Raw genomic sequence first — 71,221 nt, 5'->3', positions numbered from 1 at the left:
AGGAATGGTATATAAAGGTTCCCCCCTTATCACAACCACATGACCTGGAGGTCTGAGCTCTCTGCAGATCTACAACAATACTGACAGTGTACTCAAGACTCACCATTTAATCAGTTCAGAAGTGTAATCAGGTGCTTTAAATCAGCCAGATAATTGAGGCATTTAAGCAGGGCCAGTCTGTGTACAGGATGTGCAGCATCTGATATGTAACTACGTGTCACGATGAGCTTCATTTATCAAATGCAAATGGTGGAAGGGAATTTTTTTTTTTTTTTTTTTTTTTTTTTTTTTTTTAATAATTTCACTGCTGTCATCATCCTGAGTAAATTTTGCAAACAGGACCTATATCAAAGAAACTGCTGTGGTGCCTGCCTCCATCATGGCACCAAATAGTGGTGAATACAAAATTTTATATGAAAAAATGACAAGAAGCTTTCACTAGATGAATATAAAATGTATTGGTGTGAATATGCAGGAAATACTTGAATATGTAACTTGCATGACTTCCAGCAGCTAGTTAGTTCTCGTAGTCAATGCTGACACCTAGTGGTCAAACTTTAGTTTTAACCACAAACATTATATGTTAAAAACCAAGATTTATATAAATTACAATAAACCATTTTTAATATTCAACACATATACTTATCAATTGAAATTAAGGAATTGGGTTACACAAATTAAATCAAATTTAAAAGTGGATGTCTTTTGAGAGATTTCAGTGTTTTGTGCCAAACACTGTATCCAGACGAGACTGTCGCCCTATAAATAAAAATCAACCTCAAAAGTCAAACAGGCAGCTTATCTTCAGCCATTAGTTAAGTTTTATTTTAACAGTGCCCTCTAGCGGCCTCTGTCATTATGACATTGAAAAAGTGAGGTCAAGTAGTTGTAGCTACAAATACCTTTTCAGGGCAGACATTTTGACTCGCCACAGTCGGTAATGCACCGATATATTAACGATCATTCCGAGTCCCAGTAAGCCATAACAATGAACCATCCTGCACTTAAGCAGGACTTCCCCTAAGTGGAATGCAGCCATCATCACCACACCTAGGATGACAAGTCAAAATGTCTGCTGTGAAAAAGGTCTGCTGTACACATAGGGAGGATGTCAGGGTGGATGAGTGGGTTAATGAATCACTGTTTTTTTAACATTGTTTTAAACTGACAGCCATAATTTCTATTAACAATGATGATTCCATAACCTTAACTGCATTTTATTGTTGCAATTAAAAAGCAATGAACTTCCTCTGTTTCCACCTAATTCCAGAACTTTCACCAAACCTAGCCATGTTGTTTTTGTGTCTAAATTTAACCAAACAGCGGTGAAGTTATTTGTGCTATATATCCTGTAGGCTGCTAATTCGAAGTACGTGCCTCTGAATGATATGTGAGTGACAGAAGGGAGGGGTAATGACTTATATGGCTCTTCTTGTTGATCTACAATGATGTTTAGGCTGGATACACCCCGCTGCTTATCTTTTATGCACTTCACACACAACAGTGAGACAGATGCTATACTCTTACCGACATTAGTACAACTTCATTTAAACTGACATTATAGGCAACACTTTTCTGTAGCTGACATTATTATTAGATTAGTGGACAACAAAATGAAAGTCATCCACCTAAAACATTTAATTTAAACATCCTGGCAGGAACCAAAACTCGATTAACAATATTTATAACTGCCCTCAATATTCTTTACTTTTTAATCTAAGGCATACGTGAGAAAATACATTTAATCTAAAATAGAGAACTTGATTTTCAGTTGCAAACCTTCTGTATTTGTTTGGGATTAGCTGATATCCAAACAATCAGTGGTTTCTAATTTATGGCTGCAGTAAGAACAGCTTTTCTATCCAGCTAGCTAGCTCCTCTGACATTTCTGTTTTTCTGAAATGATGAGTCCTAAGAATGTAACTAAACACTTTTATCACGCATACTCTCAACAAAGGCCAGTGTTCTTGTTGGAGGTTCGACTTCAGCTCATGAGATATCCACAGCGGGGTTATCGTTGCACTGAGTTACGCAATTTAGGGGCTTCGTCACATCCGTAGTTACTGTGACTATTGTGATTCTTGTGATTACTAAGAACTCCTTCTGTGTCACATAACATTTATCTGTTCATTGGCTCCTTGTCTGACCGAGTGTCAGAGGGTTAGCGGGTAGTTCAGTCCTGTCTCTTTGTATCCATCTCTTTGCATCTCCAGGTGGGAAAAAGCCACCCCACCAGCCGGTGTCTATAAAGATACGATGGTGAGTGGAGTGTTTCCAAACTGACCATGAAGCAAAATAATAAATAAACATCAGGTAGCACTAGTTTTGTTTGACAGGGTGGCTGAGTGCAGGTTGATGGATGCTATGTAAAAATCGCAGTTGCCCTTGAATTAATAAGGTTTTTGGTTACTGCTGTTTCTCTATTTTGTGAATATGTGGCTCCGTGGGCGAGAACAGATTGTACATAATCTGTAAGAAAAGCAGCTCTTTGCAGACTTTGGTAATCCCCACACTCTTTGGCTTGAGGGAATCCCATTGACCCCTCTCTAAACCCTAATGCCATCTTTATCTGCAGGAACGACACAGTCTTATCTGACATGAGCTAAGCCCTTATAGGGAAGTTTTCTATTTTCAAGCACGATTATTTTATTACGCTGGACTGCAAAAGTTTCCTCTGACCAATGCATGCACAGTCCAGATCATAGGTTTGTAGACAATCACACATTTTCTGTTCTTGAGGTTTAGTTCATTTAATTGGACCTTTAACTTCAATAGGTTTACATCAGTAAGAGCTATGTGGGAAGTATAGCTCATTTAACAAATAGTGCCAAAGTTGTGCTACACACGAAGTTGAATATTTTGTTGACAATCCTTTGCCGTGAATAACCGCCTCAAGTCTTTGACCCGTAGATATCAACAAATGCCCTGTTGATGCTCTCCCAGGCCTTCACTGCAGCCTCCTTTAGCTCACCTTGTTGCCGGGTCTCATGTCATTGACTTGGACACTCAAGGATATTCCAACTCTTCACTCTCTGGTTGCTTTGGCCATATGCGCTTGGGATGGTCGTTCCGCTGAAAGCTTAAATGTCTTCCAATGAGGTTTTATGCTCTTGCCCATATCTGAGCCCACACAAGCCTCCTGTGCACCTTTACACTCATCCTGTTGCCCCTGTCAGCAGTGAAATCATCAATAAAAAGCAAGTGTGCCAGTTTCATTGGCAGGCGTACATTCCCAAGCCATAACAGAACCACCACCATGTTTGATAGATGAGACCTATATACTTTGGGTCATGAGCCATTCCCCTTTCTCCCCCTTTCTCATTCCATCATTTTGATAGAGGAGATTGTTAAATCTGGGTGTGTTGCACACTCACATGGCCTGTCAGGTCAGATCCTGATTTGTGATACAAATTTATGTTATTTTGACCAACACCATTCTTAACGCCATCTGAGTACAGGCTACTGCTCCACTATTGTTAAGATCACATCATTATGAACCCAGGCTTTCTTTTTTACATAACGTCTATGTTGTTTTTGATAGATCAAAGTAAGTTTCTTTAAAAGTGTAACACACAGCAGAACTACTGTGTGCACTAACAGAAGACTGATTCCCTCCTTACACACTTTGTATTAAACGATGTGTCCTCCCTTCACTTGGTCCATCTGGATTTGTGTTCATCTGAGTAACAGTTTTGTGAATTCATTCATCCAAAGCAAGATATGCCAGGAGAAGCCGAATTACCTGGCAACTCTGTATGTATGTGCCTGTCCAATGCCAGAAGATTTCTCCCTAGCCAACCATGACAGTGTGTCTCAAAAACAGATGATTTCCATGAGGCTTGCTTTAGAAATGCCAGAGATCTGTTTGGCTCTCTGGTGCCACTGTCAGACCAACATTTCCACTTAAACACAAGAAATCTAATGGGCAGATTACCATGACATTTACTGACCAAACCCACAATTCCTAGAAGATCCACTGGATCTATTTTGGACGTGTGTCCTTTAAAGGTCCCATATTTTATATTTTTCTGGTGTTTTATTTGCAGTCTTGATCTCTGTAAGAATATATTTCTATGGTTATAAGAACCAAAAAAAAAATCGCATTGTGGTTTTACATCTCTTCTCTTGAAGGTTCTCACTGGAGCTCTACCAAGAACAAGTGGTTTTCTGTCTGACTCTTTAAGGCACATTGAAATCAATGACCCTCTCTTCTGATTGGTTTACACTTCCCTTAGTGATGCCACCAGGCCAGCCACAGCTTTTCTTCAGTCGTGTAGCTACACAGAAAATTTCTGGAGTGAAATATCCTGGAGTTAAACAAAGAATTTGATTTTGAGAGTTTATTTTCTAAGTTAGACTACAGCTTGTGTTCAGGGATGCTCTTTGGTCGGGTAATATTTTGGTGTTCACTCGCTGAGTGTTGAGGAGCATGATTCAACACTACTCCAGATGTTTACTGCACAGCTTTGTTGTCGTACTAGCATTTCCCAGGATGCCTTAGTTATTTCTTCGTAACTTTTGAGACTAAAGCAACCAAATTAAATGTAAGTGATGGGCAGAAACTACATTTAGTTTTGTTAAAACATGCTGTTTATTAATATTTCAATGAAGCCATAATGGTAAATAAAATGGGGCTATCATTCAAAACCATAAGTGTACAAACGTAACATATATACCAATCACAGAGGCACTAATACATTTGTTAATTTGGAACTTGTTACACAAAGTTTTCATGCAGCATTGATTGTTGCACACTACATATAATCACACTTCATATAATTGTTATATACAAATTTGTGACAAATGTGTTGTTGTCTTGTAGTCAGTCTTACCTAAAACCTTTATAGTGTGATGAAATTTTAACTCCATGAATGTCAAACAATACACACTTTAAGTGTTGACTGTTAACACTGTGAAAGAGTTCACATTCAAACAACTCAAGGTTGAAGTAAAATGTACTCGTCATGGGAGTCGAGTTTTAACTCCCAAAGAGTTCAAGGTTCAACTCCTGAAAAGTGTTCAAAATCAACTCCAAGAAAAGAGTTACTTTCACTCTGCTTGAGAGTGAATTCGATGGTCTCACATGTACAAGCAAAAAGAGTTGATTTGAACTCGGAGAGTTTATTCCGAAGATGTGAATTTGCTGTGTAGCTAGGAACTTCTCTGTGTTTTCTTTGAATAGACTGCAAGTGGATGTTGCTCTTTAGTGATTTAGTGAGGCTAAATGCAAGAAGTGCATTACCACCAAAGGCCGCTAGGGGGTGACTTACTTTGAGAAAATAGCATCGGAAAATAGTTCCATAATTATTTCGATATTAGGCCTCAAAGAGATGTATGTTTGATGGGGTGTTGACAGGCTTCCACAATAGGTAGACAGGCGTAGCGTCCTCGGGTTCCAAGTCAGATCGAGTCAGAACCACCACTTGCTACTCCCCAGCTCGTCCTTCTGGCTCCAAAAAAAAACAAGATGGTGACAACTGAAACGCTGAACTTGAGGCTTCAAAACGGCAGTTCACAAACCAGTGGGTGATGTCACGTTTGCTTGGTGCTTGTTTCTTCTACTTTAAAGGTTGGACAATATGCCTCACTGAGGGTGGGCATTTTACATCAACCTGAGTGTGTGACATCACAAATTTACAGCAGTGTGTGCATTTCTTCATGGACATAGCTTGTAACACGTTCACAGTATTTATAGAGCTCCTAGATCTGATTTATAATCAAAAAAGAAATGTAAATCTGAATATACACGATGCAGGACCTTTAACTCTCCCTCTGGTCAAATTGCAAATATGCTGTGGGCTTTCATGCCCCCCTCTGAAGGATGAGTACTTAATATTTTTAGTGACCTCTTGACCTTTCTTCTCTTAACACCATCTAGCCAAAATTTCCATTTGAGAACAGTAACGTCTAATGGGCAGATTGCCAATGAATTCACTCAGCTCATTTCTGCTACCCAGAGGATAAAAGGTTCTATCAGCATTCTTTGTATGCACCTTTGGTCAAAATGGCAACTTAAATTGATGACCATATCATCCGTTATGAACTGCTATACAGCTTCCGTGTTTTCCCCAAAGCAAACAAACCTTGAATTGTATGATGTCATGGTCTTTCAGTTATGCTTCATACTGATAAGCTCCTTTCAAAGAACAAGACAGAGTCTACAGCTGCACGAATGGCTCTGTCAGACTGTAATACTTGTTGACAAAAAAAAAAATCATTGCAAATATGTAAAAAAAAAAAATCAGCAGCGGGGTACCAAAGTCGTTATGTTCAACCTCTGAAGACCATGAATGTCTGTAACTAATTTCATTGCAAGATACAATTATTTTTGAGTCTGGAATCAACTGACTGATCCTGCCATCCTCAGAGCCGAGCCTGTCCACACCCTGAAAACGACAAGATACATTTTTGGAAGGCGTTACAATTATGTTTATTACCCTGTTATTATTATGTTTATTGCGACCTCTTGTGGGAGTAGTAATTATGACAGAAGCAGTGGAGAAAGTCAGGTTATAAGAATATAAAGAGTAACAAGGACCACGTAGGGAGGCAGTTTGGGGTTGGTTGGACAATCAAACACAGGACTATGACCCAGGAGACCACCTTTTGTGTCCTGTGTAAAACTAAAAGTCAACTTTGACTTAATTCAACTTACTTGATGTATGTAACGTACATAACGTAACTTATGCAACAAACATAATTATTTTAACACAAACCATGATCTTCTCCCAAACCTAAGTGGTTATGGTGCCTAAACTGAACCAAACTTTGATCATTTAGCAATGTTAACCAAGTGTGAATCGCTGTTACCATGAAAACGAAGGTCTAATATGTAATGCTACTCTCCAATAGTCAAATGACCTTTTCTGTTGTGTAGCTATGAGGACTGGTCAGTCCTATACAGGGCACTTAAATGCTTATAAATGTCATTTTAGGAGTTCATGGAAATCAGCCTATTTTGTTTACTTATTTGTGTACATAAAATCTCAGGCAGAGAATATCAAATTTCCCTGAAGGGGAACAATGATCTATTTTAAACGTGTACATTATGTAGCAGTAAGGCTCTGTCCTTTGGCTTACATTTTTTTTTAATATAAACCGAGGAAATAATATTTAAGCCATGTACAGTGTGAGGGATGGCTACTAGAGCTCAACTACCCCGTGGGAGCTCTGCAAGTAAGGGGAACTGGAAAAAAACAGGATGTCTAGGAATTCTGCAAGTTGTCTGTTTTAAATAGAAATATGTGCCAGTCATCATTCTCACAATTTATGCCATCATGCAGATTGCAATAACTACAGCTCAACTTTGTTTTGACTTGTTGACCTTTCTGTTATCTGCAACACCCCAAGCCCCAGCAGTGGACACTTTATTATTCTGGTAATTACACCGATCAGCCTAAGGGGGCGCTACGACATACGTGCACATCAATTTAACCATTTAAAAAAAAGAGGAAAGCCTTATAAATTTCAGATATTTTAACTGGCTGGTTTATTGCAACAGACAGCAATGTTTTCTCTTTACTTTACTGTGTTGGTCTAACTGTGTTGTACACTGGATTGTAGCCTATTTTATCTGTGTTTTGACCAGAGGCATTCAGACCTGCAGAGCATGGACGGATTAAAAAGGGACCTGATACAGATTTTAATTGACAAATTGTTCAGATAACTCTGTGAACCTTTTTCTGTAATAGGTCTCTGGGTGTATTCATTACTGATCTTCCTTTGAAAAATAATATATAGAGAAAAAAAAAAGCCAACAATAGGAGTTCTTTGTCTAAACAATGTACGTTTAAGTTAATTTGCTCACAAAATATTATTTTTGTACCCCATTTTTTTAATCTTAACAGCGATGTAAATGACTTTAATTATGCTGTCTTTTTTTTTAATTATTCTAGTCTGTACTTAAAATAACGTATCGTGACCGTATCAGATGATTCGGCAAAAATAATTAAATTACAGCCACGCGTTATGATTACATTTTTATTTATTTTTTTTACAATCGATGCGATGCTCGCAGGCTTTAGTCGGGTGTATAAAACGATAAGCTGCGATCGCTGCCGGCTGAAGGGAAGAAACCATTGCGAGCGGTTTCAGTGCGTGAAAGCGCTTCAGTGCACGTCCTACTTGTAAACCTCTACAGCAGGGCGATTTTTTTTTTTTTTTTTTTTTTTTTTTTTTTTTTTTGCGCGTTCCCGCGGACTCCTCGCCATAGAAAACACAAAAGCTTGAACGTCTTCCATAACAAGCTCTCGGGGTGCAGACTTGAGGAATATCCGAATTTATTGTCGGACACGGCGGGAGGGTTTGGAAAGATGGATCTACAGCGGGTGTAAAGCATCGTCGGGAGACCGAGCCTTTCTCGGCCGGAGGTTGACGGGCTTCAAGGAGGACATTAAGAGAAACCGACGAGGAAAAAAAAAATAAATAACATCTGTGGGTTTTTTTTTTTTTTTTGTGTTGTTGTTGTTGGGGGTTTTTTTGTTTTTTTTTTCCCCTCGGGGTGCTTTGTCTTGTCCACCTAAAAAAAAAACTAAAAAAAAAAATAAAAAAAAAACCATCATCCTCATTTCAAATTTGCGAGACATCCAGCTTTAGTGATCACTAGCTGCCCGCCGGGATGGAGCATCATGTTGTCACCTAGAAAGTAAAACTACCGGGGACGTCGGATCGGGAAGGAAGAAAACAACAAAAAAGCAGGAAAACCCTCTCGCGGGGTCCCAACGGGTTGTCACCGGGACCTGAATCTGTTCGCCGCCGCCTCGGAGCCCGCTGTTTTCGGCGACATGGCGGAGCAAGGCTACTCCTCCTGGTGAGTTGCGCACAGCGGGCGTCGCGCTACCGACCCCCGGCTCACGGCTCCGTCCGCCAGCGGGGCGTTTAACCGGTGAATTTACACGTCTTGTCAGTTCACGTAAACGCCCGGGCGAAGTTTCTACACGCCTTTATCTCCGGTCCGTAGAGCCAAACATCTTTAATATATATATATTTTTTATTTTTGTGTGTGTGACTGCAGCTCGTTTAGTGCTAGCTGCTAACTTTAGCGGGTTGGTTAGCATCACCAGCTGATGCTAACGCTACCTAGCTTCAAATCCAACGGCGCTATTGTGAGCGGATGCTAAAGGGAGCTAGCTGCCTTTGCCAGCTGGTGGATTTTAAAGTCTTTCGCTCGCGGGTTGCTTTCTGTAAAACACAACAAAAATAATAGTAATAATAATAACGCACGATTAAACGCGAAGCGCGGCCGCGGGCTTGTGTTTCGGCGGTTTCGTCGGCGTTAGCTGGTGCCGACGAAATTAGCCGATTAGCTGGGTTAGCATTCGTCGTCGACCCGCTGCACACAATAACAAAAGGTTGAGCTATAAAAACTAGCATCGCGGTGATGGCACCGAAAAAAAAACAACAAACAACAAAAAAAAAAAGAAAAGACAGTTTTCTGTCTTGTGACACTCGACAGGTTTTCACAAAATGGTCTAAATCAGACGTGTGAGGTGTTCAAATCTTTTGGATGAACGTTGTGGTTGAAGTATTAGATCACGATGTGATCGAGTGAAATGTTCCCCGTCAATGAAACGACCACCTTTGTTGGGGCCCCGGATCATTAATGTGCTCTTGACTTTGTGCTCGTCTGATCTCCAGTGTTTGTAATCATTTGTGCAGCGGCGTCATTTATTTGTTTGGGTTTTTTTTTTTTGTATATGAATAGTCGAAAGCGGTGAATCTCCCAAGAGCTGATCAGATCCATCGATTTGGCAGGTGGTCCACGGATCTGTTGTGTTTTCATATTAGAGATTGTTTCACTCTTTAGTTTAACTAAATATATTTTAAACCCCCTTCTTCCTCCTCCTCCACGCAGTAAATCCCTGCCATCATATTCTTTTCCCATCATTTGAGTGACTTTTATCATTATGAGATCGATCGATCGAAACCTTTCCTGTTATTGTGATATCTGTAAAGTAACTTTTTTTTGCCCCAAGAGCAGCTTTTGAGTTTTTATACACATTCTGTCACAAAGCTGTGTGGTTAGAGAAGTTATGTCTACAATGATGTAGGATCAGGCCAAGGATTTCTTACCAACATAGACAATTCATTTTTTTTTAACTTCTTTTTGGTCATCTTTTTTTCTATCTGGCTCGTTTTATAACAGGAGTTTAGTTGTTTGTTTTTTTTGTTTACTTTGAATTTGCCCTGTACTTGTTGAAATTGGTAGAACGTCCATTTAACTATGAATATCCAGCATGCAGAAAACAACAGTAAGACATTCAGACTGACAGGCATAAATGGAAAAAAATCCATCTTCAAGGTTTAGCAGTTTCTCCCGAGAGGTCTCCACAACATTTATTTATTAATGTTTGAATAATGTTGACTGTCGGGCTTGTATTCATGAGTGGCTTACTTTATGTCCTGAGATGTTTACTAGAAAGCAGTTCCTCATCGACACAGACATCATGTACATGTAATGTGAGGATAAAAACTTAGAATTGGTCGTTTGCAAATATGATGCTGAAAATGTTGTTTGTATAGAAATATTGAATCAAGTTCAAAGGTAATTGGCTCTGTCTGAAAGTTGATTTAGTTTAAATTCAAAGTTTGTATTCCTCTTTACATTATTTTTGATCGTGACATCCATTACAGGCCTTTAGATTCAACCTCGATATTAATGAGCATTGTTTTCATCTTTGTTACTGGATCTCAATATTAACATTAGCTGCCATAAAGCTCAAGAACAAGAGCAATTAGTTTTGTTGACTTGTCAACAATGAGGTCAAGATAAGCATTGCCATCGATGGGCATCTTCTTTTTCTTTTGCATAACATTAGTATTTATGACGTACGACTTAGACGTTTCAGCTATTATTTGTAGGGTTTGCTGCACTCGATAAGTTTTGCAGGAGAAGGGTTAGGTCGGCCTTTTAAGTTGTCGGGTCATCTCACTGTACATATGGCATTTACATCTGGCTGAGATCCCATCACGGCGCACACCAGCCCACCTCCAGATGTGGTCAAATCAATCCGATTGGTTCCCATCACAGAGCATTTCTGTACCTTTTACTCCTGCTTACGTGTGCTTTTCCAGATCTGAGATCCAGAATTCTGATTTTATGTTAATGCCACAGATTTTATGTTAATGCAACATATTTTATGTTAATGCCATGTGAAGATATGACTTGTTAAATGTCGCTTCAGCGCAAAGGACAACACGAGGCAAAACAATAGCCTGTCATAAAAAGGTAATGAAAAGAGAAATGCCCTTTCCAACAGCTTTAATACTGTCTCATACATGTTGTAACTTCCAGTCTTCGTGTGAAGCAGGGCTAATCTGGTCTTGAACCTTTTTATTTAATAATACCTGTTCGTACAACAAACAAGTGGATCCCTTCAAATGTTAGTGTTTTCAGCCAACCTCCCCTCAAGAGATCTAAATGGGGCTTGAATGAGTAGGTGCTTGTGTTAATTTGCAAGCTAAGCAGAAAAACATTAAGGACAGTGACCGTCTATTGTGCCAGAAATAGCATAAATGTCACTGAGGAGCGTTGGAGATGAATAATGGTCTGAAGCTAAATCAAAGCCGGGATGTTCACACTGGCAAAATCTTTTTGCTTTGCAGCCAAACTGATAAGTCAAATTTGCTTTTATCACTGCAATGTGCACAACAAATCAGGACAGAATATCACCGGCTTTTACAGTGTTTCATAAAATACAGTTGTCTGCAATGTTGTTGTATGCTGGAGGAAAGATTAGAAACACTGCATTTGATGTTGTTTTGTAACCGTTTGAGAGATGCTGATGAGGTCACACCTTTTGTGGAAACGGTGCCAGTGCCGTTACCTGGTCAGTAGGTGGTGTTTTCATACCAATCAGAAAATTAATACTATTTCACGACATGACCTGCTTTGTTTTCAGTACTTTTAACTTACAGATTTCAGTTTTATATCAAGTTTATCCAGTCACACTAGCCATGTTAACTTCGCAAATGTAAGTCATTTGAAATATTTTTTTTAAGGGCAGTTTTTGGCACCGTTTAGCAGAAGAGGAGCAGCAAGGTAGATCACGTCACATTTTCAGCTGTTGAATGCACCCACAGCTGTGACATACCTCTCACATGCTGGGGCTGGTATCAGTTCTGCTTTATGAACATTTAAATAAAAAAAACCACCAATTATGTGTCTTGATGCTAAAACTTAAATTAAACAACCATGGGAATGAATAAAACACTTGTTTTTATTAGTGGTATTTAACTAAGCAGGCATTCGAAGGCAGACCTTCAATGACAGTGTGTGTACATGCATTTGGTTAGGGTGCTTTTGCAAGTTCTGTTGTGCCCAATTAGTTTTATAGCGACTATATTGCTGCCTGGATAAATTGCTAACGAGTAAACCACAGCATCCCCATTTTAGCCTTGTGGTAACCAGCTGGCTAATGTGCTCTTGTGAAAATGTCTGATTTGAAAGCTGGCAAATTGCCTTCAGCAGCCTTCACAGTAGCAGGTATCTTTACAGTTTGCTCGATTGCTTACTACCGGTTGTTACTTTCTTCTAGTTTCTCTTCCTCACGTTCAGATTTGCAGCTGTCAGTCTGAACTTTTAAACCACCACATTTGAGGTAACATTGTGAAAGTGGCGCTTCCTAAAGCGAAACCTCTGACTCACCTGCAAATGTTAAGTAAGAGCCGATCTACACATTTGCCATTCGCTATTTCATTTTGCTTTCATCCAGGTGAGTGTTAAATTTTCACTGTGCGTATCTGGGTCTTGCAGACATTGATCAGTTGCTGCATTTATTGGTGCCATTTTGTGAGACCTTTTAATTTGTTAATCAATAGTCAAACGTGTCTTTTATCAACACCATTTAAATTCTGCCATGAGTCAACACAAGGAGACCCAGTGTACGTGGATGTTATAAAATATTGACCTTCAGTCTTTATTTACAGTTTTGCTGCTGCCATTGTGAATATCACTCTGTGCTTTCTGTACAGTTTCGCATCTCAGATGAATGCATTGTTGGATGGATAAAGGATCTAAGCTGTATTGTATAAGTGTGATTTTTGTGGCAGGCATCCCTGACATTCGTCTCAGTGTTGAGATGTCACAGGAACCCATACTTAAGTCCCAAGTTGATGCCAAAATTCAGAAAACATGACGTGTACTTATTTTTGTGTGGTAGTGTAGGCCCCATAGTTGCTCTAAGTACCATGTGTGTTTGTGTGTGTGGTACTTGGTGAATTATCATAAACAACCGAATGCTAGTATGTAAACAGTGTCATGGAGCATTTCAAATAAAATGTAACTTCTCCAAAGCATCTCTAAAACGGACAACCAAATCTGTACACAGAATTCACATTGCGCGAGTTTCGATTAACTTCATTAAAATGTTAATGTTTGTGAACTGCAAACACAATATTAACAATGGCTAACATTAGCATGAGGCTAATGTAGTAATAAATGGTAACGTTTGAAGGCTACCGTCATTACAGTTCAGTCTTCCAGAAATACATTTTGTGTGTGCAGCAGTTTTAGCATGAGAGTTTGTGTGGAAATAGTTTCATTTCATCTTTCTTCTTTTTGTGGTGGCAGATTCAGTCTCGAGAATCGTCAAAATTCAATTATAGTGGTACTAACTACAAAATATCTGGTTTTAAGACATTTCACGTCAGAGAGACGGGACCTCTCTAAAGTGAATGTCGAGGGAGATGGTAAACATGATGATCGTGTGAATACTCAAATGTGATGAATATAATGCCATTTAATTCGGTATAACTTCGGTATAAATAACTAAAGCGAGATCTTTCCATCAAACTACACCGAACTTTACAAAAATATAATCATGAAAACTCTTTATTGTTGACTTTAAAAGAACTAGACACATTTTTTTCTGAGTATATTATTGTTACCAAGCAGAATAATGTATGAACTGCATATAATGGTAACAGGCGAGGGGATTGAAGTCTCTCTATCCCGTCATCTGTCAAAGGAGCCTGCGGTTGTAGCCATTTTGGAGTTGTGGTATTTATGCATACCGCCGGCTGAATTGCCAAAAGGGTTCTATCCTCTTGTTTACCACTTTTGAGATGTGGCATTCATATTGAATCTGAGGCTGTGGTACTCTTACAGTAAGTGACAATATTGATTAGCATTGTTCTTCAAGCATTGCCTTTCTCTAACTATTATTATGTTGGGTAAGCAAACTTGTCTGTTTACTGGCGGCGACAGACTGAAATACTGTCGGGGAAAATGCTGTACTGACTCGGGTGAGCTCTTTTGCCTCTGGTCTCGCTGGGTGATAAATAAAGACTGTTCATTGCATTGAGTTATAATACCAGGGAAATTATAATGTAACTAGTCCTACTAGATCAACAACATTCAAGTTGATACACGTGTGGTTCTGCTCAACTACAGTGGGTGCTTTAATGTAGGACATGTTGGTTGGTTTTTACTGTGTCACAGACATGAATGCATTGATGCAGTTAGTATAACCTGGCTTTTCTAAGATGTGTTAAGTAGCAATAAGCACATATTTGTAACACATGGGTAAATAAAGGCATCACCCGGGTTCATGAACAAGCCTTTCTCTTCCACAAAAAGGAAAAAAAGCTACCCATAGTGAAACCATTATGCTTTCTAGTTGACTTTCCAGTATGAGCAGCGCAGCTATCACATTTATGTGAAAATGCTGCCCACTAGGGCTCGGCTGATTATCGGTGCAGATTTTTTTTTAGCATTTTTAAGGTTATCAGTATCGGCATTTCTTTTATTCAATCGCTGATAAAAATGTATTTATTTAAAGATGCGCTGCCTGACGCAGGTGAATGTTACTCCAGTTTGTAACAACTACATTTGTTACGTGACTGTAAAAAAAAAAAAAAGCTTAATAAAAGCCCAAAATTAAGCTATAAATGAACAAACCCCAAACACATTTTGCTCATGCTTCAATAAAGGATTTCTTTGTTTTCACAATAAATACCCCAAGTTGCAATATACCTTCATAATAAGATTAAATAGTGGCGGCATTCATTTATTTACAGTCATTTGAATTAATTTTTGTGTCAGAATTTTGTTATTCCAAATTTTGACAGATTAAAATTTTTACTGCAAATGAATATCGGTTTATCGGTCTCCTTGATTACCCATAATCACTACCAGCCCTGAAAAAGCCATATCGATCGACCCCTACTGCTCAGCAATGTGCTGCTGGTTCTTACTGTAAGTTATACTTTTGTAGAAATAATTATAAAGATCAATTTTATTCTCCAATTTTATATCCAGTAAACTGTCACAAATCATGACAAATACCATCAAGAAGGTGTAACCAACAACGTTGTTATGTTTTTAACTTGATAAATGACTCACCAGAGATTCATTTTCAGTAATTTTACAAATCAGTAGAGGTGTAACTGTTTGTGTATTCGTCGCGAGGGATTTGGTGCATGGCGTTCGGTTATACATAAAATTTCCTCAGTTTAGAGATTGTTAGCTAACGTCATTATATTTTCCATTTATTTCCTTTTCTCCAATCCCATAACAAGTTAATATACAGTCATAGTTTTGTTGTTGTTGTTGTTGTTGTTTTACTGTGCAATTTATTGTTTCTAAGTGCTGTAAGCATTTAGCCACGCTCTCTCTGTAGTGTATAACCAACTACTTCTGCGATTAGCATTACATATTGTCAAGAAGCAAATTTTCAGCCTCACAAGTTTATTTTTTGTAACGTACAATAATGTACTAATATCACATATTTGTAATATAATTATCAAATTATATAAATACATATAGTATGCCATCAATCAGAAATTTTGAATGCATTAATGGTTGTACACCTGTACACAAAGTCTGACCACAAAGTCCAGAAATATCTTTGTATTAATGAATGTAAGAAGTAAAGTATTCCATCTCAGCAAAGATGGTCATTAAGATCTAATCCCAAAATCCTATTATTAAGACTCCCCACAGTACAGTCCAGTTTAGTCTCAGCTTTTGTTGACACTGACTAATCAACTTGTCATTCACAAAACCTATTAAGTAGGTGATGATGAAACGGTTGACATCTGTGCATTTAAGTACAAAATAAATGTTTACCAAATGAACATTTAGATCCAGTGTTGTGGAGCCATTGTAGGTTTTTCTGCAATAGATGTTACAACTAGACACAACTAAGGCTGACGAATTGTCTACGTTACAGCTCACATTGACTGGTTTGAATCTGGCGGATTACTAAAGCACCTGTTGCCTGTAGCGTGAACAAAAGCACCACTAAGATTATTCTTCAGAACTCAAAAGCCCAATTAGTTTTGATTCAGAGAGCTAGCAGTCTAACCCAGATACAATTTTGACATTGAGGTTTTCACTCATGATGTTCATGCGCTCTGAAAAATTCCCAAAATGGTTAGATCTTGATCTTCAGTCGTGATAGGCGTGACCAGCAGCTTCCATAGACCTCTCTTTCCCCATCATAAATGTCTTAAAACATTATGCTGGAGGTCATTCTTGTCACTTTGAGTTGAGGCCATGTAATTGTAACATCACAGACAAACCCGGCCCGGGATCTCCCATGCTCTCCATGTCAAGCTTTTTTTTGTCCTGTTTTAGGATGAACCCTTTTCAACTCTCTTTCAAACAAAGAAAAAAAAAAAAAATGACGCACAAGGGTGTGAACGCACACCACAGCAGCAACGCCGGGGAGGTGTGCCTATTCTTATGGGAGCAAAGGGGTTTGATCATTGACGAGAAACTACATTCTTGTTCTCGAAGCTCTTACATCCGTAATTGGATCAGAAAGTGGAGGCAGAGAAAGATAAAGTCCCAATTGGATTTCCTGCACCCCGTAAGCTGGTATAAAACCTGTAAAGTAAAATTAACATTTAGGCTAGGGGCTCGCAATTTTCCTGTGTCTCTCTTTGTGTATGAGACAAAGCTGAGAAGACGTGATTTTTTTGTTTTTTTGGACACTCGTAAATATCTGCGCCTCAGTTGCAGCATTTGCAAAAGTCTGCATAGCGGCCTGTTGACCTGGCCCTCAGTGGTCAAGTCATGCATTCAACTGGTCTGATGGAGGACGGTATTGGAATTGTGTTATTGAAAACCTAGTCTGTCGGCGAACAAGGACGTCTTATGGCACTTTGGGCTGCCATCCAGCGCTCAACAGTCCGGGATTGTATTTTGTTTTTAAATGTTCCATTCATCTATCGCACCCATGTTCTACAGGCTTCTGTGCACAGAATTCAGACGAACCAGTTCGATACCAGAATATGAATTAGGCCTGTGGTGGATTAAACTAGCTGTCTAGCTGCTTGCTGTGTTGACAGTGAGGCAGTGACATCATTAGTGTCAGTGTGTGGAAGAACAAGGTCAGTTTCTTAATCACTTTATTAATGCTGGAAGCCAAACTGCTGCTGGAGACATGTAACCCATTCAGTCTAGAACCTACAAAGAAGAAACAATTAAATGAATATGGTGTCATTAAGGACCAGCCATATTGTGAGATGTTTATTATGACCTACATTTTGGGTCACGTACACCAGTCCCCATTGTGATTTAAGTTATCTGTAAAGGTTATGCGTGCAGACTGTGTTTCTCAGTCATTAAGTAGAGGCCTGTGTTGGACAAACAAGACCAGGCAAGAGCTACATGATGCAGTATTGTCTCAGTGTTCTGTTTCCACAGTGAACTATATGTTACCTCTCCCCGCCTAGACACCCTGTTGCCGTTCCTGTACGACTGAATGAATGAAAGAGAAAGAGATATAAGATTCTTGATGGGTTTTTTTTTTTTCCTTCTCTGAGCATCGGAATGAAATCTGTGAATTCCTGTCAGAGGCGCACCAGAATGAAAAATGGTTTGAAAAGCGCGTCGCCTTTTTAAGCTGGGCTTTTTTTTTTATCAGTACTTGGAAGAAAAATAGTTATGCACTGCAGAGCTAGTCGAAAAGTATTCACTGCATGCCAGCAGAAAAGGACAGGTTTTATTTAGTTGCAGCAGCTGATATTTCTACCCATGACAAATACTGTAGGAGTCAGGAAACAAAATTATACAGCATTGTATCAAGATGTTTTTGCATGGCAATATTGTATTATTACAGAGAAGCCATAGATATATTTGATCAAATATATAAGTTTATTTATATATGTGGCAGGTTTTTATGACATTGTTGGTCAGTCTGCCTGCTAGAAAGTCCCATTTTGCTGCAGTAAAAATAAATTAGTTGAACAGACTGAAAACTTTGTCGGCATCAGACTTATCGACTAGAACAAGTATTCTTTTGGGAACCTGATTTGTAGTTTAAAAAAGTTAATACATCACATTGTATGGTCATATTTGTTATGGCAAAACTCAGCATATTGCAAAAAAAAGTCTGAAATTGCAATTATTCTGTATCGTGATAATATTGTATCGAGGTGATTCCCACCTGGTGGGCTTAGATGGTGTGGTTACAGTGTGAGTCGATGGGCAGTGGTTTTGTAATTTTGGACCATTATCATTACAGTACGTATTTAAAAAAAAAAAAATGAAGTATCCGCCATAAAAATAATAATCACCAGACACTGTTAAAACAAAGCCTATAGGTGCTGTGAAAAAAACACAACACAAACATGCAACATGCATGATGCAGGAAATCCATTTATAGAAACTGTCTACTCTTTACAATAACCAGTGAGGATGTGATCGCTGCCTGCAGTTGGAGTGGAGCGGAAGAGATTTGCTTTTGAAAAGATGATCCGGAGGTCGCAATATCAAACATCGGTAAATAAAGAACTACCAGTCAAGTAGTCGAAAAAAAAATACCTGAAACCTTTTTCATGTTAATTCAACTAAGTGGTTATTTTTCAGAGATCTTTGGCCTGCTGTCTTTAAAGTCACTCAGTCAGTGTTGGCAGCGGTCAGCTTGTGACTATTTCTCTTTTGTAGTTTGGAATTTTTGAGGCCGTTTAAAATGTCTTGTTTTGCACAAACATGTAACATGAAAAAAATATTTATTATATATTTCTTGCGTCACTGTCTAGTGTTGTGCCACAAGAGTGTAATTTCGCATCTATTAAGCATTGTTAGCAAATACACATGCCTTATTGGACGCTGTTTTTTAATTGAAATTTAGATTGAAATTTACCGAGAACAGCTTTGATGCTTCTGCACAGATGGAACAATGAGGTTGTTTTTTGTTTTTTTTAATTCCAGTCTGCATTCCTCGTTGTAACCAGAGTGTTTGACAGGCAACAGATAGGTCAAGATTTAGGGTCAAATCTGAACCTCTCAACTGGAGGCCGGCACGTCACAATGCCAGCCTTGTCTGCCCTGGAGAAAGACCTGCATTATAAGGTTGCATGTCAAGTCTGGGCGATGTCAAGGCCCCAGATCATTGATATGGGAACAGTTTGCTTTGGCAAACGGCGGTACAATTGTCTGAACTTTAGGATTGATAATCCTCAAATATCTGATTATCAAATCAATATAAATTAGAGATCAATGATAGAGCTTTTAAAACCATCCTTTATCAGGGCAGCGCAGTGCATATTTCCTTGTGTGGATACTCTTTTTTTAAAGTATCCCTGAGCAGAGGTTTTGCATTATGTTATCATTAATCAGCTCCTCTTTATTTATTCTAGTTTGTCTCACAGAACTCGACAAAGGTGTAAACGTAGCACAGAGAGGATGTACGTCAAAGGGGCACATGTTACTCCAGAGGCTTCATTTCAGTGAGGTCTGCAGATTACTTGCAACAATCCCAGATTGGTATGCTGTATTTTGTTATGTGAAGATGTTCTAGGCAAGACAAAAAAAAAAATCTTGCAGGAATTCCTGCGCACGAGTGCAATGATCGTTTTTTGGGTTGTTTTTTTTTGCATCGGCAATGTTGGCCGATCCATTTCAGCCTGCGCAGCCATTAAGATGCTCATCAGCTGTCTTCATTTTGGTGTAAATCTTTGTGTTCAGAGGGGGATCTTGACAGTTTTATCACAAATATGTTGCCTTGAATTTGCTGCAGTACACGGCTAAGTTGTCTACACTGTTTAAAAAAAGATTAAAATGCATATCTACCGCTCATTGTAAGTGGTAAGTAATTGATGTTATTTGATGCTTATTTTATAGCTCTGACATTACACCAATAGACCTAATCAAAATGTAAGCCTGAACTAAAACATCAGAACCTCACCGCTGTTGTGAGCCGAGACCGCCTTCCGTTTTAGACACTTTCCAGTAATGCATAGACTGTGTGTCCAATTGGCCTTATGGATTTTCATAATCGATAATTTCTACTTCTCCCAGTTCTTTTTTCAAACGCGGCAAAATTTGCAATTCAGATTTTAATATCGAATTGTTTCGCCGCGTGTGTGTTATGAGGCTCTGTGATCTCGGGGGAACCGAATGTGTTTGGCTCTCAGCAGCACGGCAGCATTTTTTTTTTAAATTTTTTCAAGTATTGTGCTGTATCAGAGGGTGGCGTGGTGATATATCATGTTTTCGTATTCTATTACATGTTCTCTTAAATCGTCACCATGTAGGTTTTTTTTTTGTTTGTTTCTTGATCGGCCACTGTAATAATAGTTCAATAGTAACGCTGAACTCTGCTGACCCAGTTCTCCTTATATACACAATGCACAGGCCTTTGTATGGATGAACTGCTCGGTTAGTTTACACTTGGCTGCTATATACGGACTGTTCTTCATAAATCTTAATTGCTAGCATGAATTTTGCTCCACCCAACATGTCACTTTTGGTGGTAAAAGAATTGTTGCTCGGCCACTTTAAAGAAGGAAATACATAAATCAAATCCCCGCAACTAACGTAAGATTGAGAAAGTACAGAATCTGAAATAACTGACTGAAGTTGCAGTTTTATACTTTTCTCTTTTTTTGTTAATTTTCTCAGCATGGTGGTATTAAAAAAAAAAATAAAAAAAAGATGTAAAGAGCTGTGCAGCAGCGATCTACTCTGTCTTCACACTGATGATTTTCAGTAAGGGTGTGTGCTCTTCAGCTGAATTGATTATAGAGAAGAACCCAGCAGTAAAACCACCTTTATTCACAGAGAAAAGGATGTATACGCAATTCACCACAGTTCAACAGTTCCGAGGGTTGTATTTTCTGCACCTCTAATTTAGCCTGTCTGAACCTCATATTTCCTCTTTTTATAATTTAACTTGAAGTAAATGTGAGGACAATCAGGTCCATCCTGACTCACTGTCTCCGAAGCCTCGGTCAATAACTCGACATGTTTTGCTCAGGGCTCTATTTTCATTGTTCTGTCAGCTGTTGTGTTTCTGTGGACGTTTAGATGTGTCGTTGGAAATCATTTTAGTTCGATATCCCAGAATATTTTCTTGCTCTTTGTCTAAAAAAAAAAAAAAAAAACACCAACACGCTTCGGAAGCATCACAAAGGGTAAAATTTCTGCAGGACGGATTTAATTTTTTTTTTCTTTCAAATTCTGTCATCAAATCAATGGCATACTTCAAAAGAAAAAAAATGATCACATTGGATGGGGGTTGAAATCAAACAAAAAATATATATTTTTATTCACTTCTGCTTGTAATGAGTCAGCAGTGCGGTCAAAAAAACAAAATATTGTCACGTGATGACTCACCAAAATCTCCATGTAACTTCTGAAGTGTAAAAGGTCGCCGTTTGAACCAAATAAAAAGGAGAAAAGCAGCAGATTAATGTGCTTTTTTGTGTGTGCATATAATATGGATAGTTTACTCTTCCTTCTGTTCTATTTATATTTAGTATACCGTCTTATTTAGCAGAAATGTAAATAATACAAGTTGTGACAGTTATATGTTGTTGTTGTTGTTTTTTTTAATCCCGTTTATATGTCTCTCTCTTTCTCCTCTCCAGGGCGTACTCCCTAGTTGACTCCAGCCAGGTGTCCACCTTCCTCATCTCCATTCTTCTCATCGTTTACGGCAGCTTCAGGTGAGTGTCAGTAAATGAGTTATTATTTTAGCTGTCAAGAACAAAGTGGACAAAGACTTACAGGGCGCTCTTCTTTTTTTTTTCCTCACAAAACCTATAGCCTAAATATAATTTCATAAATTATAGTATACAGTAGTTTTACTCCCACACATAACAAAAACACGTGTTTGTCCTGCTCTGGAGGCAATTTTTCTCCTTTTGTGAGCATCTCGGTTCCGGGTTTCAAGAAATTTAAGTACGGAAAGATACGATTTTTGATTGGTGAATCATGGTAAATTATACGGCTGGGCATCTTAAATACTTTTATAGCATCAGTCAAAGTGCTTTCAAATATCTAGTATTGGGAAAAATGCCTGCGGTGCCGTACCAAATTTTGATACCTAGGTTTTGTTTAAACGCATACCTTTTCCTCCCTTGTAAATCTCATCAACGTCAGTGAGCTAATACACCGTTATCCAAACATCGCTAGCATCTACTGATAGTCGGCGTGAGGCGTATGGGGGACATCTGTAAATTGTAGCTATAGAAAATAACCGTTAAACTGCTTGAAAACTAAATATTTCTACCGTTACGTGCATGCAATGTTAGGTTTTTTTTCTCCATTTATTTATTAATTTTTATTTTATTTTTTTTCAAAATTGGTATCATAAAATGTATCGTTTAGGAACCAGTGTTAAAGTCAAGGCATCGGCACTGGAATCAAAACCTTTTGAATGTTACCAAGCCAGAGTAAATATGTAGTGGATATATGGACTCGTTTTTCAAGGTGCAGTCTGGTAGAAATGTGCATCTGCTTAAAGTGAGTGAAAATCACTTGTTGTATCACGGTTTTGGTGCATTATGTGCACTGAAAAAAACTCTACAGTCCTGCACCTAATGGTGTTTTGATTGATTTAGTTGTATTACAGTATCACCAAAACACATTTTGTTTGAGAGGAGCCTTATTAGCGGGTAAATGGCTTCACTGACTTTGATTCTCAGACTGAGCTGATAGGCCGGTTATATTTTGCTCCTGTTATTATATGAAATTGCAGAATCAATCAGGCAACCGTCACTCTGACACGCATGACTACGTGGGCTATTGATGCATACTGTTTCATCTACCATCCAAATATGAAGAGATAAAAAAAAACAATGCTGATGTCTACAGGCTGGACAAAAATTGGCTGGGGGACATTATAGTCATCAGTGGATGATAGTTGTTGTTTGGAAGTCACAGCTTATCAGATCAAGTTGCACTGAGGTCATTCTGGCCTGAGCATGTTGTTGTCAGGAGACAAAATCACTTGGAGACCCTTTTTAGTTTGTGCATACAAAACAACAGAAAATATTGTAAAGTTTGTACCCTTTGCATGGATTCTTGGAGTTTTATGGAACACGGTGAAACAGACGTAGTGAATAAATCATGACCCGACCGTCACTGAAGCTTCCGCTGAAGAGAGGAAAAATAGCGACAGCAGAAATTTGTTGTGTGTTTATACCTACATTTTTAACTGTATTTATTTTTAAGCAAATACCATTTTTACGACAAATGTGTGATAGTGATCAGGATTGTGAAAGTGAAACACAAATTTTGTACTAGTGAGACATTTCTTCAGGTTTCAGTATTGAGCCTCAGTTTTCAGTTCTCAGACCACCTTCTCTTTCTGTAAAGTTTAGTCATTCATCGATTACCCGTTTCTTGGTTATTTCATATCTGAATTTCACGTTGCTGCAAACTCATTTAACTACATTAGCCATGTTTATAATGAGCCAATATTCCAATTAAATGCAATTTAATAGTTCAAATAGAATACAAATAATCCATACAAACGCAGATATTTAATCAGAATATACAGGCCCAAATCCAATTGAATCAATTGGTTGCTTTTGACACTTCCTGGCGGTATTAGTAGTGTTTCTCCCTCAAAAAATGGCGACCTCCAAACTGAACTGAACCACAGATTTGTTTGTTTTTGATACAAACGCTTTAAATACAGAATGTTTGAAGCCTTGCATGCGTTGTTAGCAAAAATTTTACTTGATTAAGAACAACACAGTAATAACTGAACAGACGACAGATATCAGTCTTTTTTTTTTTGTCTTGGCCACTTTCTTCCACAAAGCCCCGCCCTACTCAGGCTCTGATTGGCTTGTACTCATTATCTTCGTCGTTAGGTTGGCGAGAAGGTTATTGTAAGAATATCAGGACCAGAGGCGGACGAGGGGTGGGTCTTTGCTTATTGCAGGGGTAAAAGTAATAAGACAATAAAATGCCCCGATTCATCACTTTTGCGCATGTCACACAGCTGTTCAGATTACGTTCATCGTAGATCGCATACCGTGTCAACAGTTCACCCAAAACCTTCAGTCAGAAAAAACAAAGTGAAGATGGGATTGCAGCTAAAGAAGTCATCTTAAAAGAAAGGGAGAGATTTAAGATAAAATAGTCATCTTCTTATGACAGAAATATGTACGTGCTTAAGAGCTATCACTTCAAATTCACTGTATAATTCGGCTGTGTTTTTTGTTTTTTTGTAGTCTTCTACACAGATCGTACCAGTGCACATGCTTGTGAGGACCTGATTAGTGATGCGTAAATCACACAATCTCCCCTCTTTCTTTCCCTTCCTCCTGCAGGTCATTAAACATGGATTGTGAGAACCAGGAGAAGGATAAAGATGGAAACCCTACAGCGGCATCTTTCAATAACAGCAACACAAACAACAGTAAGTGTTGTAAATATGTTGAAGCCTGAAATATATGCGTTTTCTTGGATTTACGAGTAATTACCAATGATTGATTAGCGTCTCTGCTTCTGCCCCTGTTCTTGAAGTCATGTCATTTTTATATTCATTTGTGTGCTCGTTTTGTGTGTTTTGAAGCCTCCTGATATTTATGCTTGAATTGTTTTTCAGGCATTCAGACTATAGACTCCACACAGGCCCTGTTTCTGCCCATAGGAGCCTCTGTGTCTCTGCTAGTCATGTTCTTCTTCTTTGACTCGGTACAGGTGGTCTTCACCATCTGCACTGCAGGTAACTGCCGCTCCCGAGCGCAACACAAAACCTCTACCGCTGTAGAATCACTACAAAGCTCTCGCATTTCTGTTCAGTAGTTACACAGGGGAAGACCACTTTACTGCGGTGATTATTGAAACTGAAGACCATTAGCTGCCCCATTTAACTGACAGAAAGGACTGGAACAAGCAATCTAGGTGTATTAGGGTTTGTGTCTCACTGCGGCGCTTTGTTTTTCTCCCCAGTTCTTGCGACAATTGCATTTGCATTCCTCTTGTTGCCAATGTGCCAGTATCTGACCAGACCCTGCTCCCCAACGAACAAGTAAGGAAATCATGTGGATTCTTTGTGTCTATAAATGTTGCTCAAACTGCTCCATGCCGTTTCGGCGTGCCTTTGTGTATTCACAAAGGATCGTCCTCTCGGTTGTGGAGCAATAGCCCAGTCTCAGTAAAACGCTCTATATTATAGTGTAAGAATATGAAACTGAAACGAGGAGCGAGGCCTAATACAACTGGCAGTAAGTGGGACATTTATTTTGTTGCTTGGGTGAACTAACCCTTTAACATTTCTCTTATACCCTATAAAAACAAACGTTCAACATAGCCTCTAGGTTCAGGGATGTGGAAGAATCCACTGTTCCAGCAGCAATATTGAAGTACAAGAAATGACCAACAACAGAACCCACCTACTCAATAACCAACAAGAATACCAGCTCTCTACTTAGAGGCTCAGGCCCTCTTATCAAGTTTCACTAAACCTTTGACTGCTTTAGAGAGCCAATGATAACCTCATACCACAAATCCTTCTCTGCTCGGTGTATCTAGACCAGTGGTGGGGCGAGTTTCTCTTTGATAATGGCCATCAGTGTAGAGGTTTTGAGATCCGACAAGAGACGAGTTGTCAGCAAAAAGCAGGCAGGTGGTTTATATTAGACGGACACACAAGTACTGGTAGCGAGAGAGAGAGAGAGAGAGAGAGCGAAGACAACCCCTCACATGGTGGAGTACCGTCATGATATAATTAGAGCCTACACTCTTTTTTTTTGTTTTTTGTTTTGCTACGATTACACCGTACAAATGTGATCACAGATCGTTCCCTTTATATTCCAGCTGGGAACCGAACGCGTGAAAAATTGTTGGCGGTAGTCTTTGAGCTCAGAGAAGAGATTCTGATGTTTTAGGAGGAGTGCATGTATGAAGTCGCAAGCAAGTTAAGTGATGAATACGTTTTGATGAAACTTGTCTTGGCGCAGCGATTATATTTGGAAAGCTTTTTTTTTTTTTTTCTCTATTATTGAAAAAGGTATTGATGGAGCAGTCTAGTTAACGAATATCACAAAAAGAGGTTCGTTGAAGTGAAAGTTGCTTTTTGCACATTGGCACAACATAAATTACTGAGAATAAAGGAATGTTTATGATCTGACATTATTTGAATAAATGTCAAACTGCCCATTTCATGACCATTTTGTTGGCGCGAGCGGGGTATTACATTTTTTTTATTTATTTATTTTTTTTAAAAAGGGAATGACAGAAAAAGTTTAAGAACCACTGATCTAGATGCGCTGCCATGTACATATTCTGTACGGGCTATATTTACCCATTAATAAGTTTCGGGCTAAAAAAAAAAAAAATCGCCAAAATGTTTGTGCAGTAACACGGAGTGCCTTAATGCACGGTTAAAAACGTCAAATAAATACAGGATGTGCTGATTTAAAAAAAATAATGTTTTGCCGTCAATGTCAATCCATTTTGCCAGATAATACAGCCGCACAGTGATCATCTCAAGGTCATTCAACTTATTAAAAGCAATCCAATGCATATGCTTGACAGCTGAATAGTTCGGTAGTGCATTAAGCAGTCCCTCCAGATAATCACGACCTCGCAGTCGCAATATCCAACGCAAACACCGCAATATTTGCGAGAATACTTGCCATTTTATTTAAATTCCCGCGGTTTTGGGGCAAAGAATTTCGTCAACAGAAGCTGCGATGAAAGTATTACGACATATAGTAAGTCTTTTCAAAACAAAACTCGTTTTATTAACACAAATTACTCCTCATTTACAATCAGGACGGTTCTCCTGCTTTTATCTCCTCAAACAAAACAAGCTCAAACAAAACAAACAAGTGGAAAAACCGGAAGTGGCGGGGTTGGCGGAAAATGTGGCCTTCACAATAAAATCTTCGAATGAAATGCTTATTGTCAATGGAAGTAATTACATAATACTGTATGCTACAGAAGATGTATACACACTTTGAGGTTGTAAGAGACTGCACTTTTTATTTGTGTGCATACCGTAGTGTTGAATTAACATGAATTAAACAGCATCTAACGCTCTTATTTTGACAACTGATGTAGTCTTTGTATTCTATGTCACAGACTGTCTGTTCTGTAAAGCTGCCTCACTTTTAGGCTTTTAGGAGTTTTGTTTTGTAACTTTTAGCCCAATGGTTCTCTAAGTTCAATAAATAAATTAAAAAAACACATTAGAACTGAAATATTTCTGTGATGTGCAGCATGATTATTATCACAGGAAGTGATTACTTTATCAGGTGCTGCTTAAAAGAAAATCACATTTTTCTTTCTCGACTTGCAATTTTTTTCTAATTCCGGCAATTTTATGCAAAAAAAACTCACTTAAGGCGCTGCGAATTACATCGCATTTTTTGAGAAAATCGGTCGCAACAATCACAAAAAAACTCTTTTTTTTTTTCAATATTTCAAAGTTAACAAACAAAAATAGTATATTTCAATCACAAGTCCCCTTTTCGTATCTCTGTTTTTCATTTGGTCATCAGTTGTTTTGTTTTTTTGTCAATTTCTCCCCTTTCTTTTACCGCAGCAGTTCTGTTGTTTTGAGGAGTTGGTGTCTCCTTTAATAAGAATCACAATTACACTTTATCACAGCTATCAAGAGCAGACTCACCGTATTTCACCCGACTGTTTATTTCTTTTGATGCCGTGTCAAATTAGTTGTATTGAACGCAGATGTGCTGGTACCGTATCGCAAAATGCTCACACTGCAAGACATTACAGGCTTGCTTGCTTTTTATTTTGGACTTGATAATAATGATCAAACAAATAATGTCACACTGCACACATTTTAGTTGCCACAAGCAGGAGTACGCTTCTGTATCCTGCCACCAACTGGGATCTGTATTTATGATTCTTGAACGGAAGTTGACTCGAAACAAAGGATCAGACCTAAAAATAGCTCCGTATAGCCAATACGGATGAGTTTAAAAAAAAAAAATGACTTGATCGGCCCTGATCCCATTCTTTGAGATGGGCTCGGGACAACTCTAAAAATACAAGTCTGACAAAAGACCCTTTTTGATAGGGTTACAAACCTAATGGAATAAAAAAGACTGACTTATCTTTTATTACGGGCATACACACTTGTCAAACCGCCGCTGATGCTCATCACGAGTCAATCCAAATTCTATTCTATGAAACCCAATTGTTTGACTTACTTCATCATAAACCTGTTCACGAGTGATTGAATCAGATCTATTTACTAATATTACGCATCGAGGGAAACGTGTGTCCTTCATAATAAAAGCACAGCGGCAGAAGTTCTGTTGAATTCAAAATATAGGTGTGACTTCTTTTTTGTCTCTTTCCCACGCACACCTTCGCGACGCACTTGGCGACCCATTTTCGTGTCGTAGTACATCAGCTGAGCGGCACCGATTGACCTAACGATTTTCCCCTAAACGACATGTGAATGAATGTTTTCTTTTCAATTTTTCTTTTTTTTTTTTTTTTTATGAATTACAATCGGGACAAATGTTTTATCATGTTTACAGGCTCTCATTCCCTCCACTCCTTCACCCAAACATCAGTACTCTCTCACCTGTAGTTGTTCTTTTTACATGGCTGAGTATGCCCTGACTGAAACGGAACGTTTGCGTGAACCGTATTTTCTCATAAACAGTTCTGTGTGATTTTAATGCATCTCTTCTACTTTTTTTTTTTTTTTTTCTCCTCGAATTGCAGGATTTCGTTCGGTTGCTGTGGGCGCTTCACTCTGGCTGAGCTCCTCTCCTTCTCCCTCTCTGTTATGTTGGTGCTCATCTGGGTGCTGACTGGACACTGGCTTCTCATGGACGGTGCGTCGCTCTTGCCATGTTTTCAGTGTTGTCTGCAGAAAGCTTTCCTCTCGCCAGAATTAGGCGCATATCGCCCAACTTGTTTCAGGGCTCGTAGAGGACGGTCTTGCACGAGAACTCGTTTCTCTGAACTGCAGTGCCAGTGCGTGAACCGCATTCATGACATCGTACATTAGGCGTTACGCAGCAGTGAACGGCGATGTGCTGTAATGAAATATCGGCACAGGATGGTCTCTTGATATTCAAAGTAGCCAATTGTCAGAAGTGAAATTGAAATATGTGAGGAGAGGTTGTGTCAGAATGGCTGTAATGCGAGCAGGAAAAAATAGATGAAACCATCCTAATCTTTAATAAAGGCAATTTTCAATAACTTCCTTCTGGGAAGGAAGGAACTCTGCATGACTCGTACGGCGTGAAGAGTTTTGTAACATTATTTCCTGGCTCTTCCAGCGGTGCGCTGCATTCTGACACGGCAAGTTATGCACGCAGTTATGTTTCGTCAACTGCTCCAGAAAACATAAGCACTTAGGTCCGAGAATCAATTTTGAAATAACAACTGATTTTGAATTGGAAAAACGATCCAGAGAATCTGAATGACGTCATGAAATAATTCACGTTTCTTTAAATAACTTGCTGAAATCGGTTCCCATGTTGCCGTTTCACCTCATTTCTGCTCAGATGGGGAATTGTACTTTTAACTGGTGTGCGTTTTCCTTCCCTGCAGCTTTAGCCATGGGCTTGTGTGTCGCCATGATAGCCTTCGTGCGGCTCCCCAGTCTGAAGGTGTCTTGCCTGCTGCTGTCAGGACTGCTCATTTATGATGTGTTCTGGGTAAGAAATGCTCCCCCACCCCCCACCCCCCACCCCCCCAAACTTCAGCTGCATCACAGCTGACACACATAAAAAAAAACCATTTTTAAAGTCTTTATTAATAGATTACATTTAATAATAAAGATTTGGTTTCAGAAAACCCTTTTTGTTTTGAACACTCCTGAGCAGGTACCTGCTACTGCTGAGGAAATAACCCTTTTTACATTTCCCATTTAACAGCAGCCAGTTTAAAAGAAACTGAGTAGTTAGCATTGACATCAGTAATGCCACCACAGATGAGCATATAAACGGAAACTACCAGCAAAAACTCAACCCCTTAACACAAAATGCAGCATTAGCAAGTCACATCCCAAAAAGGGCAGCAGCTGTCTCTTTGAGCCAAAACTAGGATGAAGATCACCGTTTCATTTGAGAAACTAAAAGCATTTAAGTCCGGTGATCATTTTCTGGCACCGGTTGATCAGTTCATTTGAAGCGGTCGCTAGTTTGGATCATCCTTCGCACCGAGCACACGAAAACAATAAACAGCTGAAGTTTCACCAAAGTAAAGGAGAGTCAGTAACTCATTAATGATTGTTTTGATTAAAGCCAAAGTGATATATTGGTTGGCCAGTTTATTGGCTGATATCGGCCAATCACAGATATAGTGAAATGTTGGTGTATATGTTGTCCGATTATATATATATATATATATATATATATAGCTCCCTTTTTACAGAAAATGCCAAATATAATTAATAAATTGTTCCATATGCATTTTTTTTTTACATTTGCAATTGTAGTTATTCATAATTATAACGATCCCAGTGACGTTTTCTGTTTTAAGAACATAATACGTTTTATATTTTAGAGTTCATGACAGTTGGTCACACAAAATCACTTTGGACTCCACCGAAGTGAGGTGAGCGTTTGTGTTCACGCCTGCGCTCTCTCCTCCCTCCCTCCAGGTGTTTTTCTCAGCCTACATCTTCAACAGTAATGTGATGGTTAAAGTCGCCACCCAACCTGCTGAAAATCCCATAGACGTTCTGTCCAGGAAGCTCCACCTGGGTCCGGGGATGGGCCGTGACGTACCCCGCCTCTCCTTACCCGGCAAACTGGTGTTTCCCAGGTGATTTTTTTTTTTTTCCCCCCTCCGCTCCGTCACCTTTACCCATCCATCTCTGGGTTTCTGACATAGTTGTTTGCCAAATGCTATTGGCCCTCGAAAAGGCACCGCTCCATCCCGTGTTTAAGGCCTCTCAGCGGATGAACCCGACAGACGTTTGCGACTTTTCGTTCAGCGCCGCCAGCAGGTCAAACTTTCCACTTGACCAACACTTTCTTTATCTGAGGAACCCTCGATAAGTAACTGCTGTCCTTTTGAGTTTAAACGTAGTTCGGTAAATGTTACACGCTAGACATCAACAACCTCCGGCTGCCAATAGAGTTGAAACTGTACATGGATTAATCAACAGAGATCAATTACTTACTTTTTGGCAACAACAAAAAAATGCTAGAAATATCCTTGTCCCAGCATCTCAGTGTGCATTTGTGGGTTATTTGTCTATTTTTTTTATATCTATTTATATTATATATTTTAGGGTTTCATGCTGCCAGACAAAGCAAGATATTTGAAGATGTCATTTTGTGCATTCGGAAGCCGTGAAGGTTGTTTTTTTTTTCCCCCAGAGTCTTTTGACCAAATGATTACTTGAGAAAAATATTTTTGTACTTGTAAATTTCTATTAAAAGTAAGAATGTCAGTGGCGGTGCAGCTGTGCCGGAAGCTAACGTTGAAATACCCGTTACTGAAGCCGACGCTCTGCAGCTATATTTACCGCACGAGCAGGGTTTCCCTGCACTCTGCGGGTTTTACCGTTTCATCTCCGTTTCGCTTTTGTCTCGTCTTTTATTGTCTTTTAAGTTTCTTTCGTCTTGCTCCGCGAAGCACTTTGGGATTGCGCTGTCGCGCGGAAGGCGCGGTATAAATACATCCGAGTCGAGTCGACTCGTTTCGGAGTGAAAAATCCCAGATGTTCTGAAATGCTCTGACGTGCGTCGTAACCACTGTGCAGCTGCAGCCGCCCTCTGACGTTTTGTCTCTTCTCGCGCCTCAAACCTGGTTTCCGCCCCCCCCTTTTCTTTTTTTTTTGCGTCTGTGCAGTTCCACAGGAAGTCACTTCTCCATGCTGGGAATAGGAGACATCGTGATGCCGGGGCTGCTGTTGTGCTTCGTCCTGCGCTATGATAACTACAAGAAGCAAGCGAGCGGGGAAGTCCCGGGGCCCGGTAACGTGTCCGGACGCATGCAGCGCGTCTCCTATTTCCACTGCACTCTCATCGGATACTTTGTGGGTAAGCGATCGATCGATGGATGAACGGATGGATGCGAAAGGTCGAGGTTTCGTCGGTTTCATTGTTTCGGTGGTGGATGTTTTCAAAGATGTCAACTTGACGTTCCCGTTTCGTCGGACGAGTGTTTTGAACCAGCCGGTGCGTTTCTTCCAGGCCTGCTGACTGCCACGGTGGCCTCCAGGATCCATCGTGCTGCTCAGCCCGCTCTGCTCTACCTGGTGCCCTTCACCCTGCTGCCTCTGCTCACTATGGCCTACCTGAAGGTACACCGACGGCCCGAGACCCGACTCTTTTATTTGCAGGAGATCAAAGTACAGCTCGGACGGTTTCGCTACATTCAGCAGAAAACTGAGCTCTTGTAAATGCAAAAAGGACAACTTAACAGTTGTTGTTTTTTTGACTACAGAAAGAGGAAGTTTGGTTTTGTGTACGACGGCACCGCTGATCTGAAATTTCGCAATTAACTCGGTTTCTATGCTTTGCAAAAATAGATGTACATTTGAATTGATTCCCTGAGCTCCACACCTTCATGATCAAACAACTGGGTTTTTTAGTTGTTGTTTTTTTTTTTTTTTTTTTAGATGAATTTGTGTTATTGTATCTTCTGATACAACATATTGTCAGAAGTTCTAATACTTTACTCATAAGTATTAGAACTTCTGACTAAAGTATCTGCTGAAAGAGAACAGTGTCCCGATTCGGAAGTATAATTTCACCAGGTCATCCACGCGAGGTATTTATTATGAAAAATGGCGCTCAAAAGTTCAACTTTAATCTTGAAATGTTGACTTAATTCTCAACATTTAGAGTTCCTTCTCGAAATGGTGTTTTAACTTTATTCTCAACATGTAACTTTATGTTGTATTCTCGACATTTCAACTTTATCTCGACATGTCAACTTCATTCCTGACCTGTTGCATGTTTCCTCAGCAAAAATGTGGCTCAACCTAAAAAAAATGTAAATAATGTATAATCATTTGAAATCTTGAATTACCTAACATTGACTAATAAATGATCCGATTAATGACTACGCGCGCAATTTTAGATGGCTAAAGTCGAATGAAAGACGGCGCGCGTCTTTTCCTAGATGACCCGGTCGGGGACTATGTTTCCAGAAACATTTGACTCAAGATCCAATTCAACACTTTTGCATCTAAAACCGGTGTTTGTGGCCCGCAGGGGGATTTGCGGCGCATGTGGTCCGAGCCTTTCCACACCAAGGCCAGCAGCTCTCGCTTCCTGGAGGTATGATGCACCCGGGGATCAACGACCAGCGCGGGATGACTGCGGATCTTTTCCCTTAAATAGAGGGAAGGAGAGAGGGCGCACTCACAGTGAGGCCATGTCGTCATCACTTGTTCATGCTTTTCCACCAATCTTCTGTGAAAACCTTCAGAAGGGACACCAGTGTGTGGATCACGACGCCCCAAACACGACTCATCTTTGGTCCCGACATCCTCCCCATTTCATCTCCGCTTCCTCTTTGCTGTTTATTTCCTCTTCATTATGGCACATCCTGCCTGTGCTGTTTCTGTTCTCCTTCCTCCTCCTCCTCCTCATCCCCCCCCCCCCCCTCCTCTCTTTTTTTTTTTTTTTCCTTTTCCCGCCACTTCTCTAGTTGGTCTCATTTGCCACTCGCCTCACACATGGCCCGTCCCATTTGTCAGGCCTCTTCTCTCTCTCTCTGCGTTTCCCTTCTCTTTCTGCGTCTTTTATTTTTCCTCTGCATCTCTTGTTTCTCTCCGACTCGGATGAACTCGAGGGCCGGCCCCCCCTCCCCCTTTTTGTGGACTTACGGTTGTGAGACATGGCTGGGGTTTATATATATTTTTTTAGCATTGTCGTGGTCATTATTATTATTATTATTATTATTATTATTATTATTATTATTATTATTATTATTACTATTCTGCAACGATTCAAACAAATGGAGAAGAGGTGGAGTGTTGCGGCGGCACGGGACAGTGCCCAGGAGCAGCGACACAGTAAAGGAGAAGAGTCTTCCCCCTCACCCCTCCCCTCCCCCTCCCCCTCCCGTCTTTCATCTTCGCTTTCTTCATCTGTCCCGTCATCCCTCCACGATGGCTTCTCCCGAGCGCTCCTGTCTCTGACACTCCCTTGCGAGCCCCACCCTCCTCCTCCTCCTCCTCCTCCTCCTCCTCTGTTCATCTGCTGTCCGTCATCCCCCACCCTCACAGATAACTATGTATTTTATTTAGAAAAAGTTTTATTCTTGGCATATACAGAAATGATGCATTATAAATTGTTAAGCTGCCCCCAGCGTCGGAGGGGCCGCTTCTATTTGTATATATGTGTACACATGTATTTGCGGTATCTTGAGTTTTGTATTTGTGTTGGGGAGCATGTCGAATAGGGCGGGAAACTGACACCAGCCAAACGGCCGGATTTTGGTGAATTGTGGCTGCCGGTTATGTCGAGCTGACTGGTGAGCAGCGTCCTTCATTCGGAGGCTGTTTTCTGAAGCGTGTCGGCTCGCGAGATTAAAACATAACTGATGGAATTTTTTTTTAATTTTTTTTTTGAAAAAAAAAACAAAAAAACATCTGCATTGGTTGCTGGTCAATGAAAAAGTTAGTTTCCTGCTCTAGCGTGTGCGTGTGCGTGCGTGTGTGTGTGTGTGTGTGTGCGTGCGTGCGTGCGTGCGCATGTGAGCGAGTGAGCCCGTGAGCGAAAGGCTGTTTTACCTGGTTTTATTTTGAAATCATGAAACTGTTTAAAAACGGTTACAATAGTCAGGTTTGCATTGAGCTGGGCGTGTCGCATCGAAGACACATGACAGGTCAAATGGAAACGGTTTGTGTTTAACTTGTACAAATTACCAGAAAACTCAACAGGGGTCAGTTTTAATTTTTATCGGTCTCTCTGCAGACGGGTGGAAATGTAAACAGTGTTTTTTTTTTTTTTTTTTTTTTTTTTTTTTCTCCTTCTTTCAAATAAATGAATGTTGAATTAATTTTAAGGTTTGCTATGTTACTTTTATCATGAAACCACATCGTACATCATGCTGGGTTTTGTACTGAAATTCTCTTGTGCGCGTCCTAAATTTTGACACCTATTTATGGCACACGGAAACCCCAAAAGTGACTTATTTTAGCTTTTACCAGTCTGTAAGTGTCCGAGCATGATGACATCAGATGAGTTTTTGTTTTTTTTGACTAAAGACAAGTCGACGGAAGCGAACGACACGTCTCATCTGAACTTTGTAAATGTCAGTGTTTCACCTCAGTCGATGAAGACCTGACTATTGTGAAAGATGAGGGTCGGTGGGGCGTGAAGACACAACTTGTGGTTAGATTGATGTGTAGCTACAGAGAAAGGCTCTTTTTTTGGGGGGGGGAAGGGGGGGGAATGTGCGTGTCTGTACCTAAACAAATGACATCACAAAATCTGTTTGGACCTGCAGAGGGGAGTTATGAATCGGTCATAACTCTGAAATCACAAATGGAAATTAGGACTGAAACCTAACCCACAGGATTATTTTTTTTTTTTTTTTTTACTGTCACCGTTTGGTACCTGGCAGTCATTTATTTGTGTCTTTCCACTGTTTTGTGGTGCTTGTCGGTTAATATCTAATGTATACTGGAAAACGTGCGAGTGAGCGCACGGCAGGAATTTTGAGACGAAAGGACGACGCGGTTTGCTGTTTTTCTTTCTGTTTTTTTACTTTTTTATGCTATCTGGCCGTGCATGTTAAGTGTACAGTGTATCATTTCTCAGACTGCATTAACAGGGCTACTGCAGTTTTGAGCTCTGCTGGCCAAACGCGGAGGCATTGGACCTATGAGCTCGGCGTCAGCGGGCAGGACAAAGGCTGCCGGTCAGAAAGACTGCGACTGCTCAGCTCTGACTGAATCACAAAGGCTGAAAATTCAGACCTGGACGCCGTCAAGGTTTGGGACGTCCGAGGTGCCACTCAGTGCAGTCGTCTAAACTCTTGACGTCACGGAACTACAAACCCCCTTTCACCTCTTCATGGACATGTCAGGAAAATATATAGATTTATATACATATATACTGTGTGTGTGTATATATATATATATATATATATATATATATATATATACCGTATGTGTGTATATATACATATATAAATAACTGATGACGATCATGGTGATAACAAAAAAAAGTTTCTTTTTTTATAGAACATTTTGTTTTTAGCCCCTCGTTTCTTTAGTGCTTTAGTTTTTTTTTTTTTTTTTTTTTTCATTTTTCGGTCCACCTCTTCTCCCCTCCAGCAGAGGACTCCTACTCTACTGGTGCATTGATATTACGGCTGAATGGATTCTGTATAGAAAAATGGTGAATAAAATAAATTAAGAACTGTGTAGTGAAACATGAATCCTGAAGCGCTTGATCTAAAAACACTTTGTCTCCTTTTAACCCCCTCCTCCTCCTCATTCAGGATTCTGCTGTAAATAAACATGACTCTTAACTGTAACTGCGGTCTATATCTGTTTCTTTGGCTCGCCTGTTTATTGACGTCATGAGGTTCCTTCATCATATGTCATGTGGCATCGTGTTTTTCTTGTTCACAAGAGAACATTTTAGAGGTGCTGCTGGATCGGTATTTGCAGCAGCATCATTAAAGCCAGAACTTGCAGAACTTTTAAACAAACTTTTTTTTTCACTTCGTCATTATGGGGTATTGTGTGTAGAATTTGGAGGGAAAAAAATATGAATTTAAGCCATTTGGGAATAAGGCTGTAACATAAAATGTGGAAAAAGTGAAGCGCTGTGAATACTTTTTGGATGCACTGTAGATATATATATACATGATCACAGTGGGGGCAAATGTGATTTCGACCCTTGTCATTAAACATTTCAAAACACTTTGTCTCCTTTTAACCCCACCTAGATATGTATGTATATATATATATATATATTTCTTACTATGGTATGTTATCCAAAATATCATAAAAATGTCATACTTTAGCATTTGGTCCAAAATTGCATAAATATGTCATACTAAAGCATGTCGTCCAAAATAAAAAGTCAGATTTTTTGTCAAAAATGCCGTAAAAATGTCATACTTTAGTATGTCGTTCAAAATATTATAAAAAATATCATACTTTGGCATGTTCAAAACTAAATTAAAATGTGAGGGTATAGCGTGTCATCCAAAATCTTGTTTTTATTATTTCATAATTATTTCATTATTGCATGTCGTTCAAAATGAAATTAAAAAAAATAGCAGAGATGCAATCCGGAGACCCCCAAACCTGACTTTCTCCTCCCCCCCGGCTGCACCTGTCCTTGAAGGTCACAAACAGGACAAAGGTGACAAAGGACAGTCCTGGCGGAGGCCAACACCCACCGGAAACGAGTCTGATTTATTGCAGAGAATACGAACACAGCTCCTACTGCGGTTGTACAGAGACAACGGGTCCGGCACCCCGTACTCCCGCAGCACCCCCCACAAAAAAGAAACCCGGGGGACCCGGTCGAAAGCCTTCTCCAAGTCCACAAAACACATGTAGACTGGATGGCCAAACTCCCAGGACCCCTCCAGCAGTAAAGAGCTGGTCCACTGTTCCCCAACTGGGACAGAATCCGCACTGCTCCTCTTGAAGCTGAGGTTCGACAAACGGTCGGAGCCTCCTTTCCAGCATAGCATGCTGTAGTATGTCTTTTTGTTCATAATTCAGACGACATGCTATAGTATGACTTATTGATCATATTTCGGACCACATGCTAGTGTATGACTTATTTATCATATTTCGGACCACCGTGACTTTTTGATCATATTTCAGAAGACATGCTATAGTATGACTTTTTTCACAAATTTGGATTACATGTTATAGTATGACTTTTTGATCATATTTCAGACCACGTACTATAGTATGACTTTTTTCACAAATTTGGATTACATGACTTTTTGATCATATTTCGGACGACATGCTATAGTATAATTTTTTCACAAATTTGATCGACATACTAGTATGACTTTTTTTTTTCACAAATTTGGACAACATGCTTATAGTATGACTTTTTTTCATAATTTGGAAGACATGTTAGTATGACTTTCTTGTCTTATTTCAAAGACATGCTATAGTATGACCTTTTTTTCATATCTCGGACGACATGCTATAGTATGACTTTTTTTCATATTACTCTTTGTCATATTTCAGACAACTTGCTATAGTATGACTTTTTTTCATATTTTGGACAAAATGCTATAGTATGACTTTTTTTTCATATTTTGGAACACGCTATATTTTGTTATATTTTATCAATTCATCAATTCAATTCACCATTTGCCGTTTACTTTTTCAATCATAAAAATGTGAGAAAATGTGTATCCCAGTCCTTTAGAATCAAAGATGTCTTCAAAGGTCCTAAACCAAAAGATTTGAACAGAAAATAAAACAGAGAAAAGCAGCAAATATTTGTTTCAGACTCTGAAACAGAACTTTTTTAACCATATTTTGCAGAAAATTACTCTCAATTATTTCTATTGTGTTATTGTTGCAGCTCAGGGCTAGAAGTTCTTTATTTTCTGGGAGGAGACCGTTTAATTTGCAGCTTTTCTTTTTTTGAAGACCAAGCCAAACAACATCAGCACCTTCCTATAGTAGAAATTATCCCATCAACTGTTAATTTGCATAAATCTGTGCAAGTTCACCTTCCACCAGCAGATGGCAACAGAGTACAAATAGCTGAAAACACTGTCAGATAATTGTGAGGGACTGTAGAGACGGTAGAGTCTGTGCCTAAAAAACTGATGCACAGGATGTTTTCAAATGTCAGTCAAGCTCATTTTCCAGTATAACCATCTTTGAGCAGCACTGCAGGGTCTTCACAGCTAAATGTACCAACGTGCAGTCGAACCACGATGGTGTAACGTTTATATTTTCTTTGAGAGCTGACTATGAGATGTGGAAAGTTGCAGAATTAAAACAATAAAAGAAAGAAATCATCCCTTTATCAGGCAGTTAACTAAAAGGAAAGGCGCGCTCTCATGAAAGTAAGGTAACTGGTTCCTACGGGGCACTGGGGAGAGATCTCATGAGCCTTAATGGGAAAATGGCTGCCTCAATGACAGGCCAAAGACGCTGAGTCAAGAGTTTAGAGAGAGGCTTCTGCAGATTGGGAATAATATCCACGATCGCCGAGTTCTCCTCTCCGTGCCATCTGAAATAGTCTGTGTGTCTGATCCAATAGCAGCTCAGTGATAACAGCTGCATGTAGCAGTGCTTTGTAAATGAGCAGGGTTTGTGAATAAGAGCACAGGGAGGGACACTTTTATGGAAAATGATTGCACTTATTGAGCAAACCAATTTAGTCTCACACGAAGAGCCCGTTTGACCAAAAGAAGTGATGAAGATCGAATTAACGAATTCAGTTCAGCTGAGGTACAATCTGTGGTTTCGACTCTATGAATTTCAAATCAAGTGCTGTTCACGGCTTGAAGACTTTCACGGTGGCAGACAGACAAACGGCCTGACCTACTGACTCCCACTGGATGGATGGATGGATGAATTAGACGGTGGGGGGAATGAGAAGCGGGACTGGGTGGGTGGTTGCGTGGGGGAGGTGGTGGAAGGTCGGTGAGGTCAAGGCAGGGAAGGTCCACCCCTCTGCACCTATTGGCCAGACCGACCGACGGTTCCTGTGCAGCTTTGAAGCCCTGACAGAATTCCACCACGGCCATGGGGATTGTAGCATGTCATTTGAAAGAAATTTTGGCGAGATGGTCCTAAAACGGAGAGTTTGGACCTCCAGCGGAATGCAGGGTTTTTGTATTTAGAGGCGCTTGTACAGACGGGCAGGTGATAGGGCAGCCCCAATTAGCCACAGTGACTGTCGCAGGGATCCTTTTTGGTTTTAATTTCAAGGGACAGAATCTCAAAAGTTTGATGTCACAAGCATAGAGAGTATTTTTCTATTATTAAGTGGACATGAAATTGAGACAAAAATAGCACATAACCTATGTGAAGTTTTGTCCTTTAACCCTGTAAACCTCACTGACGCGTCAGTCATGCAACATTTCTGCTGTGCAGCCAATCAAACTCGTGAAATGTATCTTAAATTCTAGAGAAGATACCCGAGTGTCCCAACAACACCAACCATATCAGGATGAACTCTGCAGAAAGGTGTCGGAAAATCCTGCAAAGGACATCAAGAATATTTCAATGTGCTCATTCAAAACATGGGGTCCTGTAGGTCCCTCATATAACTTCAATTCAGAATTCACTACAGAATTATACTGTTATTATCGTGTACATCCTGTATCCAAATTTAGAGTTTATTGTCAGGGTAAAAACAAACAAAGTTAGTTTAAGAGGTTGACTGCACTTCCACGTTCTTGTACCTGCAATACATACAATGATTTATTTATTTTTTACCTCTTATTACAGCAGCACACATCTATAACCACTCTAACTAGTAAATATATAACAGGGGAAAAGCTCCTAATAAATTTCAGAGTCAGTAGCACATGAAGTCAGCCAGTGCAGGTAATTTAAAAAGTGCTGGTATTTATTGGCGGTGGCCCCTGCTCATTTTAATGGCAGAGGTTCCTCCTGCCTTCTTCTTCTCCTCCTCCTCTCCTCCAACCAGGCATTCCTGGCTTGTTTAAATAAGGCCTGCCTGCCTGGGCGCGGGTGGATTCCCCTCTGGCCCTTTGCCCTTTGACCTAATGTGCATTCCGTATGTAAAGTGAGGAATTCCTCTGAAGTTCAGTTAATGGGGTTGAGGTTTTTTTTTTTTTTTTTTCATCCTTTGGACTCTGCTCATGCACTCGCCCGGTGGAGGGGAAAAACAAGCCTCACGTACCTTTAGCTGTGCGTTATGGATGTTGTTTATTGTTGGTGGTTGAAAATCAATGTCTCCCACCACCAGCAGAATTTTGAGCTTCAATATACTTGTGCAGTGATCCTCGGGGATCATGACTAATTGATTTAATGGAGGGTGTTGTGGAGTGCAAGTGTGTAGGTTTGAGGAAGTGGAGTTCGCTTGGCTCGTCTATTGGTTGCTGCATCTCTGCTGGTGGGAGGAATATGGTGGTAATAATGATGATTAATTAAATTATTACTGGTACAGATGAATTCAAAGGGTGTGTTTTCAGGGGGAGTTTCTTCTTAACCGAACGGAGGCTCCGAGGATGGAGGGTGTCATTTGCTGTATAGCTTGAGCCACTTAAGATCGTTTTCTGATTTGTGATATTGGGCAGTAGAAATAATATTGATTTGACATGAACTGGATGCATTGCGAGTTATGTTATTATTAGTTACTCTCTACACCTCGGCAATTTTCATAATTTGTTTTTTTTAAAAGACAAATTTTAGAGCTTGTGTTTTTTTTTTAACATGCCTTTACTTCCTCTCTTCTATATGTGTAAATATGATACTTCATTTTTATAACCATTTATAAGCACCATATAAACTTTTAATAAATAGTTTTTCACTTATTATAATGTCGTAATAGCCAGATCTGAGATTATTTTAGGTGTTTATCACTGCACAGTATTTACCAGCAGTTAAAATGTATGTTATAAAGACTCAATTTATATTATTATAACTACGTTTTTGCACTGGCCTCTATTTATGAATGCATACAGGAGGAGTTGTTGGCAGATTTTGTTACGTTTTCAGACACATTTTCATGAGTTATAAACAATTTGTGACATGTTTATGTGTCCTATTAATGCAAAATAGAGGGTTAAAGTTAAGCGTTAACTGTAAAAGCAATAACTTATTTCTTTAAATAATTTATTATAATTCATTATGTAGTCAAATATTGCAGTGGTAATCTTTACCTTTTCTACGCATTTTAATAGAGAAAACATTTGACCTTAAAATACCTTCATTACACCAAATACATTATGAGTTCCCATGTTTAGTTGTTATATTTGACGAGAATGTGTCCTTTTATTTGACAAAAAGTAATTCACAGAAAAATGTACAGGTTGTTATCCTTCCCTGTGATTTTACTTATGAGAGGTATAATCAGATAGGTAAAACTGTAGACACCACATCAACTAACAGTTATGAAACTCTGATAACAAAAATGAAAACAGATTTTTGAAGGAGTGCCGCTTCATGTTATCAACACCAGTCACAGACACACAGCTTGGGAAAATCTGATGTGTTAAATTGAGTTTCGGAGTTTCATGTGTCATTTTCTGTCGATGACTTCTCAAACATTTGACTTATTAAACAATCATGTTTATAAAAAAAAAAAAAAAAATCTTCATGCATTTTGGAAAAGTCTTACCAAAGACTCACCAGTCAAGGTGATAGAACAATCGTGAGCTGTTTGAGCTGTTTGTAAAAGGTACCTAGGTTAAAGATGAAGAAAAAAAAAAAAAAAAAGTAATGTGCTGTTTGGTGACTTCTTGTTTATCACATCCTGCCCTGTGAACTTTTGGGCCATCAGACAACAAACCAGCAACATTTCTGATGACGTTTCTCAGGTAACGTGGTCAACGGAGAGGAAAGACGAGTTCCTAGGTGAAGATGTGTGACGTTGGCTCTTGGGTTTCTTTGCTGTTGTGCTTTAGGAGCCATGTGTACCATTGGAGAAGCTGTAAAAGGTTGTGCCACCCACACAGCTGGAATGTCATGCATGCAGTCCATAGAGTCTGTTTTGAGAGGCAGGCAGAGGGGGGGGAGGGGGGAGGACCCTCTTTTGGAAGAGTACGGGTGCACAGGGGCTTGGTGCTCGAGGTGGGGTCTACTACTTACTCCTAATACTACTACTACTTTATGAAAAAAAAAAAAAAAGATGAAGCGAGAAAGCCCTCTTTCCACCCACCAGAAACTTCTCCATTAACCCTTTTATTATTTTTTTTTTTCTTTGGTGGGAAATAATCAATGACAATCCATCACCGGTTGTTTGGTCTTCAGCCGACGAGAGGAGAGAGGAAATGTGGGGAGAGAGAGAGAGAGAGACGTGAGATGGAGGGATGGGGGGTTGGGAGAGGTTAAAGGGCAGAGGAAGAAAGGAGGTACATTTTCGGAGGATGGGAGGTTGGGGAGGGGAAAAAAGAGGGAACAATAACTCCCATGTTTAAAAGGCTTTTCTCAGCCCCCATGACACCTCACACAGGCAGCAGTTTAAAATCAGGCCTTTCAGGAGGGAGTGGTGGTTTGTGGCACTTTTCCCACTTACTCAACAGAGAAACATTCTCCAAAAACATGAAACTCATTTTTTTTTTGTCTCTCTTTTCTCTGTTTGCCTCATGTACCTCCTACAAGGTTCCTTGAACACTTCTAAATCCCTGCAGATTAATTTTTAATGTGCCTTTGAAATGACTTTGTTTGGTAAAAAAAAAACGAAATTTCTAAAAACTTTTCAAACAAATACAACCAAACTGGAAAACAGAAAGAATCCAATAAAAACAGATCTGTCTTCACATTTGGTTTTATCTTTTTAAATACATCTAATAAAAGGAGCTGATTTGGGCAGCATTAGTTCTTCATGTTACAATGTGTTTTGATAGAAATGTCCTAAAAAGCATTTAATTAGCTGTCAGATAGCTCAGGATTTCTAAGACTATTTACATCAATTAATACTCAGGTGATTGGCCTGTTTTCAGTCCAAGCGGCATTTTCAACAACAGGAAAATACATTTACTTTAGATGGTTTTTAAAGTGTATTTTAAAGTGTAAAAGCTGTGAATCGTGTTTGAATTTGGGGAATTTCATAAAATATGAGCCAAAAAAGGGGCTTTAAATCAAGAAACGAATACTTGAATTAAATGGATGAAATTGTTTTTGTGTCTTTGTGGAGAGGATTCTCTGAGGAGAAGCACATTTTATAAATAATTATTCACATTTAGTAGAGTTTTCCTGTCTATTAATTTTGTAGTTATTCAAAAGAAGTTTGGTTTTCGTTATTTGAAGAATGAAAATCATTACATTTTAATTAAACACAACTGAAATTCACTGTTTACCACGTTGTAAAAACTACTGAGTGATAACAGTAATGAAAGCTGATTTAAGGATATCTCTAAATTTGACAAAGAAATATTGTCTAATGAATACATTTATTTTTAAACTATTTTTATTGGATGTTGTTTTATTTAAAAACATATAATTGACTGGACAATTTATTTGCATAAATCTGAGAGGAGAATATCTCTCAGTACATGCTACAGTTTGTTTCTTTTGCTTATAAACTGACGTCTGCAAATGAACTTTTATGGAGGTGATTCTGTTTTAAAACCACAAAAACGTGTCAATAAACAACCATTTAATTTAATAAATTACTCATATTATGCATTAGTTATGTGTCCTGCTGTGTTTTCTTTCCACAGTGGAAGGTTTTCAACAAACACGTGTTGGTGAGGGGAAAAGCAACTAAAGTAGGCTAATCAAACTTCTGTAATCCTGTTAAACACTTCACAGCTTTAACATATTTAAGGTTCCTCTGGAAATTAGTCAAATGCTCTGCTAAATATTGACTTATTTTCATTCTTTATAAAAATCAGTGTTCTCATTTTTAAGCTTATCCTGAATGAACATGGAATCATTTTATTTGTTCAAATTCTTTCTGAACTTGTACAAATTTGAATCAGTCTCATAAAATGAGCAAAATAGCTACAGATTTAAATTTCAGCTTTTTATGGATTCACTTATTTCCACATTATGAACATGTCACCCTGTTTTTGCCACTTTGTCAAGAAAAATAATGAACACCAATGTCTTTCAGAGATCAGATGTGGATTTTAAACAACTTAATCTCTGTCTTTTCTGTCTGCTTTCTGAATTAAGGAAGGAAAATGTGTATAAATAGAGCTTTAGCAGCAGCTGTGAAATCAGAAGATGAAATTAGATCAGTGGCAAAATGCCTTAATGTCCAGGTTCAGAGGTAAATTTCACTTCAGTGACATAAACCCTGACAGGACTCTAGTTTGATGGGAGTCACCGGAAAGCAGAGGGGACATCACTGCTCCAAACCTTCACCGGATCCATCATGCCCCGCCTTACATCAAACATTTTTTTTGCCGACTGGCTGCACAATCAGATCCCTTCTGAGTGGGCTGGATTCGGGTGGGTGTGTGGGGAGTAAAAAGTGGGCCCTCTCCCACTGGATAATGCCATTATTTCAGCTCCTCTGGCCAGGAATGCCAAATTTCACAGCCCGCTACTCCTCTCTGTGCGTCAATCAAAGCTTCGCAAGGGGCCGAGGCGCCCACTGGGTCCGCCTCCAGCACCGTGTGATCTGATCCAAGCATTGATCCCCCACAAACTATACCATACATGCTCGTTCTGCATCCTCAAACTGCGATCTTTGAGGCACTTTAATTATGTTTGTCTCGGTAGAATTCATTTATTATTTTCAAAAAGTTTGCACCAGTACGCACAAATCGGAAATGAGAACCAGATCACGTTCTTCCAGTCCACAATGATATCCAATCGATTACTTAAAATTGCAGTTCATTACTGTAGGGCTGATTCTCGCCGCCCATGTCTGAGGATAAGCCCGTCTTAGTCCATGTTTGAACTAATGAATAGCTTACTGTCCCTCCGGAGACCAATTACAGAGTAAATATAATCCCTCTTTATAAATGCACAAAGGATCTTTGCGCCACAACGCAAATCAAGTAATTAGTGATCAAGGATCCAGATACAGCGCGGGGAGATGAGGAGAAATTTGTGAATGGGACACATTTAATCAGGTATTCGTTGTACGGTGTGACGCTTCCCCGCGCGCAGCCAATCCCGTGGCCGCTGGAAAGGTTGAACACGCCGAAACCAAACCAATGGCGCATCATATAGCAAAGACTAGCGCAAGAAGAGGCCAATCAGTGGGAGGCATGCAAACGAGGAATTTGCTCCGGCAGGCTCTGAATGTCAAGTAGTCAAAGATGGAGTCCGGATCTGCGAGGCCGTGTGCTTGTGCATGGAAGACTTGCGATTTTTTTTTTTTTTCCCGACTCTTCGAGCCCCGCAAATTTGATCGTTCTTCGCTCCCAGCCGGCTCGGATGACGGCTGGGATCCTCCGAGGAGCGGACCGTGAAGTGTGGTTTGTGGAGAGGGTCGCTTTTCTTTGTTTTATGGACAACTTTTTCCCCCCCCCTTCTCTCTTTGCCTATAACGGATTGTCCCTCCCTTGGCCAGATACTATTCATGATTTTGGAGGAGGAGGAGGTGGTGGTGGTGGTGGTGGTGGAGAGGGGTGGGGGTGTGTGTGGAGGGGGAGGTTGTCCGCAGAGAGTTGTAGCCGATTTTTTTTTTTTTTTTTTTTGCGTAAATTGTTAGGAGCTCGGCGCAAACTTGGAAGTTGCAAAGGTCGCGATGCGAAGATTGAGTGTGTATTTACGCGACCTGAGGGAGCAAAACAGCCACAAGAGTTGAGTCAGTCCCCGTGCGCTGCGCATCTGGAAGCTCGCTTCAAAACTTGACCAGGACGCGATTTAACGCCTTATGGACAGATAGACGCGTTCTGCACCTTATAGGGGGCTGCTGTAATGGGTCTCCGAGGAGGGGACATTTTCACGGTGGTGGTGGTGGTGGTGGTGGTGGCGTGTGTGTGTGTGTCTGTGTGTGTGTGTGTGTGTGTCTGTGTTTTTGTGTGTGCAAGCCTATATGCTGTTGTGCAATCTAACAAGTCGCCAGTATTGTACTGTGGGGTTTGTGAGCTGGCCGGAATGGCTTGCAGAGCAGATCCAGAGGCGTACAGGCCGCTCACAGAGATGTATGGCGGATAAAGCCTCCCAAGAACAGGTAAAAAAAAATTAAAAAAATGTTTTAAAAAAGCGGTATTTTACAGGAATTATCAGATGGATCGGGCGTGGGAAAGCTTCGTGGTTTTCTGGAGATTTCCTGAGTCTTTTTTTTTTTTTTTTTTTGTCATGGTATATATTCTACATGTTGTGTAGCAACGAATTAATTGCGCAAAGTTGCAGGACCTGTTCGCTTTGATTTCAGGGGTTGTTGCTGTTTATTAATTCGTCATTTCTCTGTCGTGGAACCGAGCAACTTTTGTTGGTGAAGTTTTTCCTCCTGTTGAAGAAGTCGGTGGATTTATATCGTAGGTTTTTCTGCTCGTGTTTATTTGTAGCTACAAATCAAACGCAGAGCGAAGAATTATAATGATAAAAAAAAAACGATATTAATAAATGTATTTGACAGTTCGGAATTGGAGGGTGTCAGCCTGAAGCTCTGAAAGCTTTGAGAGGGTGGGGGCTCCTCTCTCTCTCTGTCTCTCTCTGTCTCTCTCTGTCTCTCTGTCTCCAACCTCCCATTTCTCCACCAAAATTAGAATGCATGTCATTCACTGGAGAGAATAGTATGGGCCCACATGCTGGGAAATTCCCATTCTCCCAGGATGAGAGTAACCAATGCTGTTTAATTCGGGAAGTTAATTTAACTCCCAACACTGAGAAGTTATATTGTTAATCTGTAACATCCTAACTTTTGTTTCCCCACAGATGCTTAATTACAGGGCTTGAAATGCATATTAATAGCACGGTTTTGTGGAAAAGAAGAAGTGCCATCAGCCTGCAAACTTTTAATGGGCAGTTTCATGTATTTCTGCCTTCTTAACTGAAGTTTTTATGGTGTCCAATGTTTAAGAAACTAATGTACAGGAGTTCATACTGAACTTGTGAGTGATATCACTGTATTTGAAGGGATTTTTTTTTTTTTTTTTTTGAGGGGGGGGAGGGGACAGTGGAGAGAAAAAGGTGGATAGTTGAGTCAGTATGTGCAGTGGAGGCTGATGGTGTCCATGTTGTTGTCCACTGCCCTTTTTCTGTTGCACTACTGGACATTGAGATGAGCAGTGCAATATTAAAAGGGCATTGGCTGATGAAACAGACCCACACCTCCCTTTTACTGCCTTAACTCTTGACCTACACATGGAGCTGCGAAAGGTGCCATGAAATGTCATCACACGTGTGTGTTTCTGAGCAATGATGTCTCTTGGTGTAAGAAACCGCCCCTCTATTATTGTGCTTTATTTTTTATTTTGTGTAAAAGATGCTGAAGTTTTCATAAAATGCAGTATTTTAAGGCCACGATCAACAGCCATTATCAATTAAGCAGCAAAATAATTGAAACGACAGCACGAGTTGGAGCATTTCAACATCTGCTTTCTCTCTTTTAATAATAAAAAAAAGAAAAACCCACAAACCCCCCCCCCACCCCCCAGATAAACAGCATTGTCACTTATTTAAATGTAATTGGAGTTTGGCAGTGAACAATGGCTGTCCCCATGGCCACGTGCTGACACATGCTGAGGTCAGCTGCTTTGACAATATTGCACTACTGTACCATCCATTCTAGCAGTGCAATAGTATTGTCATAGCATTTGGCCCCAGCTCACGCTAAAGCGGTTGCTAAAGGTCTCGTTTGAAAACGAGTTTGTGTAGAAGTGGAGCTGATGACTGATGGCAGAGCAAAAAGCCTCCTAAACTGTTTATCCAGGCGGTGTATTTAGAGAGGAGAGTTTACACACATTTGTAAGCCGACAGACGTCCTCATGACCGAAGCTTGAAGTAAAAAAGGGATACGTAGCTTTGTAGACATTTTAAAGCGAGGGAATCACAACTGTAACAATTCATTTCTGCTCAACTTGCGTGATGCGTCGTTGAAATGACATTACAGCTCAAGAAGCACGAGGCCAATTGTATAAGCTTTAAAAACAGCGGAGATAAATATGTTACTGTTAGTTCCTAGTTGTTGTTTTTTTCCCCCCCCCCCCCCCCTTCGTTTTCTGCTTTGTCATCACACCAAACACCGAGACTTGTGTGTCAACGATGGTAAAAAAAAAAAAAATAAAAAAAAATAAGCAGATGAAAAAGAAAAGGAGGAGGAGGAGGAGGAGGGGTTGAGGAAGAGGTCCATGTGTGGTTTTTGAGCATCCTCAGTGGTAGCAGGTCGACGGGGGAGGGGGGGGGGGGAGGGAGGGAGGGAGGGAGGGAGGGGGACGTTTGGGAGGAATGTAGGGAGCAAGGCCCTCTCACCCCCTTCGCCTTGTCTTTCTTTTCTTTCCTTTCTTTCCGTGTTGAGATTAGGTGTCACTGCTCCCGTGTGTGTGTGTGTGTGTGTGTGTGTGTGTGTGTGTGTGTGTGTGTGTGTGTGTGTGTGTGTGTGTGTGTGTGTGTGTGTGTGTGTGTGTGTGTGTGTGCCTCATGTTTGAACTCTAAAGTAAGAGAGTAAAGACGTTTTGTTTGTTTTGATGGCTGCCGGCAGACCTTTCTGGGGTGGAAATGTTTAACAACAGTCCAGTTGCTGTTACAAGCTGCCGCAGAAGGACACGAGCAGTTATTAAAAACAGATAGGAAACACTTTTTTTTAATTTTAATTTTTTTTTTGGGGGGGTGGGGGTGGGGTGGGGGGCCCCACACAGATATGCCCGGCCGGAGTCCAAACGTTTCAGGTGAAAGAGAGCCGATTTTCTGCGACTGCGTATTAAATGCCAGTTTGCAAAGTCCGTCCGTCGCCTTTTTTTAAAAAAAAAAAAAAAAAAAAAAATGTTCGAAGAAGTGACTCCGACGTAAAAAGTGCATTTGTGCGAACGCACGCTTGAAGGGAAAGCAAAAGGAGAAGTCAAGTCACTTTGGACTGTGTGAATTTCTCTCCCGAGTAAAGAACGTGACTTGTTTAGGCTTGCTTGCAATGCTTGCTGGGAAATCCTGGAATGTGTGGAATGGGGGACTGTGGTGCTTCTGCAGTTATCTGACTTGCATAGAGCAGCAAAGTATCCTGCAATGAAACCCAACGTGTCAGCGGTGCTTTCTGAACAGCTCTGAATGTGACGCAGATTAAACTACAGAGAACACCAGCTAATGAGAAAACACCATCTGCATTCCATGAATTATATAAACCGCAACATACTCATAAAACCCATTGAACGAATGTGTTTGTTCTTTTGTCATTTATTTATGGGGCTGCTGTTCATAAGTGAATGTGTTTGACTCCTGCTAATGATTTTTCTTTTTTTTAAACAAATGTAATCACTAAGAGAATTGTTTTGGGAAAGAATCTTTTGAAACAAAAGAAAAGCTCTTCTTAATGTAATTTAAAAAAAAAAAAAAAACTTGTCTAAATGTGTATTTGTGTTTTTAATGATATATTTTTTTTGTGGTTTATAAAACATCTCTGATTAAAGAAACTGATGTTATTTCTCTCATCTTCTTTCTAAATAAAGGTCGTTAAATGCATTTCCTAATTTGTTCTGCTATATTTTCTTGGAAGAAACACATTTCAAAGAGCAAAGTCATGTTTAAATGAAATCAATTGATTTGCTATCAGATGCAAACAAGTAGAATTAGCTTCTGACACATTTATACCCAACTGACACAGTTTATTTAAGAGTTAGACAGCAGTGAAAAAACATGAGCATGTCCTACCATTGCATTTAAATATGAAATATCAGGCCTAAAACAAAAGTAAAGTTCATGTCAACGTGGTGTGAATATGTTTCGATTCGGTAACAAACTGATTTTGCTCCATAAAAGTCTTTTATAAAGGTCTTCTCATAACCAGCTTAACATGCATTTATTAATAACTCTTGTAAACTTTGTTCAAACCCACTAAACTTTAGTTACAGCTCATGAAGGAATCACAAAGTTTCCCAAAACACCAAATGCTCACATTAAATTTGGGCAAATTTGGTAAGATATTGTTCTTGGTACATGTAGAATATATCAGTTTTATGTGTTTTATGGCAAAGATAAACAAAAACATGAGGTTAATTTTGAATGTTTCACTCAATGTTGACAATGAAGTAGATGGGGGTGGAAAAAACATTTATAGAGAAGAAGACGGACATGCAAGTGTCATTTAAAAGTGTAATTTTATTTTTAGATAACCTTAACAGACAAATTTGCAAGGGAGATTGTAAGAAGAAAAAGAAGAAAAAAAACTGAAAACCTGAAATCAGTGGACTTTAAATTCAAATGGTATACATCTTTTACATTTAAATTAAATATTTAACGCTAATGGTGAAGACCAAATGTTGATGAAGACGGCCTCTGGCCAAAACTCATGATATTTTAATCAAATATGAGGCTGTACAGGTGAAGGATTTTTCTATATTTCTGAGATTCAACACCAGGTTTTTCTGGAACACAGAAATGTTTTAGTTTTTTTTTTTGTTTGAGGAGGGAGGGGGGGGAGTTATATTTATACTTTGGAACACTATTACTTCCTTTGCAAAAAATAATTTCTTAAACTCTTGTTATATAATGAAGTTAAAATGTCCTGGCAGATCTTAAACACTGCAGCGACCCGCTCTTCTTCCTTCATCTCACTGTAATGATTAAAGGTGTGATCAGGTTAACAGATACTTCTGCAAAGTAACATGTGGTTATAATTGGAAACTAAAGTACAGATAAACTGATACTTTACACACCTTTGCTGCACAGCTCTTACATCACAGAGCGGTGTGTTGTCTCATGGAGAGGAAAGTATGTGAGTGCAAGGATAACGGCGTGTGTGAGTGTTACAAAATGTGCATTTCAGCTCTCTGCTTGGTCCCATCAGACAGAAAGAACAACATGTATGAAAAAGAAAAAGAAAAACTATGGGTTTGGCAGGGCACACATTTTCTTCATTATATCGCGACTTCGCTTTGTCCTTTCAGCCAGTCTCAGAATTTTTTAAGCACGATTTACTCACTCTGAACAGAAAGCAATACATGTTTGCAGACAAAATACTACCAGCAGGGCTGTGACATCTAAAATGAAAAAGTCACTGCCTGTAATTACTCTCAGTAGTTTGTTAGGAGATAAAAGAAGATAAAGAGTCTCTCAATGTCCTGACTGAACAGATAGACAGCAGTTTGTGCTGTCAGGCTCATCGTTCAGCTTTGTTTTAAGTTCATCTCTGCACAGTGGCACTTTAATGCCATCCAAAGGGCTGGAGCTGTAGTGCAGCAGCAACTGGTGATCTTGACATGATCATTATTAGCCCATTATTCAGACAACCATGAATAAATAATGATAAAAGCAAAGTTTAAATAAAGAACACTGCATCAGATAAAGTAGGGGGAACTTTTTGTTTCATAGCTGAAGTTGGTTTTCGAGCATCTTGATGAAACTTATTGGAGACGCGATTAAAAAAAGAAGATTAAAGGTGACATGAAAGCTGAGGATTGGTGCAAGTGAGAGAATAAAACACAACAAAGTGAACAAGATGAAACAAGAACAAGAAATGCAGGTGACCAACAGACAATGGCGAGGGAAATAAACCAAAATAGCCCTGATACAGGACATGAAATCATAGGAAACGTGTGTGTGTGTGTGTTGACAAGGAGAAGTTTTGATAAATGAGGAAAGGGTATCCCTTGGATTTGCCTCTCATGTTTTCTTTGCGTGTCCAAAACAATGCTGGCAGCTGAGAGTTAGTGTCTTCTGAAGAGCTTCACTGACAGAATAATAAAGTCAAACTGCAAATAGATTCTTTGTGAATTACGTCCCTCAGTGAGCTGGCCCATTCTTGAAAAGGTTTTTTTTTTTTTTAAATGCAGCTGCATGTGTAGCGTGAAACTTAATTATTTAAAGTCAAATTCAGCTCCAGATTTTACTGGTAACATTGTATGAGTTTAAATAGTTGGTTTTTCAGATGACGAAAGTTTAAACAGTTTCCTGATATCACTGGAGACTTTATCATCTTGACTCTGATGCAAAGATGAGACTAATATGAGCAGTGCAATTACCATGAAGTTGAAGTTTATCTGCAGAGTGACACGTAGCTGATAAAAATCCATTAGCACACTGTCCCGCCATGCAGGAGCACAACAGGAAAACTGTGATTCTTTGACATGTCAGCCCTGCAAGAACACTGGATCATTTACTTTGAGAAAAAAAACAGTTGTCCTGAGCACTGATATTACACAGCCAGAGAGGTAGGTGTGTGTGTGTGTGTGTGTGTGTGTGTGTGTGTGTGTGTGTGTGTGTGTGTGTGTGTGTGTGTGTGTGTGTGTGTGTGTGTGTGTGTGTGTGTGTGTGTGTGTGTGTGTGTGTGTGTGTGTGTGTGTGTTTCTCTTGCCTCCTGATAAAAGGTTGAGCTCTCAGGAGCAGGACTGAACCACAGTGTGTCCTACTGGACTACACAGGTGTGAGTGTATGTTTCACTGAATGTATGAGTGTGTTTTCATATGTCGATATCATATCTGATTACATTAATGCGTTTGTTGATAAAGAAGATCCTGGAGGCTCCTGTTATTAATGTCTATTGCCACTCTGACAAAAGATGGCGTATTTGCTTTTAAATGTATCTTACTGTTAAAAAGGTGATGAATTGTTTTTGAATTTATTTTAGTCAGATTAAAATATTTTAATATGCTTGTAATAATAATAATCTTTAGCTCCTTTGAACACACACCTGATCATCTTCATGTCTGTTACCGAGGTGATTAAGTGCCATCCAGTGGTCAGTGGATTTAATGCAGAAAAGAGAACCTTAAAGGGTCAGCTCATACAAATGAAATAACATTTTCGGATGTGGTTCTGGCAGCACTGAAAAATGTGATTTGTCCAGTCAGCAGCGTGTCTTACAGAAAAAAAAACACGAGTTTCCCATATTTTCCACATGCTGCACCATATGATAACATGGGGAAAACGTGAACAAAAATTCTAGTGAGAGTATAAATGCAGATTGAAAGTGCACATGCACAGCTAGATGTAAAGACAGCGCAAGATCACTCATATGTACAGTAACCCTGAGTCTGATTTGTCTTCAAATCTCAAACTGTCAACATGCTTTAATTATATATGTATAAGGTAAACAAATTCACATCCAGCAGGTGGAGCAATAAGTTTGTGTTTTTATAAAAGATGCACTGTCAGGCTGCAACAAACTCTTTGTACATGGGCCGGTGGGTCACCTTCATCGGGAGAACTGTCCATGACCAGAAGAAACACATTACCGGTTTCCTCTGCAGTGTCTTCATTCATATTCTTTATCTCAGCGGGCCGTCTGCAGCACTGCAAGGCCAAAAATTGTTTTTATAACTCATTAACTTCAAGTCACGACATAAACGTTTCATATCTAATCATGTAAAATTGTAACCTCAGTTCCTGTTCACTGTGACAGCGTGATGGTTTGGACAGTGAGCTCCGATGAAGCGATGTCCGCAGAGTTTTGAGAAGCTGCTTCGTGGGGCATCTGAAAGAGAACGCCCCCCCCCCATCCCCTCCGTGATGAACTTTGAAAGGGCAAACATGCAGTTTCTTTTCTAGTGTGGTTGTTTGCAACAAAGCAGAGGACTCACCAGGATTGGAGGAGCTATGAAGAGGTAATTGGAGGGGTAGTGCAGCAGGTTGATGCAGGTGGAGGAGTACAGATCTGCGTAACGTATCAGCTGGCTGGCAAACAGCGTCTGTCTGGAGCCGCTGCGCATGAGGCTGCCCATCTGGCCGTAAGACACGTCCATCCTGTAGGTCAGCACCTGCAACCACAGCACAGTGCTTTCACACAATGTTTTTGCTGCAACGAAGAATTATCAAAAGGGTTTATCATTGTACTGATGCAATGATGAAATTAGCAGCACACAAAAAAAAGATCCCTAATGGGCAACTCACGTCCCAATATTTCACCTTTTTTTTTTCTATTTCATTTTAACTTTCAACATTATTTTTTTTTTACCCGGAATCATCCCGTTGAGATTTAAGATTCTGTTTTTCCAAAGGAGTCCTGGCCAAAACAGGCAGCAGCACAAAACAACAACAAGTAAAGTTAAACAGATAAAAACAAGACAAAAAGAATCACAGTATGAAACATCCCAAGGAATAACAGTGCAACACAAACCATGCAGCATCATCATCATCAGTCAAAGCATCAACACCCAACAACTCCATCTCCTGTCCGTTTAAAGAAACTTCTCTAATAAATTCCAGTCTGAGGGTGCAGAGTAGGCATAACCGCTTTTCTGTACGCACGTTTGGTACAACATATAAGACAACATATAAAAGTCAGTTGACCGCAAAGAGTACAGTCCATCACACATCCATCAAGTACATTTATAAGGTGGAAGCAGGCCAAAAATGGCCTTGTGTGTGAAAGTATACCAGTGTGAGCGCCTGCAGGTTGCCAGAGCAGGCCATCCTAATCTGGAGTAAAGCTCACAGTGGTGATCCTGAATGCCTGAGCAGGGGCATAAAAAGAGCCCCATAATTAAGCACAGGTAAAAAAAAAAAAAACCAAAAACAAGGCAGTGACTCTTTTTCACATTAAAAGAAAAAGAGAACAAAAAAACCACAAACAGTTTCCAGAACATAAACTTGTTGATAGTCCAGCTCTTATTGCCAGGATTTGAGCTGTCAGCATAAAGGGAAGGAAGCAGAATTTGATTGCAAGGGAATGTTTTTGTGCTGAACTATTTCTGAAACGGTGTGTTGAAGTCATGTGGAGTCGACATTTTCCCAGCGACAAGAAAATATCATCTTAAGAAGCCCCAGTGGAGTTAAAACAGCAATGTTTCAGCTACATCCATTTTCCCGGTGTCTGTAACAAAATATTGAAAAGGTGTTTTGTTGTGAGAAGCTCACCTTCATTCTCATCTGAATGATATTGATGTCAGGACACCCTTGACTGCCGCTGTCCAGGTCCCTTCAAACAACAAAGAAAAATGAACAGTTACTTCATCCCTTCATCTAACTTGTTGTAGTGAACAATGAAATGTTCATGTACTGGCACAAATATAATTATATGTGTAAGGAATCATTATGTTTGGGGAGTTTAGGAGCTTCTAAACACGTAAATATCTTTGTTGTACGTTCCAAAAAAAACACTCAAATAAATGAGTTCATTACTCGCTAATTATTTAGATATCAGTAATGATGGTTATTAGTTGTTCAATAAATCCTGACACACACGACAGAGTTGTTATTTTATCCTGTGATGGATTATTTAGATCCACTATGACAAATATTGATGTAAAAATTACGAATAAATAAAAGTAATCATATTTAGCTAATGTTATCACTGATGATGTATAAATAATTCATTAGATATAAGTTGGGCGGCACAGTGGTGCAGTGGTTAGCATTGTCGCCTCACAGCGAAAAGGTTCCAAGTTTGAATCTGGGCCTTTCTGTGTGGAGTTTGCATGTTCTCCCTGTGCCTCCGTGGGTTCTCTCCGGGTACTCCGGCTTCCTCCCACCATCCACCCAACATGCACCTCAGGTTAATTGGTGGTTCTACAAATTGCCTTTAGGTGTGAATGAGAGCAAGAATGGTCTATGTGTTGGCCCTGTGATGGACTGGCGACCTGTCCAGGGTGAACCCTGCCTTCGCCCTAAGTGAGCTGGGAAAGGCCCCCCTCCCCCGTGACCCTGTTCAGGATAAAGTGGGTATAAATAATGGATGGCTGGATAGATATAAGTTTAGCATGGGAAGTGGGGCGCTGTGGCAGATGCAGCTCCCTCTGCTGGTCAGAGTGAAACACAGTAGAAATATCACTTTACCTCTTAAAATCATTTAAAAAAAAAAAAAAATTATTACCAGTATTTGTCCAAGTGTATGGATGCATTATTCTGTTGTGTTTCATGTATAGACAGTGAGGTACATGCAAAAAAATAAACATATACAGTTGTTTTTTGTGGTTTTCTTTATACAACTGCTTGTATTTCCCGCTGCTGAGAGTTTACAGGAGCTGCTAAACATAACTATTCTTATTAATGGAGCAGAAAATAACACAAAGAAGTTTTCCAGTTTTGTAGTTTTTAGCGAGTCAACAGCTGAAATTGTTGCAGGTTTAAATATCTTCAACCAAGATTTGTCATAATTTCCAAGAATGTTTGTTCTGAACATTTATACATGTCTGAGATGTTGTTCGCACGTCTTCATGGCAGCTCCACCTTACTGACAAATATATTCCCAGACACAAGTGGGGTATAATTGATATGAGTGGTGATTTAATAAGACAAATATACAGATGGACACGGACTTACTTGTAAAGTTCAGCTAAGAAGACATTGAGACGTTTAAGCTCCTCAAAGAGACCTGAAAAATAAAGAGTCATCAAAACTTTGGAAACCAGCTAATAATGTTAAAATGGTAAATGGTGACAGGACCGAGTCTCCTCCTTACTTTTCTTTTCCTCCCACATTTGCAGCTCCTTGGTGAGCTCCGGTACGACCAGAAAAGTCTTCCAGCCCTGACGTTTCTTAGATTTGAGGATGTCGCCGAAGATGTGATCTCCAACATACAGGATGTCTTTACCTTTGACATCCAGGAGATCGCAGACAATGTCTGAAGATCCTGCAACCGGAAAAACACAAAATAAGCTATACATTTAATGCATTTAAATTACAGGAATGTACAAACATGCACAAATACAGTATATGAATATAAACTGTATGTATTGAGGCAAATAAAGGCCATTAAAATTTGAATTGAATAAGCAACTATATCTCACTGTGAAGTGGTAGCACTACCAAATACTTAATGTTGTAATCTGGATAGCCATACTGTATTAAAGCATTCTTACGTTAAAAAAAAAACAACCAAAAAAACATCTTCACCTTTATGTTCATGGTTCCTTGTTCATCATATTTTCAGAAGGTCAATTTCAACTTTTGCACTTCAAACTTTATTCTAAGTATTTAAACTGTCTTCTTAGGGGTCACAGGTTAATAAATATAATTAAAGTGTCCAGTTTAAAAAAAAAAAAAAAAATTTAAATCATATAATGAATATGTGAACTCCAACCCAAAAAAGTATTCAAAATTTCACCACCTGAAATCTGATCTCCTTGAAATGTCCAAAGAGAATCAAATGAAAACCACACAGATGTAGATGGCTTCAGAATAAAACATTTCAATGCTATGTTCTTTTACATTTTAGAGGTGATTCCACAGCGACCATTCAGTTGCTTATAAAGAAAAAAAAGAGAGAAAAAAAAAAAGGAAATTGTAACGGCCTCTTTTTGCTTCCATACATAGACACTTATTCATCAATTCTTGTGGCAAATAAAAATTTGTTTGGGGCTTTAATTGTATTTATTTACGCACAATCTGAATTTACAACCCTAAAACATTACAAAATTATAAACAAACCTGTGGGAGTAGTATTTGATGTATTGTAAAGAGTCAAGTTGCTGATGTCCAAAATAGGGTAAATTTGACGTGTCAGTAATCACTTAATCATTAACTATTTGAAGGTAAACATTCTTCTTTCCACTCAGTGATAGAATTAGCATTACCAATTGAAGTTAAAGTCTCCAAACTGTACACAAATACTAAACATATTTCACTTAATCAAATCAAAAGTAATGAGAGATGTTGCTGCCTCTAAAGCTGTATCACGGGGGGAAACGCAGCAATCAATAAATTAAGATATCAAACTAGGTGAATCTCACCTCCAGAGTAAACGGTTCCATGCTGGAGGTCGCCGGTGTGCGTCCCGATCCGAAGTTTTCCCGTGTTCTGTGTCCAGAATACAATGTGTTACCGAAACCTGCTGAGGCTAAACATCGTGTTGTACATCTTCAGCTGGACACACTTTTCCATACCGTGTCCACTTGTCTCAGCACCGTCCCCCCTGCAAAGAACATCGGCTTCCTGGTGTCCACAACGATGAGGTCAAAGAAGGAGCACCAGGGCTTTTTTGGGCTTCCAGGCTGGAATGAAGAAAGATGTTAAACTCGTGCGATTCTCCTCAGTGGATGTTTTTTTAAGGCTCGAACCGCAATTAAATCTGCCTTACCTTAGTATTACTTTCAAGCAGGTATTTCATAATGACCTTGGTAAGAAAAATAAATACAAAATAAATAAAAACATATTAGAAAAAGTTGGCTTTTTGATTTCCTCCACTTTACTTTGATTTATCATTTAAAGGTTTTTCTCATGGCATAATATAAGCTCATGCGCTCACCTCGGTGTAGTTGTAGTTACTGTTGGTAGCGAGGAAGACCTTGGCCACCTCTTTAATCCGGGTCAAGAGCACAGGGATATTTGGCTGTAAAAAAAAAACATGAATATTTTCAGCCCTTGAGACATTCAGCCGGCTAAAATACATTTAGGCGCATAATCTTGCCAGTTTACTCACTTCTTTGATGACATATTTCTCCAAATTCTTGACGGTTCGGTCCTTCAGGATTCCCTACACAACACACGTCTAGCAGTTTAACATTTACAGGGTGAGAAAAGTAAGACAAAATGCACAATATTACATTGTTGACTCACTGTATCGTGAATGAAGTCCATCGCATCTCGAACATCCTGGAACATGCTTCGGTAGGACATGAGCAAGTCGCCGTGTTTGTAGCCTTCAGGGATTCTGGAAGCAGCAGAGATGAAAAGGGTGAGAAGTTTGTTTAGAAAGAGGTTCATTTATAATTGTTCAGGGGTTGAAGATAAAAACTAATAACAGAGGTACAGTGAAACTTCTGGGGATCATGTGTCCACTCACTTTGTATATCTGGTGCATCTGGTGAAGAAGTCCACCAGGCAGGCATAGAGGTAAGTCTCTGCAGGGTGTAGGTAAGTTGTTAATCAAAAATGTGACTGTAAAATAAAGTGAATACCAATTAGAAAGGTTTGTCATTTTATACCTGACAGATTGAAGAGGGTGTTAAGAATGTAAAAGCGATCCGTGTCATCTCTTTGGATGAACTTATTGGGGTAGTAGTTGTTAATCTCTTCTCTGTTGAACAAAAATAGAACACAAGTCAATATTACCAATCCGGACACACAAACTGGATAAAATGTCACAAAGCTGTAAAAGAAAAAAAAAAAAAAAAAAAAAAATCCATGAATTTACATTTCAGGGCGAAGACAGTTTGTGTCAAATCCTGTGATAATCAACAAATACACACGGACAAACTGCTGTGTGTGTGTCTGCTGCCGTGGCTTAAGAAAACAAGTAAAAGCACATTAAGCCAGCTCATTTCAGCTGACCGTCATGCTGCAGTCATATTTTGTTTCCCTTTTTATGTAAAATATAAATGACCTTCAAAAACAAAAGAGCCACAGGGACAACTTTTAATTTACTGGTATCTTCGCCAAAGCATGTAATACCCCCGTCAGTCCACCAGAGAATACTGTCAGACTTGTGTTTTGCTGCGGCTCGGGTCGAAGAAGGTTGTGTAACAAAGTATAAAGAGTGAAAAAGTCCCAGTAGGAAGGAGGTTGAGGGTGTTTGGATGGAACAAACACATGACTTTCAGCCAGACCACTGGTGATTGAGTCTTGGAGAAAGCAAAAATCAATGTGGGTTTCTTTTAAGTCAGTTAAGTCCATAAAGTAACGTATTTTAACTTATGTAACAACATAACTATATGTAAATGAGGCTTAAATGCAAATTCAATGAAGAGGATCTGTTCCTTCCTTATTGAAGTAATGTAATGTGACGTATATAACGTTACTTACAAAAAAATTACTTATTTGAACCTAAACCATGATCTTATCTAGACGCCTTAACTTTTCACGACTAGTCGAGGAAAAACGTGACACTGACACGGCGTCCTCTAGTGGACTGACGGGTGTATTACATACTTTGGCATCACATTTTCCATTTCAGAAAAAGCACATGCTATATGTTTGGCTTTGTACTAGATAGTATCTTACTTGGGCGTATGAGCAACGTGGATAGTCGTATTGATGTAATGTTAGCCTCCTATGAGACGTTCGATTGGTGAACATAGGTAGTAACACTGATTCAGTCCACCTTGAGATGTTGTTCTGCAATAGTGTGGCAATAATGTGTTTACCTTAAAACGGTATTGGATGAGGTTGTATTGGACATGTTGGGTTTTGATGCATTCGTGTGTGAACATGTTGCAGCTGGAATAGGCGGGGCTAATTTGAACCATTTTAAACAGTATAATACCTGGTAGATTATCTACAATACTACAACATAAATTGTTTGAATACATTTTGACTTTCTAATTAACCCACCCTGCCTATCTCAGGACTGGCTATTTCAATGTACCTCTAATATTTTATTTGAAATATTTCTTTATGATGGGTGTTGTCTATTAAACATGCTGAATTTTTTTTATTTCTATGTCTCTGATCGGTTTATTTCTTCCTCCCTATCTCCATTTCACCTTACCTCAGCTCCAGATTAAGATATCTGATGTGTTTTTATGTTTAATTGGATTTTGACTTTACCCTTTTATGAAGCGGAAGCCGTGACTGCAGACTAAAATAGTCCCATTTGAATCCACCTTCAGGAGGTTCCCATACGTGGTGTCGACCACTAAACCGCTGAGGGTTGAGGAGGAAAGGAAACAAAAGTTGAACAAGGTTGTCGCCTGACATTTCTGACATGAATTGAATTCAAAATAGGACATTAGATAAATTGATTACTTCATTGTGGCATGAATCATCAGATACAGAAATAGACTCGAAACTAACCGAGTGGGGAAACTGGGGTCGTATGTGTAGCGCAGGAGCTCGTGAGGGTATCCAACAGATACCATTCTGTCTCTTATCAGCTCAAAGCCCATGCTCTCGTAGTCAGGAGACTTATACACTGCAAACAAAACCACAAACAACGGTTACACAACCAGCAAAACATGTGCAGCACAAGAACATTATAAAGTTAAATAACTAATAGCCTCTTCATGGTGACACAATATTTCACACACGAGGGTCGTTTTGTTGTGACGGCTTTACTCACTTGCCAGTGTGTAGTCCATGTCGAAGCCGTAGCATTTCATGTTTTCAAGTGTCAGGCTGCCGTTGACAAACACCCTGTGATCAAACACAACAGCACAGCTGAGGACAGGAGACACATGACCAGAAGAGGACGTTTTGTTTGCGTGTGTGTGTGTGTGTGTGTGTGTGTGTGTGTGTGTGTGTGTGTGTGTGTGTGTGTGTGTGTGTGTGTGTGTGTGTGTGTGTGTGTGTGTGTGTGTGTGTGTGTGTGTGTGTGTGTGTGTGATTTAACAATCCATGTCTGCGGTGGATCTGTCTGGTCTGGAGGTTTAATATGATGCAGCACACACTCTGGTCTGCGTTCATCGGCTTGTAAGCATCAGTTAGACGATGGTTATCCGAGTTGATGACATCTTTCTTTTGTTGTTCTTTCAAAAGCCACAATTTGCTTCTATTCTGTGATGTTCTTTGTCATCCTTTAAGTTGCTTTATCGTCTCTGTCCCATTACAGAAACCTTTGAAGAAATTCAGGAACTTTGCCTCCGTTTTGGCCTCAGTTTCTTCACTAGTTTCAGCTGCAGAGCTAAATTTCCTCCCCTCCACGTCCCCACAGTGAGGGGTGGCGCAGGGTGGAGGCTGGAGATGTTATCATCACTGCTGTGCTGCCATCCCCACTGTTTCAAAAGACTGCCAATTTACCCAGCATGACATATTTCTAACAGACTGTTGTGCTCACTGGTGTAACTGTGCATGGTTTCCTGTGTCGCCTGCTCCCAGTTGCTCATCTTTATCTCACGGCCCTATCTGCAGCACCTCCGAGCTGGACGGCCGAGTCTCAAGCCTCCCTGACAGTTCACACGTATAGGGTTGCTGTAAATAATTTACCTGAAAGATCCCGTTTAGTGTGTGTGCTGAGCCCAGAAGATGTTGCTCCTGAGATCAATCAAGCAAATAAAAACTTGAAGCGAGCGAGTGTTTCTGGTTCGGTTGCACCTGCTGTGCGGGCAACTAGAGTATCTACTGATTCAATATAATTAGGGTTCACATTTTCACATCAGTGGAGCGGATGTTATAGATTATTTATTATCTAAATTGTGATAATTACATGCACATAATATATTAATAAGGTAAAAAAATAAGAAGTTTTTCTGCCTTTGTGTTTTGACCAATGAAGCAAATGAATTATAAAAGAAGGACAATGAGCATGTAAAATAAATTAAAGGGTGTTCAAATTAGTGTGTCTGCAATATTACTCAATTGAAATGGACTCACTTTCGGTCATAGTCTCTGTTGACCTTGGGCTCATCAGAGGAGATGCTGAGATATGTGTCCATTGGGTCCGTGGTCGAAGCCAGCTGATAACCAGGTCTGTTAATTTCTGCAGTCAACAGTTATAGCCACAGTGGCCTTTAAATAGTCAAACATATCCAAATTGTAGGCGTGGCCCGGAGTGTTTTCCTTGTGCTTTCGTACGCAGGTTGAAACTCCTCCTCATAGACTTTCTGGTTGTTAGTTACTGCAACCTGTCGCATTTTGCTCTCGACACACGTTCGCTTTGAGCTGGAGATTGCGTTATCACAGGCGCACACATGTGCTGCTGCTGCGTAATTGGGGGGAGTTTCCCGATCATTGTCAGTTCCTCTGTGACCCGGACGGTTCAGCTACATCCAGCAAAGCAAAACATACAGGTGTTTGATTTATGAATCGTTTGGCTTAAGTTTCACCAGAAGTACAATATGCGCAGGTGCCATCAGCAACAATTAGGCAACTTAAAGTTTCAAAAGTAAACAAGTTGAGTTACAGACATGTTGTCCCATGAAAAATATCTGCAGAATTCAAAGTTTAAAAACAAACCAAAATAGAGTTTACTGTATGAGGTTCCATTCGTGCCAAAAAAACAACAACAACATGTTGACATGCATACTGGCTAGTGACCGCTGAAGTAAATATTCACTTTGGGACATTTTAAAGTTTAGTTATGGAAGTGCACTAGAAAACACAGAAAATGCTTTTTTTGTTTTTTTTTGTTGTTTTTTTTACGGTGAAAGTGGTCACAAAAAGATTTTAAAAAAAATAAAATAAGTTGCTTTGCGGTAAAATTTTTGTATCTAATAATACGGCACTTCAAGTTACAAGTTTGTCATTGTTTTTGAATTTGGTGAATACATCAGAATTTGGTGTAGTATGTTTCGAGTCCATTGACTCTATGTTCAGAGGATGTGTTCCCCCGTGTTGCTCCGGGTTTGCTGTGCATCCTCTCAAACTCGACGGCGATCTCCAGCGCCGTCCGATTCTTGGTCTCGGGGATGTTGAACTTCGCATAGAGCCAAGTAACGACGCAGAAAACCAGAAATATAAGAAAACAAAAGTACTCCAGATTCTCCTGTAAATGAGACATTTGGAGGCCATTTGTGAGTGACACATTTAATCTGATTTGATCTACATAACTTCATTCATTTACTGCCTAAATCATCTAGCCTCTAGTCAGAAATATGCCAAATTTGACCAAGATAATAATGAGCTCACCACCAAAATAGGGAAGAGCATCCCCACAACAAACAAGCCTGTCCAGTTGAGGGTGCAGGCGACTGTGTATCCGGCAGATTTGAATGACTGAGTAAAGATCGTCCCTGGAAGAGGAGCTGTTACTCCAGCTTAAGGGGACGAGCACAAGAGGTACGTATATGTTGCAGTAAGATGTTATCATAGTTGATGCAAGAAAATAATCATTCTTGAAATATTATTAGTTTACAATAGCAAGAGATAAATGCACCTGGTCCACTGGCGAAAAAGAAGATAAAGATGAAAACAAGGACCATGCTGCAGTACGGCATCCAGGACACGTATGTCTGAGGGAAATTAAGGAATTTATGTTACCTAGTGATTGGTTGTCATGTATCACAATATGCAAAAATATGCATTAAACAGTTTGTGTTGACTCACTTGCAGGTTCAGAGTGACGGTGAGGAGGACCAGTGTCGCAGACATTCCCATGTACCCTCTGAACAGCAGGACTTTTTTCCCCGTACTCTCAATAGTCATACACTGCAACATTAAAACACATTTTTACTGCTACGTAAATGTTCAGCAGCAGAGGCACAGAATTAAACAGCCACATGGGGGCGCTAACATTACACATAAGGATAGGTGTCACAAACGATTCATAACGTTTGTGACTGTAAGAGCAAAAGGAAGGTGTTTTTTGGTTGTTGTTGTTGTTGTTGTTTTTTTTAACCATAATTAATTAAATAAATCACAAAACGAAAAACAAGAAAAAGCAAACATTATTTCAAGATGTGTAAAGGAAAACAAAGATCACTGACTAACAGACTTTAAAACAGATGCAGCATATGATTAGATAAGAGTGAAACGGGACTCACACAGGCTACAGAGGTGGACAGCTCACACAGCCCTGTTCCCAATGCGGCGTAGGGTAACTTGTGTTCTGGGATTCCTGCCGCACGAAACACTTCAAAAGAATAAAAGTACACCTGGAGGGAAGTATTTGAATATATAAAGTAATGTAAATTTCTATTCAAGAAATATCAGTTTGAAGTATTTAGAAATTTGCACATTTTTTGTTTTGTTTTGTTGGACACACAACAACCCTGATCATCAATTGTGCACAGTGTGTAATTAAAAAAAACACCAAAAAAAACAGGTGAAATGTCCATGACTGCAAAAAATATATTGTATCCCAAAGTGTAGTTAAAATATTATGATGTTGTGCACTCTGTATATGACATATAACTCACAGCATTGATGCCACAGAGCTGCAGTGTTGTGAAGGTAATAATGATGGTGAGGAGCTGCCAGCGGACTGTTTGGTTCTGAATCAGCTCCAACACTGAGTGGCTTCGAACGCTCTGCAGGGCAGCGCTCTCCTCTAGCATCTCTTCAACCTCCCCGCTGAAGTCCTTGTCGCCCCTCAGTCTCTTCAAAGCTGAGAGAGCAGGACATTGAGACGGTGATGACACCACAGAACCTCACAAAGAATTTATTTGTGGAAAGGATCCCCAAAAAGCTACTAAAGCTTTCTCACACCTTTCTCACAGGCCTGGCGGTCTCCTCTGTCCAACAGCAGGAAGCTGGGAGACTCTGGCAGGAAGGGGAGGGTGAGGAACTGGAATAACGCAGTGAAACCGCTGAAACCAAGCAGCCAGGGCCAGTTCTTTTCTGTGCCAAGGAACTCACTGTAATGCAACATCTTCATTAATGTAATGCAAATAACCAAGCTGTCACAATGTAAAATAAAAACCCATCCAAACACACCTGGTTACTGGTTTGCCTCGTTATAATGGGCCCAAGTTGGAAAGTTGTTATTTAGGTCATCAATGCCATCAATAATAATAAACTTGCACTCATTAAGCTGATTGCTGAGACCTGAGAACATGTTCACATCAGATCTTATATGTCATCTGTGGTGATTGAAACTTTATCAGGACTGATTGAAAAGGGGCTCAAAACCCTGACAATAATACAAGCAAAAGTAATCCCAATTTCAAATCTATGGGCTGGATAAGCAGAGGTAGGGCCTGAAAGAAATCTAACTACTTTAATTCATAATGTTGTCCCCAATGTTTTTCAAGAAATGAGATGAAGATTTTTTGTTTTGTTTTGAAACACTCTACAGACAGAAACATAAAATGCCTGATTCATCCGTGAGCTGCACAGCATGCAGGCTTTTTGATTTGTGGATGTGGACAGATTAAGAGAGCTCGTAAAAGATATAAAATACTTCTTGTTTTTGCGAGGTGAGCCATTTTGTCTCAAGTGAGGGAGTTTAAATCAGGTTTCCAGGTCTTAACATACATCCATGGTATAATGTTTGCCTTCTTCACTACCTTAGTTTAGCATGTTATTTGCTAATCAGCACAAAACGCACAGCTCATGGCAGATGGGGATGTCATTACTTTTTCAAGTAGGTTATAATCAGGAATTGAAATAAAACATTTGCCTCGACAATGATACAAGATGAAAAGTCAGAGGATCTTCAAAAGTTATAACAATTCCTCCTGAGAATCTGTGTCTAAAATGTAATAGCAACCCTTAAAATAGTTGTTGAGGTATTTACTTAAAAGTCCCAGTGTGAACCTCTTGGTGGCGCTAAAGGAGAAGTCAGGGGATCACCAAGGTAGTAGGTTTCATTCATTCATCCAATAAGTGTTAAGATATTTCTCTTTGGACTATAGTGGTGGGTCGACTGATCGTGGGTTTATCAAAAATTTTCTTAAACATATTTTGTGTGTCTTCTTCAGTGTAACTGATGTTGATATCCCCTTTGAATGTTTGTACGGATTATCATATAAACCTGGTTTGTTTGTACAGTTTGTGGTTTGGACGATTTTAAACTTCTTTTCAACTCAAATTTGTCAATCATTAAATATTTTGTCTAACTGTTTACGACTGTAAGAGGCCATTGCAAGCAGTGTTGCACGTCAGTTAGCAGGGAAGCTTTCGGCCTATATTAGATTAATAATATCATCCAGGATGCTTTGATATTTCTGTTTTTTTAATTTAAAAGTAGGTTTTATCTATGAATGGTTTCATATCATCATATACATCGATATTTACAGTTACAACATAAAAACATAACCAAAAAAAACAACATACTCCTTCATCACAGATTTTATCCCCCCAGCAGGAGGGACCCCATAGGAGAGCTCTGTCCACGTGTGAGCTGTTATTTGAACCAACCACACCATCTGACTCCCACTCGCCACCACACGGTGTACATGATGACGGCCACCTCACCTGATCCCCAGCAGCTGACCACAGAACTTCCCCAGGGAGATGAAGGTGGAGATGGTCACACCCACCATCCCTCTCAGCCTCTTGGGAGCGCATTCGACAAGGTACATCGTGTGAGCTGAGAAGCTGACTCCTGGAGGCGTAGACAAGGGAATCGTATGTTCAATAATGATCAGTCACTTTGAGACAAGTGACAGCATGAAATACAACAGTCATAAATATGAAGAGAAATCGATTGCTCGTAGAGTTAAACGCGGAGCAGCCAGAAAAAAAGGGTTTGATCCTGTGAGGTTTACCTGAATTGATACCATAGAGAAATCGTCCCACCATGATCATCTCAAAAGACATGGCTGTCTGGCTCAAGATCATCAACACAGCTCCAAATATAGCCACAAAGTTGTTTAACAAAAGGCATCGCTTTCTGTGGGACAGAGAAACGTCTGCGTCAGGGCCCGAGGCCTTTATTTAAAATATGTAAAACCAAAGCAAAGTATTTCATTCTGCGTGTCTTTGATGGTGCCTCATTAAAAGATTAACAGAAGCTGTGACTTTTATGTTCGTGTACTTTAACCTGCCAAATTTGGAGACGAGTGAACCAACCAGCAGCGACCCCAGTAACCCGCCGATGCAGAAAACAGACACAGTGAAGGACCAGATGAGAGAGACGTGCCACGGCTCCAAGGAGAAGTTATATCTTTGCACACAGGTTTTGTTCATCAGCTCCTTTATAAACTGCAATAATAATGGGCACAGTTATACAGTGGTGTTGAAAGCATTAACATTTGTATTTATTAAAATTTATTGGCTTCTTATGATTCATTGAAGTACTTACAGTGGAGGGGGAGGTCATCACAGATACACCATATCCGTATTGAAATGTTCCTCCGATACCAGAGACAAAAATGGCAGCAATTACAACAGGACAGTCGAGCTGCAGAGATGTAAAGACAAACATGTGGACATGTTTGATCATCACATTATACTTCTCCATTAACACATCTCCCAAAACTTACTTTGGTCAGCGTTTATGTTAAATTACTTATGTTGGTTTTGTTGACTTTGCACATTACAACAATCACTCAAGTGTATTCTTAACCTCGGCATTCACACATGTAAGGTTAAAAAAAAAAGGCGCAGTAATGAAATAAATACTACTCACCAGGAGTGATAAGTGCTGTGACATAGCTGGAGTCTGTCGTTGTAATCAAGGAGTCTTTTCAGATCATTCACACGGCTGCAGCACACGTTAAACTGAGAGCTGAAATGATTAACTGTACTCAGGACAAAGAGAAGACATAACGGAGGGCAGTAAAGCAAACAGGCGCCATATTTGTTAAGTGTGTGTGTGTGTGTGTGTGTGTGTGTGTGTGTGTGTGTGTGTGTGTGTGTGTGTGTGTGTGTGTGTGTGTGTGTGTGTGTGTGTGTGTGTGTGTGTGTGTGTGTGTGTGTGTGTGTGTGTGTGTGTTTGTAGGGATTGTGTATGAGTAACTCATATTTTGTTCAGGTGCATTTGGTTTATGTTTGTTCAAGGATTTTGCCCAATGATGACGGCTCTAAAAAGGTTGTTTATTGTCGTGCGATCGATTTAAAGCCTGTGAAACTTGCCCTCAGTGACATAAATACTTAATAATGGTTGGCTTAAACCCTTTAACTCCTCTATAATTAATATTTCAAATCAACTTTCTAAATGAAGCCTCCATATAGGAACATTTTAAGTCTTTAAGTTCCTAAAGATTTTTAGAAATGGACATCTGCAATTGTGAATCTGTGATCTTGATCTCATTCGTCACAGTAGGCATGCACAAAAAGTCCAGGCAAACATATTTATCATATGAAAACATCTTCCTCTGCCCCTCTTTCATAATCTAACAGCCTTTCACTTATTAACCGATTTCTTTGGTTACATCCCACAACATCAGAAAGAAAGCACAGTCGTCTCATGGAGGCATTCAAGATCACACATGGCCCCAAAAATTACAACAAAGAGCAGTTGAGAGATCCATAATCTTAAACATCAACATGAAGCTACCACAGCATCAGATTAGCTTTAACCTATCTAGCATTAAATAACACACACCTCACGATTTAATATAGGCTACCAAAAGTGACATATAAGATGTACATGTTGTGGAGTGCTGGGTGCTGAACTGTTTCTTGTTTGGCCACAGAGATCCTGGAGTTCATGTCACCAACTTCACAAAGTTATTGCATCTGACCAAGAAATAGGTCAACCTAAAGGTTGGTTTTACATGTAATATAAACGAGATACACTATATGCACAGCCAGGTTAGCCGTTTCCCTTCTTTGCAGTCTGATCTTTGTTAACCAGCTGTTGGCAGCAGAGAGATACTGAATTAATTGGGAACAACTTCCAAAAACATCCAACTACTCTGTTAACCCTCGGTTATGTGTTATCAGTTGCTGGGAACCTTTGGCAGATTTGTGATTGTTTAATACATGATCCTGATGAGCCTCACACAAACGAAAAATAGAAACCTACTGCGGTATCACTGTGTGTCAGGCAGACTATCCAGGAGGATGTCACACTGCCGTCCTACAGGAAGGAACCGGTGACGGCTTTAGATGACAACACGCTCCAGACAGACCACTGAGAGACTGAAACTTCTAAAATGTTGTCAGGGCGGCTTCCTGCAGGAGATGAAAGCCCCGGCAGCTGCCGCAGAGGCTCTATTTACAGCTTGACAAAAGGAGGAATGGCTGACACTGAACAAAACAGAGGCACACTATAAGCCATTTTTACATATCTGTTTCAATTTAGACACAAAAGAAACCCACTCAAATAAAAGTGGCTGATGCTGCAATGCATTCAACAAACTCATTCAAATAATGACTGATCATTGATCCAAAAATTTGTTGACCTCTACTCACAAAAAGTTTTAAAAAAAAAATGCTAAAGTATTATAAAGTGTCTCTCAGTTAGATTTCAGCTTTGTCCTCGGTCACAAGGCTTCATCCTCTGACAATGTGGGAAACGTACCACTGCTGAAAGTTAGACTAAAAGTGTTTTTAGCTACTGTTACCTTTTCTGTCTGGACATTATCTTTAGGTTTCAGTGGGAACGTCTTTGTTGTAGCTGCATGACCAGATTTTTTTTTTTTAAAAGCGTCCGTCTTGCAGTGTTGACTTTTGAAAACTAGAGTGAGTCAAAGTGTGGGACAGCGTCTCAATATGTGGGACATGGGACGGGACTTTATGTGTAGTTCACCTTAAAAAGTGAGGGATTCCCCAAAGTCAGTAGGTTTTTATCCTCTGGGGACCAATAATTTCTGTATATACAGATTTCATAGTAATCCATTCAAGAGTTGTTTAGATATTTTAGTCTGGGCTAAAGTGGTGAACAGATTGAACCACCAGCCAACACCGTCTTCACTAAAGCCACTCGGAGGCATAAAAATATGCAAAACAAAACAAGTTGTTTATATCTATGACAATGAGAAAAAAAACAGTTCTTACACAATTTCACGACTACAACAAGCTGTAAAACGGTTTACTTTGTTAATTTTTCATAGGGTGTAATTTGTTTTACTCGGGAGACCCCCAGATGTATTCTGAGTTTAAATTATATCATTAACAATTAAAACTTTAGATTGGGCTCCAGGTTGACGTGTTCTCATTGTGTAAAAAAAAGGACCAGTTTGTTTGAATTCACAAGCTGATGAACAAGGTTGAAAAAAGGGTCCGAGTCAGAGAAACAACTGAGAAGGAAAAAAAAGGAAATTAAGGCCAGCAAAAGAAAAACAGAG

At 39.6% G+C, this 71,221-nt stretch overlaps 3 protein-coding genes across 5 annotated transcripts; 1 reads left to right on the top strand and 2 right to left on the bottom strand.

The window, feature by feature from the left end:
- Positions 1 to 8,526: 8,526 nt before the first annotated feature.
- Positions 8,527 to 36,640, top strand: sppl3 (signal peptide peptidase 3). The gene is made up of 11 exons (XM_069702895.1): positions 8,527 to 8,809; positions 21,823 to 21,900; positions 24,520 to 24,608; positions 24,798 to 24,917; positions 25,145 to 25,223; positions 28,901 to 29,013; positions 29,738 to 29,844; positions 30,792 to 30,955; positions 31,991 to 32,181; positions 32,335 to 32,444; positions 33,361 to 36,640. Exons 1-11 carry the CDS (start codon positions 8,784 to 8,786, stop codon positions 33,430 to 33,432), a joined length of 1,149 nt encoding a protein of 382 aa, XP_069558996.1. The 5' UTR covers positions 8,527 to 8,783; the 3' UTR covers positions 33,433 to 36,640.
- Positions 36,641 to 50,936: 14,296 nt separating this feature from the next.
- nt5c2l1 (5'-nucleotidase, cytosolic II, like 1) lies at positions 50,937 to 63,143 on the bottom strand. 2 transcript variants are annotated; one of them, XM_069702873.1, is made up of 18 exons: positions 62,979 to 63,143; positions 61,729 to 61,802; positions 61,464 to 61,581; positions 61,218 to 61,313; positions 59,657 to 59,748; positions 59,515 to 59,572; positions 59,289 to 59,382; positions 59,152 to 59,205; positions 58,978 to 59,061; positions 58,810 to 58,845; positions 58,616 to 58,723; positions 58,463 to 58,529; positions 57,193 to 57,363; positions 57,054 to 57,105; positions 55,650 to 55,710; positions 54,374 to 54,550; positions 54,172 to 54,267; positions 50,937 to 54,086 (listed from the first exon to the last, which is right to left on the bottom strand). In XM_069702873.1, the coding sequence occupies exons 1-17, from the start codon at positions 63,038 to 63,040 to the stop codon at positions 54,184 to 54,186; spliced, it is 1,488 nt and encodes a 495-aa protein (XP_069558974.1). In that variant the 5' UTR covers positions 63,041 to 63,143; the 3' UTR covers positions 50,937 to 54,086; positions 54,172 to 54,183. The 2 variants fall into 2 exon arrangements, with proteins under 2 accessions (XP_069558974.1, XP_069558983.1); XM_069702882.1 differs by lacking the exons at positions 50,937 to 54,086; positions 54,172 to 54,267 and having other exon boundaries at positions 54,488 to 55,245.
- Positions 63,144 to 63,834: 691 nt separating this feature from the next.
- slc2a11l (solute carrier family 2 member 11, like) lies at positions 63,835 to 68,705 on the bottom strand. Of its 2 annotated transcripts, XM_069706909.1 has the most exons (12): positions 68,617 to 68,705; positions 68,290 to 68,388; positions 68,029 to 68,189; positions 67,754 to 67,878; positions 67,461 to 67,590; positions 65,751 to 65,899; positions 65,462 to 65,649; positions 65,087 to 65,197; positions 64,650 to 64,751; positions 64,480 to 64,555; positions 64,233 to 64,360; positions 63,835 to 64,089 (listed from the first exon to the last, which is right to left on the bottom strand). In XM_069706909.1, exons 1-12 carry the CDS (start codon positions 68,638 to 68,640, stop codon positions 63,874 to 63,876), a joined length of 1,509 nt encoding a protein of 502 aa, XP_069563010.1. In that variant the 5' UTR covers positions 68,641 to 68,705; the 3' UTR covers positions 63,835 to 63,873. The 2 variants fall into 2 exon arrangements, with proteins under 2 accessions (XP_069563010.1, XP_069563003.1); XM_069706902.1 differs by lacking the exon at positions 68,617 to 68,705 and having other exon boundaries at positions 68,290 to 68,456.
- Between the last annotated feature and the right edge of the window lie 2,516 nt (positions 68,706 to 71,221).

This window comes from Brachyistius frenatus, unplaced genomic scaffold (assembly GCF_029030835.1).
Source record: "Brachyistius frenatus isolate BFR_SWC_R1_liver_20210118 unplaced genomic scaffold, ASM2903083v1 Contig_3, whole genome shotgun sequence".
NCBI classification, from domain to species: Eukaryota; Metazoa; Chordata; class Actinopteri; family Embiotocidae; genus Brachyistius; species Brachyistius frenatus.
This window is presented reverse-complemented; position numbering and strand designations above follow the sequence as displayed.

What these genes read in the sequence shown, in the direction of transcription:
- sppl3 (XM_069702895.1), top strand. Translation starts at nt 8,784, where the DNA reads ATGGCGGAGCAAGGCTACTCCTCCTG. An exon ending in GAGCAAGGCTACTCCTCCTG is followed by an intron (nt 8,810 to 21,822) that starts GTGAGTTGCGCA and finishes TCTCCTCTCCAG; the next exon opens with GGCGTACTCCCTAGTTGACT. An exon ending in CTTCACCATCTGCACTGCAG is followed by an intron (nt 24,918 to 25,144) that starts GTAACTGCCGCT and finishes TTTTCTCCCCAG; the next exon opens with TTCTTGCGACAATTGCATTT.
- nt5c2l1 (XM_069702873.1), bottom strand. Translation starts at nt 63,040, where the DNA reads ATGGACACATATCTCAGCATCTCCTCTGATGAGCCCAAGGTCAACAGA. An exon ending in AGATGCACCAGATATACAAA is followed by an intron (nt 59,383 to 59,514) that starts GTGAGTGGACAC and finishes TGCTGCTTCCAG; the next exon opens with AATCCCTGAAGGCTACAAAC. An exon ending in GTAACTACAACTACACCGAG is followed by an intron (nt 58,846 to 58,977) that starts GTGAGCGCATGA and finishes TTTCTTACCAAG; the next exon opens with GTCATTATGAAATACCTGCT.
- slc2a11l (XM_069706902.1), bottom strand. Translation starts at nt 68,448, where the DNA reads ATGGAGAAGTATAATGTGATGATCAAACATGTCCACATGTTTGTCTTT. An exon ending in TCTCTATGGTATCAATTCAG is followed by an intron (nt 67,591 to 67,753) that starts GTAAACCTCACA and finishes CTACGCCTCCAG; the next exon opens with GAGTCAGCTTCTCAGCTCAC. An exon ending in GGTCAGCTGCTGGGGATCAG is followed by an intron (nt 65,900 to 67,460) that starts GTGAGGTGGCCG and finishes GTTGCATTACAG; the next exon opens with TGAGTTCCTTGGCACAGAAA.